The sequence below is a fragment of the Theropithecus gelada genome, chromosome 3 (genome assembly GCF_003255815.1).
Source record: "Theropithecus gelada isolate Dixy chromosome 3, Tgel_1.0, whole genome shotgun sequence".
NCBI classification, from domain to species: Eukaryota; Metazoa; Chordata; class Mammalia; order Primates; family Cercopithecidae; genus Theropithecus; species Theropithecus gelada.
This window is the reverse complement of record NC_037670.1, coordinates 137,127,783-137,188,946: the sequence shown is the minus strand read 5'-3', so window position 1 is coordinate 137,188,946 and position 61,164 is coordinate 137,127,783. Positions and strand designations below refer to the sequence as shown.

Genomic DNA, 61,164 nt, shown 5'->3' with positions numbered 1-61,164 from the left:
TAATATGAACTAGGAGGATCACCAGCTTTAAGAGTAGGATGGGATTAGCAATATCACAGCATTAAATAGGCAGAAAACCCTTCAAACATTTTAATTCAGTTTCTAAAGCACTGACTTCATGAGCTGTATAAAAGCACACCTAATGTTGCTTCTATTATATTCTAAATTACTCAGGTGTAACCTCATCCAAGGAGAATACGTGTTGGAGGCACCAACTAAAGTTATTGATGGCATTACTGTATATGCAAGAACAGATTGGAGGCCTAGTATCCCCTTTTGACATGACAACAGCCTAAAAAATTACAACAGGAGCAACAGAAAAAGCAACATTTTTATAAAATACCATTTGGTTCTAAATAACGTTCTTTAATTATCTTGATAACTAACATAAAGCAACCATTATGTATCCAGTATTGTGCTAAGCACTCTACAAACATTGCCTCACTATAAAGTAAGCACTATTATTACAATTTTACTAGTGAGGAAAGCGAATCTTTGAGATGTTAATCAACTGTCTAAATTTACAGAGTTAGGAAAGTAGTTCATCCAGGATTTAACTCAGGCCTCACTTCAAAGCTCATGTTCACTCAGCATATTATCTGAGTTACCTAATCAATTAAGCTGTCTAAATTACTATATATTTTTGAAATTAGTTTCATAAACATTAGACACTGTATATAGTGCTGTGAGGATGCAAAGTTGAATAAGGTATCTATATAAATGTTTGCATTACTGTAAGGGATTATTTTAGGTACTGAGTCAGATACCGAGATTAATCAGACACATTATGCCTTCAAGAAGCTTCCAGTCTAGTAGGGAAGACAAAATATATACTTGAGAATTATAACACATGGTTAGAAAAAGATGTCACGAAAGAAATTGAAGAATCAAATATTTTCTCCTTTAAAAAGGCACAAGAGCCAGGTTTGACAGTTTAATTTTTTCAAACTTGAATGATTTTTTTGAAGTCTGTTTTAAAGCATTGAAAAAGAAAACTTTTCAGCTACAGTTTTGTTTCTAAACTTGGAAAGCACACAGATGAAACCATAGGCTATGTTAATTTTCTTTTGCCACTCCCGGCTTAACACAACACAAATCTATTATCTTACAGTTCTGTAGGTCAGAAGTCCAAAATGGGTCTCAATGAGCTAAAATCAAGGCATCAGCAAAGCTGCATTCTTTTCTAGATGTTCTAGGGGAGAATCTGTTTCCTTGTCTTTTCTAGTAGAGGCTGGCTCCATTTTAAGGCTCATAGTACACTTCCTCAGTCTTCAAATCCAGTCAAGTCAGCACAAGTCCTTCTCACATCACATCTCTGTGAACTCTCCTCTGTTGCTGTGTCTCTTTCTCTAGTTGCAGCTGGAAAAGGTTTTCCCTTTTTAAGGACTTGTGCAATTCGATTGGGCCAGTGTAGATAATCTAGAATAATCTTTTTAGCACGAATTTGTTAACTTAACTCATATGTGCAACGCCCCTTTTGCTATGTAAAGTAGCTTATTCACAGGTTTCACGAATTAGGACATCTTTGTGAGGCCATTAGTCTGCCTATTCACAGGCTAATTCCACTTATAACTGTTAATGCCAAACAACTAAATAAAATACTAAGAAGAAATCACATAAAAGTAATATGACACAATTCACTACTACACAAGAGGATTCTTTTCCTTCCAAGAGTGAATTCAGGCAAGTAATAAATAATGTAAGTCATTATATCCACCAAATTAACATATAAGTTAAAGAGAAAACTCAAATGATCATCTGGATTCTGGAAAAAGCATTTATTTAACACTTTCATATAATAAACTTTAACTCAGATTAATAGAAGAAATCTTCCTCAACATCTCAAAAAGCATCTACCACAAACCTATAGAAAACCTCATATTTGATTAACAAACACTAGTAGCCTTTCTTTAAAGACAGAAAGAAGAATCATGGTGCCCAATCTCACCATGACTGTTCAATATTGAGCCAATAGACTTACCTAATTCAGTAAGATAAGATAAATAAATGAGGTACAATCACTGGAAAGGAAGAGACAAGACTCATTATCTATAGATGGTATCATTGACTGAAAAGTGTAAATGAAATGGCTGAAAAACTACTAGAACTGCAAGAAACTTCAATACAGTAGTTTTCCTAAAAATCAGCAAAACCCAATTAGCAAATACAACGGAAAAATCCTATTCGAGGTTGCAAAAACAAAACAACTATAAAAATACTTATCAATAAGCAAAATATTTAAAAAGTTTTGAGACCTATTTAAAGAAAATACTACAACTTTACTAAAGAACAGAAGACTGCAGAGACTGCCAGCTTCCTGATGAGAAGACTAAACATGAAAAATATGTCTGTGCTTTGGGGAGATATCAAATTTGGAAAATGTCAAATCTTCCCCCAAATTAACCTAGAACTCATTGCAGTCTCAATCAAAATTCAAATACAATTTTGTATGGATTTTATAAGCTAATTAAAATTTCATATGAAAGAAAAAATGGACAGGGACAACAAATAAATTTTTTGAAAAAGAATAAAAATGATGATATAAAAGCAGACTAAAGGCCAGGTGCAGTGGTTCATACCTGTAATCCCAGCACATTGGGAGGCCAAGATGGGAGGGCCCCTCGAGACTCGGAGTTTGAGACCATCCTGGACGACATAGAAAGATGCCATATCTACCAAAAATAAATAATTAGCTGGGCATGATGGCATGCACCTGTGGTTCCAGCTATTTGGGTGACTGAGGCAGGAGGATTACTGGAGCCTGTGAGGTCAGAGATGCAGTGAGCCATAATCACGCTGCTGCACTCCAGTGTGGGCAACAGAGTGAGACTGTGTCTCTAAAGTTAAAAAAGAAAAAAAGCAGACTACAAAGCTACCATAATATAAATGATAGAAGATAAATGCAAATACATTAAAAGAAGAGAATAAAAAGATCAGAAACTGTTCAATGTACATATAGGAAGTTAGTATGACAAACATGACATTTCAAATCAGTAGAAAAATAATGGACAGTTCAATAGTATTGGTGGTAGACAATTCAACAAATAATAACCATGAACAAAAATGGGAACTGACAGTTCATATAAAAGGAAATACAAACGGCAAAAAAGAAAATCAGGAGCTCAACCTCACCAGTCATGAAAAAATGAGCAAATTAAAACAACAAGGAAATACTATTTTCATCCACCAGCCTGACAAACTGAAAAATAAGATGTACTACTGACTACAGTTGTGGGGATGTGAATATTATCCTTCACAATTGGTAGAAATTTGGTATGAACCCAAAAAGCCTTTTTGGAGAACAATTTAGCAGCATAACCATTTTGAATGCACTTAACCCAGCAACTTCTACTCCATAAACATATCACCATGTGTGTAAATTTTACACATTCACTGAAGCACTGCTCTTAATAATTAAAAACTGGCAAGCCTAAATGTCCATCAACAGAAAAATAGTCATATAAATCTTGGTAAATTTATTCTACACAGTTTAAAAATTTTTTAAAAAGCACACACACACAGTGGGTCTCTGCATTTGTTTTGTGAATATCTCCGAGATATGTTGCTAAAAATGAAAAGAAAGTCAATAACATTACTGAAGGAACATAACTACAACCAAACAAAAAACGAAATTATACATTTGTAAAACTCTGTAAAACTCTTATTTAATGCATAGATAAAAGTGATGATTCTCAAAATCACTTAGTATGATTAAGAATGACCACAGTGCAGCTTCCTAGTTCCTACTTCCAAGAGATTCCAATTCGGAAGGTCTGGGTTGATGCACAGGCACCTCCATTTTTAACTAGCTCCCCAGGTGGTTTGAAGCAAGGGCTTTACCGGGAACATTCTGAGAACAACTGATTTAGAAGGATATAGTATACTAAATGGTAACACTGTGTTCCTGTAGGTATGGGAATGGCTTTGGCAAAGCGCTGAACTCCCACTCTTTCCTCTGCATAGTTGTACTTGTTTGAATTGCATGAATTAATGTAATCTGTACATTTTTAAATTAAAATAACAACAGGAAAATAAGTGAAAAAAATGTGAAGTGTCTTTAGTCACTTGACAGATAAAATCTATGAGAATTCAAAGGAAGACACCATTTGCACCTGTGGGACTCAGGGAACACTTCCTAGAGCAAGTGGCATTTGAAATGAGCTTTGAAGGAAAAGCTAAGGTTATAGGACAAGTAAAGCAGAAAACATATTCTACGCAGAGAAATGGATGAGAACACAGAGAGGGGAAATGAGGGCCCCTAATTAGTGAGCATTTCCAGTTGATAGAGTTTAGGGCAGTAAAGAGAAATATTAGGAATAAGAAATATAATAGTACATGAGATATTTTTGGACGTTCTTTGCTATCAAGCTGAAGAATCTGAACTCTATATAAAACAGTGAACAATCACTGAAAGATTTTGAGCTTAAGAATTGTGTGACAGATGCTGCCATAAAAAAGAATGAGATCATGTCTTTTGTGGGAATATGGATGGAGCTGCAGGCTATTATCCTTAGCAAACAACACAGGAACAGAAAACCTGTGTTACAGAATATGACATGTTCTCACAATTGGAAGCTAAATGATGAGAACTCACCAGCACAAAGATGGAAACGACAGCCATGGGTCTACTTGAAGGTGGAGGGCGGGAGGAGGGAGAGGAGCAAGACAACTATTGGGTATTGGGCTTAATTCTTGGGTGATGAAATAGTCTGTACAACAAACCCCCACGCATGAATTTACCTATGTAACAAATCTTCACATGTACCCCCGAACCTAAAATAAAAGTTTTTTAAATTGTGTAATCATTACACTACAATAGAACAAAATTTTAGGAAGGTTAATCTGATACCAGGATGCATTAAAGAGGCAGAAGGTGGAGGGGACACTATAGTGCATTCCAAAAGAAATGAGCAGGAATTTTTATAGAGGCAGTAGAAAGAGAAGAAGGTGGAGCCCGGGTGATGAGTAGAGAATACATAATGAATGAAAGAGAAAGATGAGAGGGGAAGGGTTTGTTTTCAGAGACACAGAATTTAGACAAGTTTAAAATGTGACCTCAGTTTCCCGAGAGCTTGAGGTATAACAGGCTTGGGAATCAGCTGCAGAAAAGTGAGAGTTAATATCAAGATCTAACTAAGAGAGCAAACAAAGGAAGACAGGACCAAAATAGACTCCAGGGCTGGGGGGTGGGGGACCTATTTAAGAGAAAGTGGGATCCATTTTTTAAAAACTGAAACAAATAAAATGAAGAAAAAGTAATCAGAGATGTAGAATGAGAACTAGAATATAGATCTTCCAAACTAATAGAGAAAGGATGGTCAATCACACCACCACTCTCCCCAACTACCCTCACCAGTCTTGAGTTTTCACTTTGTTTCATTTCTCAATTGGTTAGAACAGTGGTTCTCAAAACTGGCATTTATCACAACTTTCTGGGAATGAGGACATCAAAGAATTCAGGTCTGGAGATTTTGTTTGAAATCTCAAAATCTGTCTATTTAAACATTTCCCTTACAGCTTATGGACCACTACTTCAGATATAATTTGCTTTATAGTAATAAAGGAAAGGTGGTAAACACTAAAATCAAACACACTTAAAAATTATTACACAATTGAAGGAAAACTTAAAATCTTAGGATATGTGTGAGAGTTGGATAAGTAGGAGGAAAGGGGGAAGCAATATAGGGCTAAATCTGTTTACATGTAAAAGTCAGAAGTTATTCTTTTGTCTTTGTTTTTGTAATTAGATGTGACAAAGATAAAAGAATGGATATTACATTATGAGTATTTGTAGACTTCTCCCCTCTCCCTGCTTCCTAACAAGGTTCCTGGCCTCCCTGCTGAACGCTGGGTACTAAGGTGCCAGTCTGAAAAATGAAAGAAGAGGAAAACTGAAAGAAGCCTGACTCAATTAGCCTATATAAAAATTAAAATAGCTAACAACTGGGAACTTACTGTCAGGCTAAGATAATTGAGAACCTTACTGTAAGGTATTTACTGTTGTAAATACCTAACATATATTAACTCATTTAATTCTCACAACAATGCTCTGAATTAAATATTATTACTATTTCTATTTTACACATGCGAAACAGAGCTAGTAAGTGGCGCAGATGGATTCAAACTCAGGCAGTCAATAGCTCCAGAACTTTTGCTGGTCTTAATCACTACCTTATACACTTCAGATAATAAACAATGAACAGACCAGGCGCAGAACCTCACACCTGTAATCCCAGCACTTTGAGAGGCCAAGGCAGGTGGATCATGAGGTCAGGAGTTCGAGACCATCTTGGCCAACATGGAGAAACTCCATCTCTACTAAAAATACAAAATTAGACATGGTGGTACATGCCTGTAGTCCCAGCTACTCGGGAGGCTGTGGCAGAATTGCTTAAACCCGGGAGGCAGAGGTTGCAGTGAGCTGAGATTGTGCCACTTGAGCCTAGGCAACAGAGCGAGACTCTGCCTCAAAATAAATAAATAAATAAATAAATAAATAAATAAATAAATAAATAATGAACAGATAAGGAGTGAGGCAGAGAGAAAATAAACCAGTGGAATGCATTGAAAAAGATACTTTTGAGAGTACATGGAGAACAGATAAGAGATATTAAAACTAAGTGTATTAATTAAAAATATGAATAGGAGGCACTTTTACAACTAATAAATTAGAAAATTTTTTATTTAAATGGTCAACATTTTGTAGACCAATTACACTTTGTTCCCATCCCAGAATACATCTTGGGAATAGATAGCTAGCTGATCAGGCCTGACCCAGCAAACAACTGCCAGGGAATTCTGATGGAGAGTTGTGTGGTGAACCCTGTGATCAGGGAATGGGAAATGGACACCAGTCCACTTTCTAGCTCTGCGGTGAGTAGAGGTGCTGAGCAATACCACCTACAAGGGTGGGGGCATGATGAAATCACAGAGACTATTAGGGAGTTGACCTGGGCAGGCATTATAAGGTCAGTGCACAGCCCATACAACAGCCCTGAATGGCCCATGCAGAAGCCTGATGGAACACAAAGAATAGCAGTAGATTACTAGGAATTAAGTAAGGTGGTCCCCCCCACCCCGGTGTATGTGGCTGTTCTCAATATTACCTCTCCTGGGACAAGGGTAGGAGAAGCCATGGGCATATGCCATTTGGTTATTGCCAGCCAATGCCTTCAGCATCCCCCATTGCCCCCAGAGAGTCATGACCAATTTGCATTCACATGGGAAGAAAAATAACGGACTGTCTTGCCCAGGGATACCACCCTGGAGGGGATACATGTTTCCTATGAACTTTTAGGTCTTTTTCTGGCAGATAATCTGCACAGCCCCCACCTTACCCTCTCACTTGGCGAACAAAGGATTGGCGGTCAATGCATACAAAGATCAGAGGCCAGGTTTGCCAGTCTGGTTGTCATCTGGTTGGGTAAGATGAAAGTCTTTCAGTCTGCTCTTATGGACAAGGTGTAGGCCTACCCATGTCCTACCACACCAAAGCACTTGCAAATTTCCTTAGGCCTCCTAGAGTGTTGGTATCCTTTTATTCCTCATTTGGCCCAACTCCTTAGGCCCCTATACTGCTAGTCAAGATGGGTGCCCACCGGGACTGGTCCACAAAGGAGGATGAGGCCTTTGAACAAGCTAAAGTTGCAGTGAAACAAATACAAGCCTAGGACTTGTAGTGCAAGGGCAGCCTTGTGAACTGAACATAGCCAGTTACCCTGAGGGGTTTGGGTGAGGCCTGTGGTGAAGGCAAGGACACGTGTGCCTTTTGGATTCTGGTCGCAACTGTGGAAGGGGGCTTCAGGTAGCTAGAGTGCCACAACTCTGGGCTATGTATACTTTACAGTAAGTGGAGGACATTACAAAGTGGGTCCTGGTGCTATTACGCACCCAGTACCCACACCAGGTTGACTAAAGGGTACCTTCCAGAAGTTAAAGCCTGGGAATGCCCAAACACAGATTGTAACCAAAAGGCACGCATACCTCAACAAAGGGGCATATTCATTAATAGCCCCTTGAGCACAGAGCTCCATTTGGTGCTCAGTACTGTCACCTATGTGACAACTGAATTGAAAGAGGCCGCTGAACCTCCACAGATTCCCTCCTTTGTACAGGAGGGACAGGGCCCAATTCTTGACCAGATCTGGTACACAGAAAGGTTGCTATGAGGCAATCCTTGCATGTGGACAGTTGCAGCCATCCAGCTGTCCACTGATAGGATCTGGCTTGATACAGGCCTGGGACATATTAACTAATGGGCTAGGCTGAGATCCACCTAGATGATCCTCCTCTATGAGCCGGACCCAATAGTCTTGTGTACCAACAGCTGGGCTGTCTTTAAGGGACTTGCTATGTGGCTACCACAAGGAGAAGCTCAGGATTGGATGGTAGCAGGCTGCCTGCTTTGGGGTGCTGGCATGTGGAAGGACATTCTCTGTTACATCCAGGGAATGCATGTAACAGTCTTCCATGTGGATGCCCACACAGCATCTACACCATCTGGAAATCAACATAAGAACAAGCTAGCCTGCATTTGTCTCTTCAAGTTAGTCTCCACATACGCAGCCCAGTGGCTACCCAAAAAGACAGGACACTGGGGACAGCGTTCCCTTTGGGCCATGGTGAAGAATTGGGGCCTGCCACTATGACATAAAGACACAGTACACCTCTGTCAGCAATGTCCTACCCATGCACAGGAATGCCCCAGGCCCTTGCCACCTAATACTGGACAGATCCCCTGGGGCCAGAGTCCAGTACAATGGTGGCAGGTAGACTATGTAGGGCATTTGTTTCTATCTAATGGCTGCTACTATGCCTTGACTCGTGTGGACACCTGCACAGGGCTACCACAGTCATACCCAGCAAGCATGCTACCCAGAAAACTACCATAAAAGGACTAGAGTTGCTGTATGTGGCCTATGGTGTCCCCACCAATATCAACAGTGACCAGGGCTTGCGCTTTACCAGACATGAAGTGCAGGAATGGGCGGAGGCCCTGGATATCCACTGGCATTTCCACCTGCTGTACAACCCTGCAGCCGTGGGGCTGATTTAAAGGATGAATGAGCTGTTGAAGCAACAACTCCAGCAGGTGACACACTCTGGCTCTGTGGACACACCACTTACCAGCAGTTGTTGCCACTCTGAATGAACATGACGTCCTCATCACCAGTGCATATGTCCTTCTGATGCAAGAATGTGACACCACTGTCACGATCCAGGTGGACAAGGTAAGGGACAGTACTCCTTTGTCCCAACCTGAGACTCAAGATAACTTGTGATTGCCCTTGCCACAGGACCTATCCACTGGGGAGCATATCATTACGTGGCCTTGGAAATGGCAAGCCAGTCCCCGATGCTTTGGTTTTTCCACTCTGTGGGAGAAGGGCCTAGATGAAGATACACAGGTCACACCTATTTTGCACCCTGCTCCCCATCGTATTTCTAAAATAATGAATACTGGTCCTCCCTTGTGAAAAGGGATGATCATCCTCTCATTATGGAACATCATGACATTCCCATTGTCTTATTCTGGCCTCCCGCAATGTATCCCAGAGGCAGCCAATCCATTTGGTGATGTAAGCCAGGCCCCAGGCCACTGCCAAGGGTGGTGCTTTCTCAGAACAATACAACTTCCTGTGTCTTGTTGAATGGCTGTGATTGCCCTTCCTTGTACCCACTAAACATCTCATCTTCCACCCACAGATGGTGTACAGCAGACCCTCTTCACCAACTAGGTACAGATGGTGGCCTCTCTCCAAAACAAAATAGACTGTTGGGCCTGTGAAGAGCTGCCCCTCCCCTCCACCATGGGCCTGCTGTGGTGAATCCAAAATCAACTCCCAAGTTGGATTATTTTTTGTTTTAGTTTGTATTGCTGCTGCAGCAGTCTGGCGGCAATGCTTCTCCACATTACGTGGCCCCTGGGAAATCATGGAAGAATAGCGTGATAAGGATGTGAGGGCTGTTCCAGGGTAGCTGGGGTGGACTGTATGGTAGAAGTACCTGACAGCAGTTCCTTAACTTAGCCATAACCTGAGAATGGCCCTGTATGGCAGAAGCACTTGAATGTGTGCTCAGAGTTCCCAGCTAAGGAATCCAGGAGTGGCCAACCCAGGCATTCATTCCTTATCTATGAGGAACATCTGAGCCCCTGGCCTGTCTAGTGAAACACAGGCCATACAAGGGATCAAGGCCCTTTGCTTTGGGTTAAGTGAAGGTTGCCAGGTGAAGATGGTTAGGGGGAGGGTGCTATATAAACTGCATGCTTTTTGCAAGGAGTTGCAGTTCTCCTGCCCAGCCTACTGCCTCTGGGCTGTGTGGTTCTCCAGCCCAGCACCCTCTCACTGGGCTGTGTGGTTCTGCAACCCAGCACCCTCTCACTGGGCTGTGTGGTTCTCCTGTCCAGCCTGCCACCACTGGACCTCCCTCTTTGTAGGTTTCCTGCGAATAAAGCTCCATGTCCTGTTTGCTGGCTCTGGGTCTCTTCTTCAGTCTCTTGAACATGTTGCCATCCCTGTTTAGGTTAATAGGGGTTCAGCATGACATAAGTATAACATGAAAAAAACTTAGTGACATGACCAAATTTTAAAATATCTTCCTTAAAATATTCAATTATAAAATATAATGCAGAATGTCAAGACAGAATCAGCATATGCAGAAATAACCCTTCCTACACTGAGTTGAGAAAAATAATAGAGAATATATTTAAAATAATTTAATATAAATATAGCTGCATTGAAATCAGAGTAATTCTCAGCAGAATAATGTGAGCACTATTTTAAATAAGGAAAGTAAGGAAAAACTCAGTCTGTGCAAGACATTAAAGCAAGAAGCATCAGGGATGACAGCAGAAAAGCTACTATGGAAAAGCAAGATACTCCTAACATCTGGAGATAGTCAACACCACGAAAGAGAGACAACAGATCCAACAAATAGAAGAATTTACAAGCTGATGAAACAGTAAAATGAGTATTCAGAACAGGGCTTAAAACATGTATATTTAATATCCTGAAAAGATAAAGATGGTAAATACCATCAAACAAGAAAACAGGAGATAATAAAAGGCTAGTGGACATTTCAAGAAATGAAACGAGCGACCTGGGAAAATTTTAAAATGATAGTGTGAAAGGTGATATGCAAAATGGTGTCACTGGTTCAAGCTCTCAAACGGAGTCGGGAAGCCATTCTAAGAAGGACTGCCTGCACATCCCATAGACTTGAAGGAAGAAAAATACCAAACAAACCCAGAAACTTGTTTTGAACCTTTGAGCTGGGCCAAACCTCCATGTCCACAACATCCTGGAAAACAGCTGAATTTAATTCCTGAGCAGTGAAAACTAAAAATAAAATCCTAAGCCCCCACCAACCAACAAAACAGACACCTCTTGGCCAAGGGGACTTCAGAGAAACCTTAAAAACTGAGTTCCAGGCCATGAAGGGATGGGAGGTCAGACATGCCTCATTGTACTCCCTCCTTTCTGCAGCTTAATGCTGGTCAGTTGTCTGTTAAAATAGAACTCATAGGACTGACAGAATGGACTCTTTGTACGAAGAAGATACCAAATTATAAGCAGACCTAAGGTCATGCCAGGCAAGGGTTAAGTTACCTATGCCTACACTTAAAGAATAAGCTATGTTCTAATTGCCACAGGTTCTTCTTTTCCTCTATCAGCAAAACAAGTGCCGGTCTTGAGATAAGCAATGTTAAAACAATTACAGCTCATCTGCCACCAGTGCTAACTCATCCCCTCTTCCACAAGCCATAACTACAGCTTTGATTGGACAAGAGACCTATTTCAGTAACTTTCTCCTTATAAGAGACCACAGATTATGGATTGGTGACGGTTGATTTACAGAGGTTGTGAACTTGAGTGTCTTTGTGTCTCTACTTCACCTTTTGACATATAGGGCCTAATTGTAATACGTTTCAATGTTAAATCTCTGTCCCAAAGTGAACATGGAATGCATTTAAAATGCATGCTTGCTTATTACACACGTGTGCATCCCCACTTTGTGAATATTCATAGGTCCTCTTATAAGCTACTGAAAATGTATATTTAGCCAACCTGTTCAGAATAAATTTCTGTCTCATCCTTCCCTTCCTAGAAGTGCCTGCTAATGGTCTCTTCTAGAGGCTACACTTCCCAGCCTGCAGAATGGCCAGCCTGGTAGGCTGTAACCCTTTACAAGAAAGTCTCCTCTCCAAAGTTAAGACCTCAAGATTCTTATGTTGACAATAATAACCAAAGAACTATGGACTCATGTAATAAGCCACCCCCTCCACCAATGATAATTCCTTCAAAACAACTTACGTATTCACCCTTAGCTTCTTTTTGATTTTTTCTTAAAAGCCCCTATGCTCCACCTCTCTTCAGAACACAGTTTCGCTTCTAGTTGAATCTGTGACTCTTAAATTGCAATTCCTAGGACTCCAAAAAATGCCCTGATTTATTGCACTGTAGTCTGGTCTTTAGCCTCCTGTTGGTTGACAACAGCTTGAGAAGTAAATTGGTGGCTGCAACATTGAGGAATTCTTCCAAAGAAATAAAGAGATTATATATATTAATTTTTTTTTTTTTGAGACAGAGTCTCACTATTGTCACCCAGGCTGGAGTGCAAAGGCACAATCTCGGCTCACTGCAGCCTCCACCTACTAGGTTTAAGCGATTCTCCTGCCTCAGCCTTCTGAAGAGCTGAGATTACCAGCACCCGCCACCACGCCCAGCTAATTTTGGTATTTTTAGTAGAGATGGGGTTTCACCATATTGGCCAGGCTGGTCTCGAACTCCTGACCTCAGGTGATCTGCCCGCCTCGGCCTCCCAAAGTGCTGAGATTACAGGTGTGAGTCACCGCACCTGGCCAAGAGATGCAAAATATAAAAGAAAAAGGAAGTTTAAATACAGTTTCAACAAATAGGAGTTCTAAGTAAGAGAATAGAGAAGATGGAAGAAAGAAAATACTGGAAAAATCTATGGTTAATATTTTTTTCAGAATTTAAGAATGACTACAATCCTTCAATAAAAAAGAACTGCTAAATAAAAATATAGGGTCTTCTTACACTTAAATATAGAATTTCAGAACATTTAGGATAAAGACAATTTTCTAAAAGCTAAGAGAGAAAGGTCAGATTACCTCCAAAGGAATGTAAATCAAATTGGTATCAGATTTCTCGGCAGCATCATTAGGTTGCAAGAAGATACTAATGCATTGTTTTCAAAATGTTGAAAGAACAAAAAGTTTAAACAGACAAAACCTTTTGCTGCCAAAAATGTAGTTCACTTATAAAGGGAGCACAAAATGTTTCCCTTCTGGCAAGAAAATCAGCCATATGAATTAAGAGCCTTATGATGTTCAAATTCTTTAACCTATCTAGGAATCTACATTCCGAAGTGATAATCAGAAATGCAATGCATCGCAAATGCAATAAGCCCTAGTGTAGCATTTTCAACAGCAAAAACTGTAACATTCCAAATATTCAAAATTCGGGGAAGAATTAATCATGGTTCAGCCATATGAATAAATACTTGCCATCATTAATACAATGAAAAGACTAATTAAATAAGGAGCATCACTTAGAACAACAAACCAAAACTGTTCAAACAATAATGATGCTTGTCATCTCACTTAAGAATTTTGGAGGTAGAAAAAAAGCAGTTAGTTAACTCTGGCAAATACTGCTTGCTATCATCCAGTATTTATTCTCCTTTCTCTGAAAGAGAACCCTGATTTTAGGTGGGCACATGGCCGCCTCCAAAATTACCACCTTTTGCAGACTCTATAAATACTAAATACTAGTCAATGTGATATGAGCTGATGTGTCAGACAACTTCCAAGAAGTGTCAAAGTAAGGGTGGGGGGAAGTGCATTTCCTACTTGCTGACTGGAATTCAGAAGTCATAGCTGGAAATCAGGCAGCCATCTTGGCCTATGAAGAGGAAGCCACATCCTGAGAATGGCAGGGTAGCAAAAAAGAAGGAATCAGGATCTCTAACACCAAGGAAGGACCATGTCTGCTCTGGAACACCTACTTCTCGACCATTTTTACATGAGAAAGAAATAAACTGCAATTAAGGCACTGTTGAGTCTTCTGATACACACATCTGAGCCGAATCCTAAAATCTCGGCTCTACCCTTAGAGTTTCTGATTCAGTACGTCTGGGGATAGGGCCTTATAGTTCCATTTCTAACAGGTGATGTTAATGCAGCTAGTCTGGGGACCATACTTGAAGAACCACTGCACTAATGGAGGTAATAACTTAGTGATTTTCAAGCTGTGCTTTACATTAGAATCACTGGAAGAGAGGGAGGCTTTAAAAACGCGCGCGCGCACACACACACACACACATACACACACACCCCCAAGGCTAATTTCGGAAACTCTAACTGGTCTAGCCAGATGATTCTAAGGTGTAGACTGAATGCTGTAACTCTTTCCCTACTTACTGAAACAATAGTAATAAGAATGAAATACCTGTGATTCCCCACAGAGGGGGGTTGATATTTAGAAAGCTGCTCTTGATGGCCCAGAACTTAAAGCCAAAAGACTGGATTTAATACCCTGATCTTAGACAGTTATGAGGACCTAGAACAATGTAGTATCTCTAGACCTTGGTTACATTATTTGCAAACTGGTGATGAAAATATTTACATGATTGGGTTTTTGTGTAGATTATATGATATAGGTGAAAGTACTTTGTAAACTCAAAGTATTACCCAGAGGTAATAAGGGAGGTCCAGCTGACTTTCTATGGAGAATCTGAGTTAGTTTAGCCCTAGGACTCAACTGAATAAATGGAAAAAGTAGGAGAAAAACAAAAGAGAACATAAGAAATAACATAGGATTCATCTGTGACTCCCTGCCGGAGGACTAGAATGTGTGATAGGATTGGAGTACCTCCTGTGATGGGTGCTGCTCCCTCTTCCTTTTCTTATTATCATGATTATATTTTCATCAGGTGTTCCTAGTCTGAAATAACTCCTCAGGTGATATTCCTGGCCTGAAGCACACAGACCTTGTCTGTATAGAAGCAGGTGTTAAAGAATGGATATTCCAGTGATTAGGATCATTATACCGCCATCATTAACCAGAACCTGAAATCACCAGTCTCTGCAATGTTTCCCAGGTGGCTGTTTTATATTTAGGTGTTTGGCTGTGGATGTACCAGATGTCAGAATCTGACCCTGACACTTCTACTTTCAGGATAAAGGGGGATTTAGATTGGGTCCTTGAGGGCCTCAGGTGCCAGACTGAATTTGGACTTTATTCTGTAGCCTGTGTAAGTCACTTTTTTTTTTTTTTGAGACAGAGTACCGCTCTGTCGCCCAGACTGGAGTGCAGTGGCGTGATCTAGGCTCACTGCAAGCTCCGCCTCCCAGGTTCACGCCATTCTCCTGCCTCAGCCTCCCGAGTAGCTGGGACTACAGGCGCCTGCCACCACGCCTAGCTAATTTTTTGTATTTTTAGTAGAGACGGGGTTTCACCGTGGTATCCAGGAGGTCTCAATCTCCTGACCTTGTGATCTGCCCACCTCGGCCTCCCAAAGTGCTGGGATTACAGGCATGAGCCACTGCGCCTGGCCAAGTCACTGGTTTTAATCCTAGAAGTGACAAAGCGTGGTACTCTGAAAGTATCAGCCAGGGGCCTGTGTAATGGATTAGACTGAGCTGAGGCTGAAATCAAGATGACCAGCATAGAGGTTACTGAATACCATAACAGAGTAGAAGCAATAGAAGTTGATGGGAAATAATAAATGCAAGAGATAGGGTGGATGAAAATGAACAGCACTTGGTCATTCATAACTTTCAAATTTTTTTTGGTGAATACTGGTAGACTTCAATAACTAATGATTGACAAGGCTATCTTTCTTTTCCCTTGGTACTAAGTAGTGTCCTACAGTTAAAACAAGTCTCAGACTGAATGCTACTACACAAATCTTATCAGCAAGCAGACACAAAAAACAGTACAAATAGTACTTTGTGGCAAAATATTAAGTCTAGACTAACAGCCATTCTGAAGGGTGTCGGTCTGCTACACTCAGATTTCTACTCCACAGTTACGCAAAGAGGTGCTTGTACAATATTCTAGCCAGTCACGTATCTTGAATATCTTGTTTCCACAATGAAGAATTCTTTCTAATCCTTTATGCTGAGGTACACCTAGTGCAGATTTACATGGTGATACTGGAAGCATCTGTGCATTCAACTCTGCAGTGAACAGTTTTTATTAGTCTTTCAAATGCCAATTACCCACCCTGGGCTGTGCAGATTAACTTTCAAACATATACACATCTCACTGAGTATTCTAAAGTATAAGGACAAGATAACAAGCATCAAAAATGGTTTTAAAGTCATAAGGCAGAAGACCAGGTCAGAGGAAGATGATGAAAAACCACTGATTTAGTGAGCTGGTCTTAGTGCTAAGCAACAGAATGCAGCTGTAGTTAATTTAAGCAGAAAGTAAGTTTACTGGAGGACGCTAAGTAGCTCAAAGGATAGCTGGAGATTGAGGCTTGCACCTACATGGCCAGAAACTACCTCTGGCTGTTACCGGTGGAGGGTGTCCCGGTTCTTGGCATCTTGAACAAGGAATTGGACAAAACGCACAAACAAAGCAAGGAAGGAATGAAGCAACAAAAGCAGATTGAAAATGAAAGTACACTCCACAGGGCGTGAACAGCCAGAACATGGGACTCAAGAGCCGGGCGGCCGGGTTATAGAATTTTCTGGGGTATAAATACCCCTAGAGGTTTGCCATTGGCCACTTGGTGTACACCCCACGCAAATATAGTGGCCCACAATCAGTCTGATAGCAGATAGCAACCAATCAGAGCCTGAAGCGAAGTTACAAAGGTTACACACTATGCAAACATCTGATTCGTTGTGGAAAGCAACCAATCAGAGGTACTTTCAATTTTCCGTCTGCCACGCAGAAAAGGGAGACGGTGGGGGAGGGGGACGGGTCCTTTTGTTCCTCAGGTGTGGAAAGTTGGGGCTTTTCTTTTGATTTAGTTCTAGGAAGTCAGCATGAATCGGCCTTAAGTTCCTTGCCTTTAGACCCTATTCTCCTGCCTCATGGCTATATAGTACAGAGTCTGTCACAGGCTACCCAGAAATATACACAGAGACTGTTAACAGGCTACAGAACAGATTGGGAAAGGGCTCTGGGGTTGTGACCCTCACCAAGCATAGGCATCTTCCATCTCTGACATGTTAACGGTGGATGCCAACACTCTCACTGCTGCCCCAGAAGCTTACCTTGCTGTTGGGGATGGGTTCTCGGTTTCTACACTTGCTATACTCCTACAGGTGACCTGGGAGTGTAGCTTTCTGTACCTTTGTTGACTCATGGCTTCCAGCGGATACACGATTGGTTAAACAAGGGTTCAGCATTTCAGCTGCAGCCATTAGACTCTTAACTAAGGTGGGGAATTCTCCAAATACGGAAGGGGATTCAAATGGGAAGCATAATAAATATATATAAATGTCCTTTAAAGGCAAGTTGATTTGGACGTGATGACAATATATTTGAGTAGAAACATCTAGCAGTAGTTGGAAATGTGACACTGGTGTTCCCCAGAGAGCTAGTTACAGATTTGGGAAGTTGAGTTGTGATTGCTTTTAGGAGTCTCGAGAGACTCTAACTCAAAATTTTCATATACATATGCAGAATCTCAATCTGAGGGTTGTTCATTCTTGTAGATATGCTGGCCACACCAACCCCCAACATCTATTATGAAAATTAGGAAATTCACACCCTATTATGGAAAATAGGAAAAATATAGATAATACATGCAAAATAAGTGGGAGGAGAGAACTAGGGATCGTGGAGAGCCTATTGTACGTTATTATTTTACAAGTATTTAAGTGCTAACTTTGTGTCACGCACTATGCTAAGGTGATTTAATGTTTAGCAAAACCCGACATGTCCCGGCATTTGAGGAACTGAAGGGTTCTGAGGGCGGGCCTAAGGAGCTTGGGGCTTAGCTGGTTACAAAGCCATATATTATGCCATATATATTAAAGAGCAGCAACGCCTCCCGCAGTATTTACAGCCCACGCGTAGCAGTCCCGTCCGCCCTGTCCCCGTTCGGTCCAGCGCGAGGCGGTGGCCTAGATGCTTGATGGGCACTGTCAGCCTGATCTTTGGTGGTCTTCCCGCTGTCTGTTCTCAGTCACTGATTCCAGGTCCCAGGAGTCGACTTTGGATCGAGGAAGTCAGGCGCCTTAGGTGGGGCAGTTGACACTCGCGCAGCGTCTTGCTCACCTCGGTGCGCGGCGGCGCGCGGGTTTGGGCGGGGAGGGGGCCGGGCCTCGGGAAGGACGCGCGCCGCGCAGTTTGACCCCGGCGACGTTCCGTACCGTCGCGGATTTTGGCGGCGGAAACATGGCGGTCGCGGCCGGGCCGGTAACGGAGAAAGTTTCCACAAACACCGGCCTGTATTAGCGCGTATGGCCTCGGGCCCTCGTTCCCCAAGGCGTGCCGCCTCCCTGTTTTCCGTCGCAGGCTGAAGCCTTGTCTGCCCTCCTCCTTTTTGGTTTGGTTTTGGAACTGATTCCGAGGTTTGGGAGAGCGCGTTGGTGGCGACGGCCGAGTCAGGTAGGGAGAAATGGATGGACGGCAGGGCGGCGAGATCTAGGTACAGACACCGCCAGGCCTCCGCGTGGTGGACCCCAAGCTCCGCCCAGTCAGCCTCCCAGGGCCGGGGTAGGATACCTGCCCCTGGAGGAGTTGACAGTGGTGGTTGGAGATTGGAGGGTGTGGGAGCGCCTCTCCGTGTCTTGCAAGGGTTCCCCCTCAACTGGGCGCCACGTTGTGGTCGCGCTCTCCCGAGGTAGAGAGTGGTGGAGAACAGCCAAGCTCCTTGTAGGACCTCCCACATCTCGCTAAAAGGAGGCCGAAAGGGAGAGAAATTGCTATTGCTGCTCTAGTGCCCAGGAGTTTAATATTCGAGATACCATTTTCCTCGTGTGAGATGGCTCAAATAGTTATCAGTAACTCAGAACCGAAGCACTGAAATTCCCTGGCCCTGTTTTTTCAGTGTAGTTGTTTCAGCCTTGACACTTCTAGATGGGACAGAAAGTTTCTGAGTGAAGGATAATGCAAGTGATACGGTATGCCTCAAGTCATTCCCTAGAGGTAGGACATGGAGAGAGGATTGAGTTGGAAGAATTTGGGTGAATTAAGTAAAGACTGGTGGAAAGCTGAAAGAGAAACCAAACATTTATGGAATCTCCCTTAGTACTACCAGTTATTAGTTGTGAGATATTAGCTAAGTTCTGTATTCTCTTTATGCATTAATAAGTGTCCAGTGGCGACCATTGTTGTTAAATGTAGTTATTTCTGTATTAGTCTTTATTTTTCAACAAGCATATATTGAATACCTTCTTGATGCCGAATTTTTGCTAGTCACTGGGTGTACAGTATTGAAGACAAACCCTCAGAGACCTTTTGATCTAGTGGGAAAAGCAGACATGAAATAAGTGATGGTATGTAACAGAGAAAGTACGGGGGTCATGTAGTGGGGAGGGGGCAAGGATAATCTCTTAAGATAATGTTTTATCTGAGACCTGAAGAGTTGGAGTAAGCCAGGTGTCAGCACTGGGGTGGGGCCAGGAGGAGGAAAAGGAGTGTACCTGGCTTGGGAATAGCATTTGTGCAGTTTGTAATTGAAAGGTCAGTAAGTTTGGAAAACAAAGTGTGAGAGGAAGAGTGGTAACAGATAAGGCAGGAGAGTTATTCAGGCCCAACACGGAGAGCCTTATAAGGCATTGAAGGAGTTTTGACTTTATTGTTAAGGGTGATGGGACGCCATTGGAGCGCCACGTTTTGGTTTTAAAAAGTACACTTCTTAGAGAGGGCAAGAGTGGATACAGGGAAATGTTCAACATGATGGTGGCCAAAATCGGGATGGTGACCCTGGGGACGAGAAGTAGAAACACTTAAAAAATGTTTAGGAAGAATAGTAGACAGGACTTGGTGAGGGTTAAATGTAGATGATGGTGGAGAGGAGGGTTAGAGTAGTATGTAAGGTTTTATTAAATAATCAGACTCTGGCAGTGATTAGTTAACTTTTCCCGTATGCATATTGAATCTTCTATGCTCCATTTTAATCTACCTCTGGAATAATTGTTCATTGAATCATTAATGATGGCAAACCAATTGAAAAGGATTGTAATGTTTTTCTATTATTCTCTAACTCAGGCTGTCTTTTGAAGAAGATCAGAATGGGGAAAGACTTTTGTAAATTAGCCATTTAAAAACAATCTGCCATGTTGATTTTGGTCCATCAGAAGGTAACTGCATATATTGCATTATATGGATGCACTGTACTTGACTAATTTTTTTTTTTTACATGTTTACATTTACTTTGTTTCCAGGTATTTACCTCTGTTAACAGTGCAGAACAGAGCTGGTGCTTCAATTTCTATAGTAGATTAATATATGTGTGCACTTAAGTAGAGAGATAATAATTGAAGACATAGAAATAAATGACATTGCTTAGAGAAAGTATGTAGTGAGAGAAAAGCCTAGGTTTGGGGTTGAACATTACGAAGGATGGATTGAGAATGAAGAGCCTTCAAGGAGACCGAGGAGGGGAAACCAATGAATTAAGAAAAAAAATCTGGAGACAGTCTTTGGATGCCCACGAAAAGGAATGGTTTGGAAAGAGAGAGAAGTCAACAATGTAAGTTTGTTTAAAGAATATGCAGGATACGGCCGGGTGCAGTGGCTCACGCCTGTAATCCCAGCACTTCGGGAGGCCAAGGCCGGCGGATCACCTGAGGTCGGGAGTTCGAGAGCAGCCTGACCAACATGGAGAAACCCTGTCTCTACTAAAAATGCAAAATTAGCCGGGTGTGGTGGCGCATGCCTGTAATCCCAGCTACTTGGGAGGCTGAGGCAGGAGAATCTCTTTAACCTGGGAGGCCGAGGTTGCGGTGAGACGAGATCGCTCCATCGTATTCCAGCCTGGGCAACAGGAGTGAAACTCCGTCTCAAAAAAAAAAAAAAGGCCAGGTGCAGTAGCTTGTGCCTGTAATCCCAGAAGTTTGGATGGCGAGGCCGGTGGATCACCTGATGTCAGGAGTTTGAGACCAGCCTGGCCAATATGATGAAACCCCATCTCTACTAAAAATACAAAAATTAACTGGGCATGGTGATGGGCTCCTGTAATCCCAGCTACTCTGGAGGCTGAGGCAGGAGAATCGCTTGAACCCGATAGTAAGAGGTTGCAGGAGAATCGCCTGAACCCGATAGTCAGAGGTTGCAGCAAGCTGAGATCCTGCCACTGCACTTGGGCCTGGACAACACATCGAGACTCCGTTCCCCCACCCCCCCCACCCCCCCAGAAAAAGAGTACGCAAGATACTGAGTGAAAAGTACCCATTGGATTTAGGAATTTACAGGTCATTTCAGCACTTAGCAGAGCAGTTGTGTAGTGGGAAACACCATTTAGTGGTTTGAAAAGTGAGTAGGTAAGAAGTAAAGCAACTACCTCCCAGCTGTCAAAAGGACACAAGATTGAGTTTCATATAGGATATGGGGATTAGCAAGGATTGTTTTTGTTTTGTTTCTTAACTTTTTTGGTATTGTTTTTAAAAGAAACAGGTTTATAAATGTTTAAATACTAATAGATAAAAGTGAGAGTTTGCAGAGAGGAGAGAGTCTGATGTTCTGGAAGAGGCAGAAGGAAAGATGCACAATATGGCTGAAAGATTTAACCTTAGAGAAGCAACAGCCTTCTTTCCTTATATTTGGACATATAAGTAGAGATGGGTTTGTGGACTTGGGAACTCAAGTGAACTCCCTTTTGATGACTCTCTAGGAGGCAGAATCATCTGGTGAGCATGCAATAGGAAGAAGTAGGGTATCAGAGATTTGAAGAGAGGAAGTAGGGTTTTGAGTAGTCACAAGAATGGAGAAGAATGTTGACCAGGGAAGGATGCTCCATGGATTTAGAGTGGTACTATTTAGCCCAGTGTGTGGTTTTTTTCCCCCTCCTGTCCAGCAGTGTTCAGTAGTCTGAGCCCAGATTGTACCATCAGCTCTTTGAGGATAAATATTCTAATGTATTTGTTGAATTATTTTATAACACACAATAGTGATGTTTTAAAAAAAACCTCAGTGCATTCCAGATTTTGTCAGTTTCTCACACTCAAGTTAAAAAGATAAACCAAAATATACCAAAGGAAGACATTTTCTTTAACATTATGTGGTACCTTAAGACATAAGTGAATACAAATTTAATTAAGGCAAATCAGTTGGAATACTTAAATAGACTTAGTTGTAAAAAATTTTTTAAAAAATGCTTGTTGAACATATAAAAGCAAAATAAGTAATAATACTTGGAACTTCCCAGAGACCCTAAGGTTGCTTTAGTAACATTCCTCTCCAGCCAAATGAGTACGAAGAGTTGATTCTAGGTTCTCATATTTCTCTTGAGCCTTTTAGTGTAGAGCTATTAAGAAAGTACAGATAAACTAATCACAAACTAGTATTTTTTGTTTGTTTGTTTGTTTGTTTGTTTGTTTTTTGGAGGCAGAGTCTCGCTCTATCCCCCAGGGTGGAATCCAGTGGCGCAATCTCGGCTCACTGCAACCTCCGCCTCCTGGGTTCAAGCGATTCTCCTGCCTCAGCCTCTCGAGTTAGCTGGGATTACAGATGCCTGCCACCACACCCAGCTAATTTTTGTATTTTTAATAGAGACAGGGTTTTTTCATGTTGGCCAGGCCGGTCTCTAACTCCTGACCTCAAGTGATCCGCCTGCCTCAGCCTCCCAAAGTTCTGGGATTACAGGAGAGAGCCACTATGCCTGGCCCTAGTTTCTTTTTAAGTGTCTGATTGGGTTCTCTTTAGATAGAGTTACCATGAATCATTGATCAGTTCTTTTGAAACAGTATACTAGGAAATTTTGAAGAATTATAATAGATGGTTAAATCATTTTTTGACTACTATCATTTTGTAGGTGTGACTTGTGGAAGCTTTAATTTCCTGGGTCCTCTAACAAATAATTGTAGTAACATTTGTTTAAGTACAATTGAAAAGTTCTTCATTTACTTTATGATGACTATTAGGGTGAGCATTTCAGTTTTTCATTTTTGACTCGGAATTGATCAGGAATTGGTTTCTATAGAGATAGTGTTTAGATTTGGAAAGCAAGTTTAGTAATCAGAGTAATTTAATAGAGGTAAAAGTACAGGGAGAATTATGGCTCAACTTTAGGGACTGAGTAACTTTAATACTAGTGAGTTTATTAGTTAAACAATGTAAAGACCTTGTGTAACATTCTAGAGCTGCCTTGTAAAAAGATGTAGGGGATATTTGGCAGGTAGTAATGGTTGCTGTTACTACTAGTATATACAAGTGCTTTTCACATTAGAGGTAACAGTGAAGTCCTTCATTTGCTTTAAGAACTAAGTAGCTTTATGTTGTACCAAAACCTGCTACAATCTAAGCTAAAGCTAACATATCACATTTCCTTGTTGTTGAAAAACCAGATATTTAAACCAGAATGGATTAGGTGAATTCTTCACCATCTCTGGAAGAACAATTCTATTCATGCAGTCATAGCATATGATGAGTAGAAGGCACAGCCATGTCTGTTTGGATAAACTGCCAAGTTTTAAGCCAGAAGCAGTAATCATTAAGATATTGCAAATCAGGTTATAAATTGGATTTCAGTTTTTAAACTGGATTTTTTCACTTTTTATATGCATCTTTATATAAAATAATGAGTAAATTATATAAAATTAACTCTGAAATATTTTCTTCTTCTTTTTAGATCACTATAAACAAAATTTCCACGAGAGAAAATGTTGAAATAGGAGTTGCGGATACACTGGATATACTGGATGAAATACAAGCGGTTAATTTTTGTAACGTGAGGGAAAAGCCCACATTGCTGGTTACATGTGTAAATCACTGCGTTACTGCTTTAGTCATTGTCTCTATTTAGCAATGACAAGACTGGAAGAAGTAAATAGAGAAGTGAACATGCATTCTTCAGTGCGGTATCTTGGCTATTTAGCCAGAATCAATTTATTGGTTGCTATATGCTTAGGTCTATACGTAAGATGGGAAAAAACAGCAAATTCCTTAATTTTGGTAATTTTTATTCTTGGTCTTTTTGTTCTTGGAATCGCCAGCATACTCTATTATTATTTTTCAATGGAAGCAGCAAGTTTAAGTCTCTCCAATCTTTGGTTTGGATTCTTGCTTGGCCTTCTATGTTTTCTTGATAATTCATCCTTTAAAAATGATGTAAAAGAAGAATCAACCAAATATTTGCTTCTGACATCCATAGTATTAAGGATATTGTGCTCTCTGGTGGAGAGAATTTCTGGTTACGTCCGTCATCGACCCACTTTACTAACCACAATTGAATTTCTAGAGCTTGTTGGATTTGCCATTGCCAGCACAACTATGTTGGTGGAGAAGTCTCTGAGTGTCATTTTGCTTGTTGTGGCTCTGGCTATGCTGATTATTGATCTGAGAATGAAATCTTTCTTAGCTATTCCAAACTTAGTTATTTTTGCAGTTTTGTTATTTTTTTCCTCATTGGAAACTCCCAAAAATCCGATTGCTTTTGCATGTTTTTTTATTTGCCTGATAACTGATCCTTTCCTTGACATTTATTTTAGTGGACTTTCAGTAACTGAAAGATGGAAACCCTTTTTGTACCGTGGAAGAATTTGCAGAAGACTTTCAGTCGTTTTTGCTGGAATGATTGAGCTTACATTTTTTATTCTTTCAGCATTTAAACTTAGAGACACTCATCTCTGGTATTTTGTAATACCTGGCTTTTCCATTTTTGGAATTTTCTGGATGATTTGTCATATTATTTTTCTTTTAACTCTTTGGGGATTCCATACCAAATTAAATGACTGCCATAAAGTATATTTTACCCACAGGACAGATTACAATAGCCTTGATAGAATCATGGCATCCAAAGGGATGCGCCATTTTTGCTTGATTTCAGAGCAGTTGGTGTTTTTTAGTCTTCTTGCAACAGCGATTTTGGGAGCAGTTTCCTGGCAGGTAAGCTTATTGTTTGTCCATCAACCCCAATGATGTAATAAAATGCTAACTTCAATAATTGAAATTAAAGTTGTAAGGTCAAGTTCCTGATTTCAAAAGGATATTCATATTTGCTCTTATTTAATTTTGTTCATGGAATTGAAGTACTGAATGTGTTTCAAGAGGATAATTTGTTTGATTTCTAGCAAAGAAGTACCAAAATGTTATGAACACTCAGCATTGAGATGCCTCCCACTTCCTGACTGTTCATTAGTGAAACACTCATCGATTAAAGAGTCTTAGAAAACTAACATTCGGAAAGTATTTAAAGATAGTATTCTGATGCTTTCATTATACCCATGAGGAAACTGAAAGCCAAAGAAAACACATCCAGAGTCACTAATACTGGCAGGAACAAGATTACTTAATTTCTGTCTATTCCCTGGACTCCTCACTGTAACATGTTTCTTGTATGTAGCCATTTCTCTGAAGATTTTATATAAAAGGTGTTAGATATATAACTACATATCAGTTGCTTAATTATAGATTAGAGGTTATCCTAAGAAAGAAAACGTGGGTTTCACAGGAACTTTGCTGCCCAGAAATGTTTTCTAAAAGGTTCTTGTAGACAAAGACATTTGTACAGTTGGAGTTTGCATCTACAGTATTAACAAACCCAGTCTTCCATTAATTGAGCATGTATTGACTATGCACTGTATGCCAGGCACCGTAGTGGGTGTGGAAGATCTCAGGATGTCTGTCAAAGGTGGCACAATCTCCAATGGGAGGAGGAAGAGGCTGGCATGTAAACAATTATGATTACAGTGTGATAAATACTATAATCTGTGTACATCAGGCTGGGATGTGGGGCATAAAGGAAAGTCAACTCTGCTTGGTGCAGCTCTCTGAAACAGTTTGTTCTGCTCAGTGATTTCTAGAGGAAAGTCAGCTCTGCTTGGTGCAGCTCTCTGCTTTGTAAGTTTGTTGCTGCTGAGTGATTTCTAGAAGTGTGTTTTGAAGAGGGAGATGTGGAGACTTGCCTGGACATGGTGCTTTCTAGTCAGCTGGGCTAGGGCAGGGATCCTGGTGGGAGTCAACCAAATGAGGAAAACATCTTGGGTGTGGCCTGAGGATATTGTCCTTACTTTGTTTGCTGTACTTGCTAGTGTTGGATACTATCAGAATTATGATGATGATGTCCAAAACTCAAGCATGAGTTTTCTTTCCTCTTCCTTGCCTCTCTTCCTGCTAGCTCCTTTCCCAGCCCTAAATACTTTTTCTTTTCCAAGTCAACCTCATTCATGCTGGATGCCATTCCAGGCTGTCAAATTCTGTTAACCAAATATTAATATTTTCTTGGTCTCCAAAGTTTTTCTTATCTAGTGGTCTTCAGATATGGTGTGTACCACTGGAGGTACACAAAAACTTTCCAAGGAGTCTGTCAGCAGCGATAATTTTAAGAGCATCAGTTTCCTGATTTTCACCTTCAATTCTGCTCTTTCCTAAAGTTGATCTGTTTGAGAATCCCTCGATTTAGATGTAGGGTGATAGCATTGTGGTTTTAATTTATGTCTCTAATGATTAATGATGTTGAGCATCTTTTTATGTGTGTATTAGCCATTTACTTTGTTGTTTAAATATTCACATCTTTTGCTCATTTTAAAGTTGGGTTATTTGTCTTGATTGAGTTTTAAGAGTTCCTTATATATTCTGGATACAAGCCTTTTGTAAGATAAATGATTTGGAAATGTTTACTCCCAGTCTGGCTTCCGTTTCTATTTTCTGAATGACACTTTTTAAAGAGTTTTCAGGAGTAAAGGTTTTTAATTTTACAGAATCCAAATTATCCACTTTTTCTTTTACGGACTCTGCTTTTAGTAGCTTATCTAAGAAGTCTTTGCTCAACACTAGGTCACAGTTCTTTCAAAAGCATTATTGTTTTAACTGTTACATTTAGGTGTATGATCCATTTTGAGTTATAGTATGAGATAAGGATCTAATTTTTTTTTTTTTTTAATATATAGCTGTCTCATTGTTCCCAGCACCATTTGTTGAAAAGATTAACATTTCCCCTATTGAATTGCCTTGGTGCCTTTGTTTAAAATCAATTAAACATAAATGTAAGGTTGTATTTTTGAGTTCTTTTGTTATACTGACCTGTATGTCTCCCGTTATGTTAGTACTATGCCATCTGGTGAGATGTTTTCTAATTTCCTTTGAAATTTCTTCTTTGACTCATGGGTTATTTATAAGTTTGTTGTGTGATATCCTAATATTTGGAAGTTTCTCACATTTCTTTCCGTTGATTTCTAATTCCATGTGGCTGGAGAACACTGTATGATTTTAGTCTTTTAGGCCACTTGCTTTGTGGCATGGCATGTTTTATTCCATGTTCACTTGAAAATAATGAGTCTTCTGTTGTTGGGTACAGTGTACTATAAATATCAGCTAGATTAAGTTGGTTGGTAGTGTTATTCATATATCTATAGCCTTGTTAATTTTCTGTCTAGTTCTGTAATAGATTAAAATCTCTATTATAGTTCCTGAATTGTCTACTTCCTTTTTCAATTCTGTCATTTTTTTTTTTTTTTTTTTGCTTCATGTATTTTGAAGCACTGTTCCTAGATGTAAATGCATCTTTGTTATATCTTCTTACCGTATTAACTCTTGTAATTATGGTAAACAGCATAGTTGAGTAGTTAAAACAGAGATTGCAATGACGTGCAAAACAAAATATTAGCTATCTCTCCCCCCCCCCCCCTTTTTTTTTTTGACACAGAGTTTCACTCTTGTCACCAAGGCTGCAGTGCAAAGGCACCATTTCTGCTCACTGCAACCTCTGCCTCCTGGATTCAAGTAATTCTCCTGTCTCAGCCTCTCACGTAGCTGGGATTACAGGCACCCGCCACTAGGCCTGGCTCAATTTTGTATTTTTGTGAGAGATGGGGTTTCGCCATGTTGGCCAGGCTGGTCTCTAACTCCTGACCTCTGGTAATCCACCTGCCTCGGCCTCCCAAAGTGCTGGGATTACAGGTATGAGCCACTGCACCTGGCCCCCTGTCTGGCCCTTTTAAGAAAAAGTTTGCCAATCTTTGTTCCAGACCAGTGTTTCTCACTCCTCAGTATGCATGTGAATCATGTAGGGATCTTGTTAAAATTCTGAAGATTGGAATTCAGTAATTTTGGGGAAGAGCATGAGACTCTGTGTCTCTAAAAATCTTCAATGTGATGCAAACACTTCCGGTCACCAGCGTACTCATTTAGTGGCAATATATTCATTTAGCTATTCAAGACCAGTGTGAATCTACATGAGTTGTGTCTGCATTCCACAATTGGTCGCTATTTGGAAACTGCTGCCCATGGCATGCCTTAAAGGTAACTAAATTTTTTCAACTTAATTTAACCAATCCTCTGTAGAAAGATTTCAAACTCTGCTCTGCCCAGTGTTCTGTGAGATGTTAGTGAGTGTACTCTGAGAAAAAAATGTTCAAAGTACAGAAAGAAAAACATTTCCAAACTAACTTGACCGTGAAGTCCTTGCTCTACCCTCATTACTTACATTACACACCTCCCCACACCCATACCTTTTAACCTCTATGTGAAACATAATTTGGGAAGTATCTGCTGAATTTGTACATGTTCCAGATCTCTTGAATTATGAAAGAACCAGAAAATTATGTAGAAAGGCAAATAATTAAGAGCTTTGTTAGGACATGACTGTTTTGGGGATAATAACACCATCGTTTAATGCAAATAAATTCTGAGGGCTATCTCAGATTATTTAAATTGGATTTTAATTGATTTTTAAAATTGAACTATTTTTACTTATTTCCTAAATGATATTAAGTTTTTAATATAATCTAAAACCATTTGTCATATTTCTGTGAGAGTAATACTAAGGTACTAAACCAATTTTTCTCACTGTCCCATTAAAATATCCTTCAATCTATTTTCACTAGAAAAACTGTGCCACTGATTAGGTGAGGGCAGACCCAATGTGCCAAGAAAAAAATGAGGAATTAAAGAAGGCTTTGAGCAGATCAGTTTGCCAGCTATGACAGAATCTATGAAAGTAGACATAGACTGAAATCAAGAAGGCTAGCCAGGAGCAAGAGATAAGGACTTGGACTAAGGTGATAGGGAAAAGGGCTATGATAAGGATAAAATTGAGAGTATTATCAGAGGAAAAACTAGTAGATTTTGTTGAGAAGTAAATTTAAAGCGGGCCGGGCGCGGTGGCTCAAGCCTGTAATCCCAGCACTTTGGGAGGCCGAGGCGTGTGGATCACGAGGTCAGGAGATCGAGACTATCCTGGCTAACATGGTGAAACCCCGTCTCTACTAAAAAAAAATACAAAAAACTAGCCGGGCGTGGTAGCGGGCGCCTGTAGTCCCAGCTACTTGGGAGGCTGAGGCGGGAGAATGGCGTGAACCCGGGGGGCGGAGCTTGCAGTGAGCCGAGATCGCGCCACTGCACTCCAGCCTGGGAGACACAGTGAGACTCCGTCTCAAAAAAAAAAAAAAAAAAAAAATTTAAAGCGAATTTTATATTAGTTGATAAAATGTAAAGTTGAAAGTTCCGACGTGGTAGATAGTCAAAATGTTAAAAAGATGTTGAGAAACTGAAGAGAGCAGATAAGAATGTAGGATGAGGGAAGACATGATGATGGATCTCACTGAGGTAATGACCTAGTGGACATTTGGAATTTATTAAATACCTTATAGGTTTCTTTATCTTTTAAAATATATTTTTAGGGACTCAAATGTACTTTTGTTTTACTATTAGAGAAGTAAAAACATGCAAGATTAACATGCCTTATGGAGCACAGTTGTAATTTAGATCATAATTCCAAAAAATGGGTTTAGCCATTTTTTTTTAAGGTTTTGCATATGAAAACTTTTGGGTTTTGTTTTACTTAGCTTAACATAAAAAATTTTTTATTAAGGAAAAATTTACATATAGAAACATTCACCTTTTTTAGTGTGTAATTCTGTTATTTTGACAAACACATATATTTGTGTGACCACTACTACCACAGTCAATGTGTAATGCAGTTAAATCACCACCAAAATTCCCTCTTGCTTCCTTGTAGTCAGTCCTTCTCCCAACCCCCAGGTACTTGGCAACCTGATTTGTTTTCCGTTCCTAGAAATTTTCCTTTTCCAGAATGTCATATTCGTAAAATCATTTAACACTGTAGTCTTTTGAGCCTGACTTTTGTTTTTGAGACAGAGTTTTGCTCTGCAGTGTGGGCTAGAGTACAGTGGCACAATCATGGCTCACTGCAGCCTTGACCTCCTGGGCTCAAGCAGTCCTCCCTGTCTTGGCCTTCCAAAGTGCTGGGATTATAGGTGTGAGCCACTGCACCTGGCCCTAAGTTTGACTTCTTATTTACATCATTTGAGATTCATCTGTGTTACTGTGTGCCATCAGTAAGTTAGTTACTTTTATTGTGAGCAATATCCCATTGTATGGATGTTCCACAGTTTATCCTTTACCCAGTTGAGAGACACTGAAATTATTTGCAGTTTTTTGGTAATTATGAATAAAGCTGCTATAAACCTTTGTAGACAAGGTTTTGTGTTAACATAAGCTTTTATTTTAGTGTGATGTGGAATTGCTGGGTCATGTGGAAAGAATTTAACTTTATACTGCCATACATATGTATTTCTAATCTACAGAATAAGCTCATGACATAAATTATCTATGTATATATTCCAGAAATCAAGACTGAAAAGGTTAATTAACTTATTCGTGCACACATAGCAAGTGGCTGAGCTGGGATTGAACCAAAGTCTAACTCCGAAGCTTGGGTCCTTTCCACTATGCCCTACTACTTCTGCATAAAGAAGTCATTTGACTTTAAAATTATACAGCAGTCTTCATAATGTTCTTACATTTCCTGAACCAAGCAAAGTTTTGAAAGTTGCCTGTGGTTTCTTAAAGCTAGATTTCTCACAGTCTCTCCATTTATATATTGCTGCATTTATGTATTCTGTTTCTTAGTTGGGCTTTACTTTCTTTAGGCTTCTATGTATGTTTTCCAAATCTGGTTTGCATAAGGTGACTCATAAAAAAATACTTCTAAACAAACAAGCCGTATATGTTTATGTAAATGTTACATTTTAAAAACGACATTGCAGAAAGAAATTTTGTTCCTGTTACCTGAAAAATTTTAGGATATGAAACGTTGAATACTTTGACCGTGACTTGAAAGCCCAGCTGAATAGAGCTCTAATAACTAGTAACTTTTATTCAAAGGGCATCACTTACAGGTTGTTTATTGGTCTTCTTTTGTGCTGAGGTTGTATCTGCTCTGAAATATGAGCCATGTCTTAATATTTGATAGTGAGCTGAGGATAATTTGAGAAGCAAAGGAGAAAAAGTACTTATAGGCTTTAATCAATTGATCTTATTTGTTACTTGGATTTAAGGTGTAAGGAGTACTCCAAAATCACAAATGACTTCTAGATTGAAGCTATAGAGAAAAGGTTTGCAGGCCAATAAAATTGAAGCTCTCTGAAAGTGGCAAGTGGATAAAACATCCTAAATTTATTTTGGCTTCCCCTGGACATACTTGCCATCTGTTCAGTTAAAATTATGAATTTTTGTATTGCCAAAACATTAACTTGTGTGTGATCTTAATAGAATATTTAATACCGTTTTTCTAAGCTTGCTTTTTCAAAATAACCTAATAGAAGTACTTAATGATTTTTTCCTGATAAATTTGCTTTTTAAAAATGTATGACAGGGCCAGGCATGATGACTCATGTTTGTAATTCCAACAGTTTGGGAGGCCAAGGCGGCAGGATTGCTTGAACCCAGGAGTTTGAGACCAGCTTGGGCAACATAGGGAGACCTCATCTCTACAAAAATGAAAAAATTAGCCAGGCATGGTGGTGCATTTGCCTGTGGTCCCAGGCTACTTCGGCGGCTAAGGTGGCAGGATCACATGAGCCTGAGAGGTCGAGGCTGCAGTGAATTGTGATCATGTCACTGCACTCCAGCCTGGATGACAGAGTGAGACCTGTCAATCAGCATAAAATTCTCAGTTTCTAAGATTTTTTAATATAAAAAGCAAGTAGTAACAGATCATCTGTTATTTATGAATTGTGATCAGTAAACCCTCGAATATCTACTTATTTAGTCCTACTGTATCAAATATCATCATCAGTGTTACATAACCAACATTAGGGTATTGAATAACATCAATATCAATTAACATTTTAATCGGAATTTTGAATTATTAGGCTTTTCATTTAAGTCATCTACAAATTGATTGGCAATTGAACTTTATCATTTGTTTAGTTTGCTGCTAAATGAAACCGTTCAATACTTTTTCTAATAGTAAAAACATACTGAAGATGAGACGCACTCGTTTAGGAAAAATATGTAAATATATAAAATGTAATAGCCTGGAAATCAACCATCAGAAAATTGGAACTGATTCCATTTGTAAGAACAGAAACATAAAATAAGTTTTAAACTTATCAAACTTTTATTTTAAAATTACTGTAAACCTCAATGTAGGTTATAAAGGAAGACTTGAATGAATGGAAAAACACACCATACTTCCTGGGATGAAAAGACTCGATGCTGGGCCTTGCAGACATTTGTATACATAGAGGAAACTGTTTTCAAAGCTGAGCTGCACTTTTGGCCCCCTCAAGAGTGGCAAAAATAAAAGCCAAGCCCAGGGCCTCCAGAAGTGAGATCTCTGGTAAATTACCTCCCATTTTACGCTTACACAGTGAAAGAAGAGGGTGGAGCCATGTGTGTTATAGCCCTCTCATGAACTTGCTTTCTGCCCCCTTGTGTCCTGTTGGTGGTTCAACCTGGGATTAAGTGGTCAAACCCGGATTAAGATATGTAGACTCGTGATGTCCGCAGCTCTCTGGAAGAAACAGTTGTCCCTAGGACAAAGTGTCATTTTCTAGGCCTAAAATTAATAATAATATAATTTTTATATCCAGCGTTCTGCTTATAAATTTAACCAGGTACACACACATACACACAGCACCAAGAGCAAGAAGCAGCAAAATCAACAGACAATAGAAAAAAATCTTTAGGTATTGGAATTATCAAACAGAAAACTGTCATGCTAAGTTGCAAAAATAAAAGGAGAGATCAGGACATAATGGTAGTATACTGGAAACTTTAAAAAATGACAAGGCAGATTTTAAAAATAACTAAATAGAAATTTTAGGATCAGGAAATAAATTATTTCAGTGTTACAAACATAACATTAGACAAAGCTGAAGTGAGCATTAGTGAACTGGAAGATACAGTTCAGAAGAAGCTATACAAGAAGCAGCATGAAAGAGGAGAAGTATGGAAAATAGTGAACAGAAGGAAAGGATAAGACTCAGAGGATATCTTAAGAAGATCTCATATTTGTTTGATTAGAGTCCCAAAAATAGAGGGAAGAAATGAAAGTCAAAGGACATATGTGAAAGGATAAAAAATAGACCAACAGAACAGAAAAAGAGAGACCAAAAACAGATCCGTGAATACTTATGATAAAAGTGGCACTGTAATGTGGAGTGGTTGGTATTTTCAGTAATTGCTGCTTGGACAATTGAGTGTTTCTGTAGAAGAAAAAATCGGGCCATTATCATAAAATCAATTATATTTGGATTATAGATTTAAATGTGAAAGGCAAAACAATAAAGCCTTTAGAGGATAATGTTAAAATATCTTCTTAATGGTTGGATAGAGGGATTTTTTTTAACAAGGCATAAAGTGACTATATTATAATTAAGAACTCTTGTTAAGCAAAAAACAGCATTAAGGTAGTTACAGAGTCACCAGCAAAAGACTTTCATTTAGACTATGTTCAGAACCAAACAAAGCTAAATCAATGAAGAAAAGGTCAGCCCCATAGAAAGGTGGGCAAAATATTTAACACTTCATCACAGATGATACCCACGTGGTGAAAGGTACTTAACCTCATTAATAATCAGAACTTGATATTTATTCTAGTTTTGGTATAATGGCAAATTGTAAGCAATTTAAATACCAATAATAGGATCCACCAATTAAAGTTTTATATGTATTATAGGAATGCCATTTGGTCTTTACAAGTGACTTAGAGTTATGTAAGCTTAGATTAAAATGTTCACAGATTAGGTATCCCATTTCGGTAAAAAAAATACACATGAATATGTATTTGTGAAAAATACATTGCATGAAGTCTGGGAATATTTCAGAGTAGTTGTGCATATAGATGATGGTATTTGGAATTATTTTAATCACATATCTTTTTTACTTATTTGTATTTTATAGTGTTTCTAAATGGAGCATGTACTGTGTTATTTATGTCATTGACAAAATAGGATGTACCAAAATAGGGCAGTATATTCATTTTTCTATTGCAGGAATAAATTTTTTAATTAAATTTTGATCAAATGAACCACCCCTTAGTGTTAAAAGCATGTGTTCATGCACCTAGGCATATAGTATGTACAGTAGCAATACAGAAAGAATGTGATAGTTTAATATTCTAAAGGTATGTTCAAGTGACTATCCATTTTCTTTTCACTTAAATGAGTCTTAATTTTTTCTTTTTCATTGTGGCTAATACCTGATTGCCTTCTCCTTATTTCTTCTGCCTCTCTACTTTCCATTCTGCTTTTACAATGCTTATATGACCTTAAATTTTCTTCTGTTAAAATTTTGATTGCACATCTAGAGAGTTCAGTGCTTTATAAGGTAAACTATATCATATAAACGGAATTCGTTTTTATAGCTTTAGGGTCTTAAATTTCCTTAAGAATTTATACAGAAAGAATGTAGAAATAATGTAATAGTTTAATATTCTAAAGATATGTTCAAGTGACTGTCATCCATTTTCTTTTCACTAAAAATGAGTATTAATTTTTTCTGCTTTTTCATTGCAATTGATACCTGATTGCCTCCTCCTTATTTCTTCTGCCTCTCTACTTCCCATTCTGCTTTTACAATGCTTACGTGTCCTTAATATTTTCTTCTGTTAAAATTTTGAATTTGTACATCTAGATAGTTCAGTGCTTTATAAGGTAAACTATACCATATAAACGGAATTAGTTTTTAAGCTTTAGGGTCTTAAATTTCCTTAAGAATTTATTTTCATAATTTCACGGGGAAAAAATGAGCCCTTTCTAAAGTACCCTTTTTGATAAATAAATCTGTTATTTGAAAAATGACAGGCACGTGGATTTTAACAAGATATTTGTTATCTGGCATTTTCTCTGTCATATCGAAGAGTGGTTTTGGTTTGTTTTTTTTTCTAGTTTGGATAGGATGTTATTTGACAAATATTTTTTAAAAATGATGTGCTGTGTTTTGCCACAACTTCCAAAAAAAACTGAGATAAATTTAGGATTTATTGCACTAGTTAGCTCATCCATGTATACTTGCCTGCTTTAACTGAACATTGTTTTTAGATCATTAATTGTTCCTTTTATCCTTTTTGAAAGTAGAAGCTAAAAATTGTGAATCAGTGTGCATGTATGTAAATTTATACACATATGTACGTGTACTGTGTAAACGTGTTTTGGATTTCTTTTAGCCAACAAATGGAATTTTCTTGAGCATGTTTCTAATTGTTTTGCCATTGGAATCCATGGCTCATGGGCTCTTCCATGAATTGGGTAACTGTTTAGGAGGAACATCTGTTGGATATGCTATTGTGATTCCCACCAACTTCTGCAGGTACAGTAATCTAGTATAGTTAGTGGTAACTATTCAGTTCATAACATTTTCTTAATATTTATATGAATAAAATATAGCTCCTTTTCAAAACCATATTTTCAAAATATAACTTTTGCGTTTCTTCCAGATTTTTAACAAACTTTATTCCAAGTGATATCTTCAGAGTTCAATTGAAATATTTTGATAAATATGATAAGCTTATATTTTAGCTAGAAACCAGAAAATATTCATGTATAACTTTTCTGAGGAAAGATCTTACCCTAAAGGGAATATTTTGTTTAAGAAAGTGTCCTCTGGCCAGGCGCGGTGGCTCACATCTGTAATCCCAGCACTTTAGGAGGCTGAGGTGGGCGGATCACCTGAGGTCAGGAGTTTGAGACTAGCCTGGCCAACATGGTGAAACCCCATCTCTACTAAAAATACAAAAATTAGCCAGGCGTGGTAGCAGGCACCTGTAATCCCAGCTACTCGGGAGGCTGAGGCAGGAGAATCACTTGAACCTGGGTGGCGGAGGTTGCAGTGAGCTAAGATCGCACCATTGCACTCCAGCCTGGGGGACAAGAGCAAGACTTCGTCTCAAAAAAAAAAAGTCCGAAACAACATAGTGAAATATAAAATGTGCACTGGGCCTGAGAGGCTGGAGGTTTAGTTCTGTGTTACCTTCGGTACATTATAACTCTGAACCTTATTATCTGTCTTTACCTAAAGACATCATTCCTGTTCATCTGACAGGAATGGTATGAAGAACAAAAAAAAAAAGAAAAAAGTGAATGTAAAAACACTCTGCACACTGAAAAGTGCCATGCAAATACTAGGAATTCAGAGGATTGGCAGTGAAGTTTAATAAATGTTTATTGCAGTTTTATTCCAAAATAAATTTTACCCACAAAGGTGGTGACAGCTGTATAAATCTGTAAATGTGCTACATTTTGATTTTTATTTTATAGCTAAATACCTTTAAAATAGTTACTTGCCATAAATGAATTCTGATGACAGTTTTCATCACACTTTCCCTGGGGGAGGGGAGAGTTGAAGTAAAGTTTTTTTTCTAATTTCAAGTATTTAACATAAAAATCTCCAAATAGACTATTTATAGGAAATATTTTCCTTCATGTTAAAGACTTAATCAAAAGTTGAAGGTTCAAGAACTGAGGGAAACAGATTTGGAAATGTCCGATAAAGTGAGAAATGACAACCTTGTAGAAAGAAAGAATGTGTGGAAATAGTAATATGCACAGTTAGATATTTATTACATTGTAATTTTTTAAATGTAGTGCTTACTCTTTTGTGACTGTAATTTTAAAAGTAGAATACTATTGATGATACATGAAGCAAAATCTAAGGTTTTCAAAAATCCTGACAGAAATCCCTTTTCTGGATAGGAATGATGGTTTTTTCTTTCTCAATATTAATGGTATTTTGCTAGTTATAAGACTTGCTTTATCTACTAGAGTACCGTTTTATATTTATTCCAGGAGCAAATCTAAGTCTGCAACTAGTGTTCAGTATAAAGCAGTGGACCTAAATTTTAATAACTTTTTAAATGCCTATTAATAATTTCTTCTATTTATGTACCTTAAGTTAATGAAATTTGAACACAATTTTTATAGACTATTTTTCAATACAGAAATATATAATTAAAATATTGCTTTTATATTTTGTGTGTTATAATATTTTTAAACAATAGTTTTTTTTAATAGTCCCCACCCAGATGTTCTTGAAACAGTGTAATCCTGCTTTTAAAAAGCCTTGTCCAATATCTGTCATGTAAGAAAATATGAATAAGGAACAAAAAGTAGTACTATCTACATTTGGAAGTATTATCCCAGCTTTTAATTTGATTATTGTTTTAATGATAGTGAGTATTTAGAAACCAGGTTTTGATTTTCTAAGCTTAATTCTTAGTACTATAGGAATTTTAGAAAGGATGATTTTTTAAAAAAAGCCTGCCTCTTAGCAGCAACTATATTATAACTTATTCTTAGATAATCAGTTATAAATGACAGATGAGAATGTGATACAGAATGAATACTTCTTAAACACCAAAATAATTGTTTTTTCTCTGCTTCAGTCCTGATGGTCAGCCAACACTGCTTCCCCCAGAACATGTACAGGAGTTAAATTTGAGGTCTACTGGCATGCTCAATGCTATCCAAAGATTTTTTGCATATCATATGATTGAGACCTATGGATGTGACTATTCCACAAGTGGACTGTCATTTGATACGCTGCATTCCAAACTGAAAGCTTTCCTCGAACTTCGGACTGTGGATGGACCCAGACATGATACGTATATTTTGTATTACAGTGGGCACACCCATGGTACGGGAGAGTGGGCTCTAGCAGGTAAACTCACCTTTGGCAGTTTCACTATTGTAAAGATACACATGTATATGTAGAAATCTGTACTTCACACACAGTCATCAAATTTCCAGGGTTCTTAGTTTACTGAACTGTACATATGACTCTAATTTGTTTTTCTTTGCTCTAGCATCCCTGTTTAGCCATCTCTAATGATAAGATTCAGAAATATGTCTTGTAGTGATTAGAAGGAAAAAATGCTTTGAGACTTATAGTTTCCCTGAAAATATTTTCAGAATTGCTAAATATATTTTTCAGAAGCTGATAAACTTCGTTGACTAGTATTTTTAAGTTTTGAAATGTTATGGATGCAGATTTCAGTAGTCCTTCACATCTGTAGTTTTATTTATGTTTATAAAGCTCACCAAAATTTTAAACAGCAGATCATGTAGTATGGTGGGAGTAGCATTTAGGTCAGGAGACCTTGGTCCTGGTCCTAATTTGCCACAACTGTGTTATTTTAGGCAAGTTAGTTAACTTCTGTTGGCTTCAGTTTTCTCGCCTGTAAAATAAGGCGGTAATTTTAAATGATCATTGAATTTTATTCTAAGGTACAAAATTCTGTAGGGATTGTTTTGCATTTGAAAAATCATAAAATAACTTTGGTTTACATGCATTATGGGAAATAGAAAACTTCTTAGTTATTGCCAAGAGAGAAATGAGATCTCTTTATATAATATATAAATTTGTCAGGCTTTCCAACTATTAATAGAGAGTAAGTCAAGGGCTTTGTTTTATGAATTGTTACTTGCTTAGGACCTATAACAGAGCCCAATACATAGTAGAGGATCCTTAAGTAGCTAATAGATGAAATCATTGAATAAATCATTAAAAAAGAAAGGTAATTTTCTTATTTTAGATTAGAAATAGTTATTTTAATTACATGATTTTTTTCCATAAAAGAGTGTAGATGTTTTAAACCAAGAATATATAAATAATAAAATAGTCATGAATAAATTGGAAACATTCAGGATGAAGAAAAAGATAAATAGAAGTAGTATGGAAGGACAGAGGCAGAGTTGCCAATATAAGAACTCCAGAAAGAAACAAACAAAGGGTTAAGGTAGAGATGATTTTAAACCAGTGCGATCTCACTAATTTCATGCCAGATTTGTAACTGGAGTTTTTATCATAAAGAGAAATATTTTTTTGAAATTTTTCTTTTTTGCAAATAAATATTGAATAACTCAGTGGCCTTCTAGTAGAAAGACGAGCTAATATTTATTGGGCACATTTTAAGCATCAGCTTACTGTACTTAGTACCTTACACACATTGTTAATCTTTATGTGAAATCCTTTGAGATGGATACCACCACTTGTTATCTTCATTTTTGAAAGGATGAAATGGAAATTGTAAGTTGTTATGCAACTTATGATTTAAGACCAGATCTGCCCGGTTCCTAAAGTGTATTTTCCCCCCCACTGTACCATGTTGCCTCCAAGAGTGAAAGCCGTGATAATAAAAAAATGGCATGTTCTGGTTAAATGGATATTTTTGTTAGCATGGGTTACCCATTTCAAAAAATTAGAATGTACAAGACTAAAAGATGTACTGAACATTAAAACTACTTGAATATAGTTTATAAAATCATTTACTTGACCTATAACTTTTTAATTACAAGGTAGAAAACATCTTTTTAACCTTTATGGCTACTTTAGTTTCAGGTAAAGTATGACATTCTGTGTATTCCAACTCAGAGCACAAGAGAAAGCTTTAGTCAATTAAAATAGTCTTTACAGAAATAGAATTTTAGATCTAAAAGTAGAGATTACTGAAAACTTACTATAATCCTTATGATAATAAACTCTACCCAGATCAAATGGAAAAAACAGGGCTAATTTTTGGTGGCCATGCATATATCCCTAGTTATTTTAAAGTGTTATAAGAGAGTAATTTTAGAAGTAAGTTTTTTTGTGTGTGTTGATATGAAAGATTTATTACTTAATGGAAACACTTTTCAAAAAGTTTGCAGTTTTCTTAAGTAATTTAAAATTCATTAAGTATTTCTTAAAGATAGCTATGGAAATCAATTCTAGATGTTCATTTACTAATTCTTATATCAGCGTTTTATTTTTCTAAGAAAATAAAAAAACACTAAGATACACACATATATATGTATCAGGTTTTCAAAATTTTCATTCATCATTAAGTTAGGAATAATTTTTGAAAACTTTAAGAACTCTAAAATAGAGTCGTATTTTAGGTAAATGTTTAGCAGTTACATTCTAGAATGATGTCTTTATAATTTTTTTTGAAGTATGTTACCAGTAAATTGACCATTACAGAATTCATCTGTTAGCTAAGATTTGTTCTTGTGTAACTTTGAGAGCTTATTATAAGAAGTTTAAAAAAATAGAGAGAGAAAGCATACTGATCTCCCTTCCCTGAGAAAGGTAGATTTTATCTTATAATTCAGCAACTGCATACTGTCAAGCATGGCCTGAGGCATCTGGCATACAGAAAAGCCTGCTTTTCGGTTAGTTCATGCCCTGACCTGCTTTAGACATAACCCTCAAGGGCTGATTCTGCCTCACAAATAATATTGAATATCTCTGCTCTGAGGAAAATGCTTTAATCTATTCCAAATTACATGACAAAGAGCTTTAAGCTCTGCTAATTTATTAACAGTTGGGTTTTTGTTGTTGTTGTTGTTGTTGTTTTTTCAGCCGACTTTGAAATAGGAAACATCACAACTGGATTTTAGTTGGGTTAGCAAGTTAGTAGCAGACCCAGTATTAATATCACTGTGGGAAAGAGAATCTGTATTTGCCGTTTATCCCATATGTACTTAGAATATGTAGTCTTCTTATATTTATGGAGTTTCATGATATGGAACCTAATATTTTTGCCTCTGCTTGAGGATAGAAAACAATCATGGTAATTACAAGAGAGACAGAAATAAATGGGAAAAATGTACATAATTTATAAAGTAGTTTATTACAAATAAAGCCTTTAAAAAGCAGTCTCAATTACTTGAAATGCATCAGATGGCTGTTATCTTAGATAGATGTAAGTACTTTGAATCTGGGCCAAAAGCCAAATGTAGCATAGAACCTATTCATAGGAGAAAGCAGAGCAAAAGAAGAGAAATCGTTTAGAAAGCTTTAATGCTGCTTTAAGTCTCTTGTTGATATCTAAAGAGCATTTATATAAGAGAATTAGGGTAGAATATGCTAAAGAGTATTTATTGAAATAGTTGTGGATGGCATGTTGGGCAATGATGTTTTGTGGCAGATGGAATTTATATAATAGTTCTTGTAATCTGTGTCATCCTCTGATCTCTAGAGAAATTTAATAGAGCTGGCAATAATGGAGAGTTAACGTTTGGCCATTTTTGAAAAAGTATCTTTTGGAGGTATCAGTGGAATAACACATTAGTAATATGTGGAGACCATGTACTGAAATACTGTCTCTGAGATAATATGTGTGAGTGTTAGAGCGATTAATAAAACAAGTTTATTTTCATGTTCTTAAGCTATTGTGGGCTGATTAATAAAACATTAATCAATTACACATAAAGAATATGATAGAATCCCAATTCTAAAGCATTCTCTCTGGTGGTGTCCATTTTTAATGGTGAAACCAAGAGGACAGCTGATTTGGGGGAAATATGTATTCTGGAGTTAGGTTGTTGGATCTTGTGCTGACAGATTATAAAAGTAACTTATGCTCAATGTAAAAATTACAGAAAAGTATTTTAAAAACCACCTGGAAGTGAAACACCTAGCAATAGCTGCTGTTGTAATTTTTGTAGATGCCTTGTCATGCTTTTTCTAATACATTTGCTCATCAATAAATTTTCTTTATAAATATTTTGTTATAAGATTTCCTCCTAAGGTTTTAGGACATAGTTTATTTCCATTTCCCAAATGGGAAAGAAGTCTTTTTTGCAATTTTTTGTCCCTATGTCTGTTCTTTTCTTAGGATAGATTCGTAGAATTGGAATGATCATTATCAGTGTACCATTGAGGCAGGGCCAAATGAGGTGAGGGTGGCAGTTGCCTCAGGCACAAAACATAAGGAATGCCAAAAAACTCAATAATCAAAATGAACATTTTAATGTAGTACACTTAAAAATCAAAATTAATGCAAAAAAGATCCACGATGAACTAGATGTAAAACCTGTAGTCAGAAGTTTATTTACTTTAGAACTTTCTGGGTATATATTTTTTTAATCCCTTGTTCTTCAGCTATAAAACTGATTTAAATGTAAATCTGTTCTTAAATTCATTCTTGTACAGGTAGGAATAGGGTTTATTTTCATTCAGTAGGTACTTACATATGAGGAAGAGAAGGAAACAATGATACAGAATGGGGGCCAAACTTTTTCTGTAAAGGGCCAGATATTTTTGGCTATGTGGGTTTAGATCCCTGTTGCAGCTATTCAGCTCTGCTACTTTAGAGCAATAGCAGCCATAGACAGTGTAAATGAATGAATGTAGTTGTTTTCCAATAAACTGTTATTTATGAAAATAATTATATGAAACTTAAATTGCATACAATTTTTACTGTCACAAAATATTCTGATTTTCTTTCAACCATGTAAAAATATAAAATCAGCTCTTAGCTTTCAGGCCATACAGAAAGAGGTGGCAGGCTGGATCTGGCCCATGGGTTGTAGTTGCTGCCCCTGGTATAGAATGTTAGCTTTTCTGTATAGTTGTTTTCACTAAATACAAAGTATTTTCTTAATTTATACTAGCAGATTCCTTTTTATGTGATTAATAAGGATTTTTTTTTTTTTTACCTGAAGTTGAAAATCTGTTGTAAAAAATATCTTTTCAAAAGATACTTTGAAAGTGTAATTTAAATACTTTATTTTTTGCTTATTTAATTCTAAGAACTTAAGGAAAATACATGTAAGATGAGTATGTTCCCACTAGGAGAAAATTATTAAGAGAGTTTTCTTAATGAGAAGCTGCAGAAATTATTGCTGCATTGAATTTTCTCTTGTTCACAGGTGGAGATACACTACGCCTTGACACACTTTTAGAATGGTGGAGAGAAAAGAACGGTTCCTTCTGTTCCCGGCTTATTATCGTATTAGACAGCGAAAATTCAACCCCTTGGGTGAAAGAAGTGAGGAAAATTAATGACCAGTATATTGCAGTGCAAGGAGCAGAGTTGGTAAAAACAGTAGATATTGAAGAAGCTGACCCGCCACAGCTAGGTGACTTTACAAAAGACTGGGTAGAATATAACTGCAACTCCAGTAATAACATCTGCTGGACTGAAAAGGGACGCACAGTGAAAGCAGTATATGGTGTGTCAAAACGGTGGAGTGACTACACTCTGCATTTGCCAACGGGAAGCGATGTGGCCAAGCACTGGATGTTACACTTTCCTCGTATTACATATCCCCTAGTGCATTTGGCAAATTGGTTATGCGGTCTGAACCTTTTTTGGATCTGCAAAACTTGTTTTAGGTGCTTGAAAAGATTAAAAATGAGTTGGTTTCTTCCTACTGTGCTGGACACAGGACAAGGCTTCAAACTTGTCAAATCTTAATTTGGACCCCAAAGCGGAATATTAATAAGCACTCATACTACCAATTATCACTAACTTGCCATTTTTTGTATGCTGTATTTTTATTTGTGGAAAATACCTTGCTACTTCTGTAGCTGCTCTCACTTTGTCTTTTCTTAAGTAATTATGGTATATGTAAGGGTTGGGAAAAAACATTTTATAATGAAAGTATGTAGGGAGTCAAATGCTGACTGTAAATGCATAAGAGATGTTAAAAATAACACTGCACTTTCAGGAATGTTTGCTTATGGTCCTGATTAGTAAGAAAACAGTTGTCTATGCTCTGCAATGGCCAATGATGAATTACTAATGCCTTATTTTCTAGGCATATAATAGTTTAGAGAATGTAGACCAGATAAATTTGTTTACTATTTTAAGAAAACTACCAGTTTACTTACAGAAGATTCTTTTTTCCAAACAGTAGGTTTCATCCAAGACCATTTGAAGAACTGCAAACTCTTTCTCTTAGAAAACAAAGAGGGCTGCCTAAAATAAACACAAAATTTGCTTCTACTCCATCACATTCAGATGTCTTGGTTGTGACCTATTACCAGTGTAGCAGAGAACCCAAGTTACATTTTAGATCAAAACATTGTTTATGTAGGTACTGTTAAAAGGCTAGCGCCTACAAATTGCCCTTTCATGCTTTGGTCAGGGGGCCCTGAAAACACTGGTAATATTAAGAGTCTTTCTCAGGGTAACTTAATGTTTTCTTAATGAACAATGTTTCCAGCTACAAATTCTTCCAATAAACTGTCTTCCTTTTTGAAAAGTACTCTCATAGAAGAAATTTAGCAATTTCTCATTTACTGACTCAATCTGTTTTAAGTATTCAGAAAAGATTTTGATCCCTATTGAGTTAATGCTCTGCCATGAAAATTATTTTTCTGATCCTTGTTAGTGATAACCTTTTTTTTCTACTGAAGGTCAAAGGCTAGGAAACAAGTCATTTCTCTTCTTGTATACATGTAATGTATTATGTAAAAAAGTATTCATATTGGCAATTTTAGTTAGGCATAATAGTGTGGTTGTAATTTTTAAAACTTAGTGTTTGTCTGATTAAAGCAGGCACTGATCAGGGTATCTCCTAAGAGGTAATTCACTTCTAATTCCTTTCCAATAATTATTACATTCTAAATTTTCATCTATGAGAAATAACAAGAAGGGAATAGAATTAAATTGGAGAATAATCTAATCTTCATTGTTTAAATGGTTTGACTTCTCACCATTGAAGCCATTTTTTCTAGCCTCAGAAAGAGGAAATAATGCCTCCACCATTTTCTACCTGGTGACTTGAAAATTGAACTTTTCAGTTAGGAAGAAGAGTCGGGGAACTTGTATACCACTATCTATGCAGCATTGTTATAGTCTGATTATTTCTCTGTTTTGAGTATGATTTTCCTAATACTCTAAATAAAATTTTGTTAAAAATTAATTTTTCATTTAATGTGCAAATATTGAATAGTATATTAAAAGTGGTAGTCATTAAAAATGCCCATGTTTTAGAGTTCACGTTTGAAAGTTTCCAATATAGGTTAAGGATTTATATTAGCACTGTCCAAACAGTATAGTTTTTTTTATTGTTCTGTTCAGCAGTAGTGTAGTAGAAAAGCCAAATGTTAAAATTGTGAGCTTTTAGCTTAAAAAAAGTTAATGGTAAGTAAAATCTCCTTTTAGATTTCTCAGCTCTTTGTGAGCAAGTTAGCTTTAACTAAAGCATTATCTCTTCACTGTAACAAAGTCAAATACAAAAGTATATTCTGCATTCTTTATAAGGTAGTATTAAGGTGGTACTAAAAATTACATTCTAAAAACAGCTGACAGTTTGACAGCCACAAACCTAACTTTTTGATATGTATTTTCTGTGAAAGTAAAACCAAAAATGGTCTTTGGGCCAAGAATGTGACTTGAGCCAATTCGTTAACCAAAAATTTATAGAATATCCACTTTGATGAATTCTCCTACCCAAACAAACAAAAAACTATAAATGACTTTTTGGGATGGTACCACAAAGCTGACATTTTAAAAACAATAACAAAGGGTGTAGAAAACAAATATTACAAGAAGGATAAAGTGATTGGTTCCTTTCACCTAAAGATTAAAAAATAGATCTGACAATTAATGAGACTAATTTGTCCATGGCTGTCAAGTTTAAGAAAGAGTTGCTTGGAGTGAAAGGAATTCTTTTAGGGTGAAACTTTACCATTCTATTAAAAAGAAAGAGGTAACTTGGAGATATTTTTCAACATAATTTTAATATTTGTTTCCTCGTGTGATACCTTGCTAAAACCACAAAACCACTAGCATCTAAAAACATCTTTTAAAATTGTGTACACACTGTTGCAAAATAAATAAGGAGCCAAGTTCTTTCTCTCCCCATGACTTTTCAGTTATACTGTCATTTTATTCAAAAATGTTTAGTTTGCTCCTACCTAAACTCTTCCCTAGACTACTTGGGGTTATATTTCCATAGAATTCCATCTTGCTCTTAATAAATTCAGAATTCTTTGGAAAAGATGCATTTCAGAAGATTATTCTTATGACCAGTTATGCTTTAAAAAATTATATTCTTAATTAAAATGCACTTATATTTAATGCATTAGTGGGTAGATTTTCGTTGTGAGTAAAATGTTCATTAGAATCTATTTGTAACTGGATATTTTGTAATTTTGGACTTAAACATATTTACTCTTGGGTACTGCTTTTTTATATGTATTCAAATTTATAGCTTAGTCTCTTTTAAAGTAATACTCTACATTACTTTCCCACAAGTGATGATAGTTAATATAATGTATGCCAGAAGAAAATGATTTAATTTTAAGAATGTGATTAGATATATTTGACAGTAAATGCTCAAAGGAGTTAGATCTGTCAGTACTTTTGAATGTCTCCTGTATTGGAAACTATTAGACTGTCACCTCTTTTTAGGCAAAGGCTTACACGTGTTGGTATTTCTGGTACACAGTTACCGAGAAGAGTGCCTTGTCCATAATGAGAAGCATTTAATAAATATTTTGGGCTGAGTGAATAAATTTAGAATCCTAAGGAGAAATTGGAATAACTTGATTGTAAATTACTACATTTTCTTTAGTTTTACATAAATGGATATTATTTCAAGATCTTCATTAAGCAAGTAATTTAGTAAAAACTTACAGAATCCGTAAAAGGAAAGCAAATCTCAAATTTGTAGTTAATAAGTGTTAAGATTAGGGAAGGAAAAACTGTTTCAGAACTGGTTTGAATGAAAACATAGCTGATGTTGCCAAAAAAATGGCTTTTTGTGGGTTTAGTCCATTTCCATCATGACTCTAATATCATTAAGATTGAATCATTCATTTCCTCACTATTATATCTAGACAGATTGAAATTTATCACAAATGGAAATTATTAAAAGAAAAAGTCTGACTGATGAACAAAGAAGGAATTTGGCTATGCATATCAGTGACAACTAAATTGTAAGGTCAGTAAAACAGGCCTATAAACGTAAGCAAGGTAAGGACAAGCTAGGGAAACTACAAGTATCTCCTTTTTTATATTGTCTTAACCTATTCACTAATTACAACACATAGAAACAATATAAAACAATGAAGTTTAAGCAGTAATTGTTTTGAGAAACCATTCTGTCGATAATTTACATTTATGTTTATTAGGAAATATTGTTTTTATTACTTAGACCGAAGTTGATTTAAAATTGAAAACTGTGGGCTACCGTAAGGTTTTTTGTTTTGAAATATTCAATACCTAAAAGCCATTCTGATTTTTAAAATTGAAGTTGACTAGTCATCTTGTATAATGACCTCATATTTTATAAGTTTGAACTTAAAATAGTTAGAAGTAGACAATTTTAGTAAGCTTTTGTTTTTATTTGGTCTAGCCTAAAAGACATTGATTTATCTCAAAGATTTTTAGCAGCGTGCAAGGGATAAATGAGTATGGCATAGACAAGCAGTGTTCACTCAATGCCAAGTAAACTTTTCTAAGTTTAAAAATATTTTTATATTAAAACATACCAATGTATTGATAAACAAAATTTGCATTAATTTTTAATATAAACTATAGACTTCAAAGCAATTTTAATCTTGCAATGGGTCATTTGATTCATCCTCCTCATCCCCAAACACTTTGGACCTAATACTGCATGTTAATGACACTCTAAAAAGTTTTTTTTTTTTAAAAAAAAAAACCTTTTTCTTTTGACTTGGAATACAAATAGCACAATTAATTTTCACTAAACAAATACTTTTGTTTATACATAGAATTTCAGATAGATGCCATTTTAATGGGATTTTATAATATTTCTAGATTCTTCAGAGTCCTTATACACAATTTGTTCTACACACTTGGGTATTGGTAAGGAAAATACAGGATATGGATTTTAATTTGTAATCCACATCCATGTGTATTGATACACGTTCTCTCCTATTTCTCTCCTACCTAATTAGAAGAGGTATTTTTTACAACACCTAACCTTTGGATTTCTCTCTTCCCTTCCTCATGAAACAACTTGAAATGACAATAGCTATTACTTATTGTTCGCTAGGTTCTAGCACTGTGGTAAGCACTTCTGTATATTGATTTCGTTGAATCCTCCCACCCACCTTTTGTGGTAGATATACTTTTATGAATGAGGAAACTGAGGCATAACTTTACCAGAATGACAAAGCTATGTCTAAGAAATTGGGTATCAAACTCAGCTTTAACCCTGAACTCCTTAAAAAAAAAACAAAAAAAAAAAACTGCTTTGTAATCCTATCAATTTGGTATCTTCAGGGTCTCTACTGGCACTTTTCCATCAGAATACAGTATGCACATTCTCAAGGCCTTTTAGTAGTAAAGAAATCCTCCCACAATTTTATATCAGATCTTTATTTTTTGCTTACAGTGAGGTTATTTGAAAGTGAGTATTCTGTACTCAGTCTCCAATTTCTCAGCTTCCATTTTATCTTGTATCCATAGCAGTCTGGTTCCACTCGGCACTCCCCTGACAGTGTTCTTACTAAATCACCAGTGACCTCCATATTGCCAAACAGAGAGACATCTGATCTCTAGAGCATTTATTAACTACTTAATTTTGTTTGTTTGTTTGTTTGTTTTGGCTTCTGTAAATACTATTCTTGATTTTTTCTGCTGTTTTTCTGGACATTCCTTAGTGTGTTTTGCCAGCTCTTCTTTCTCTACCCTATATTTTGGGTTTTCTCATATTCCTTCTCTGCTCATTCCATCACCTGCTTTCAGTAATCTCATTCACACCTGGGATTTCAGCTATAACACGTTCCACTGATTACTCTCAAACATCTGTCTCCAACATAGACATCTCTGGCACTCCAGGTACATGTATTCAGTCATGTACTAAACATCTCATTTCACAGGTTCCTCAAACTCAAATTCAAATCAGGTAGAGCCTCATCCAAATTGCTTAGTTCCCTCTATTCATGTACATGTGGATGGTACCATTCATGCTTTATTACTCAAACAAAAATTTGGGCTTTATCCTTGACTCTCCCTCTTCCTCGTTACCCACATCCCATTAGTCTCCAAGTCCTACTAATTCCACCTCCTACCTAGTATTTTATATAACCATCCCCTCATCTCCATTTCTACTGCCTTTACCCTATAAAGGCCTTCACCATTTTTCCCACTAGTTATTGTTATAGCTTGTTAACTGTTTTTATTCTCCTGTCTCAAGTCTCATTTTGCTCCAATATAACTTCCATAGTTTTGCCAAAACAACCTGTCTATACTCCCTATAACTTTCACCATAAAGGATACATTCCTTGTGTTAGCATATCAGGCCTGCCTTGTGATTAGCCTGTTTCCAAAATCTCTTAACTGTTCATCATCTCAGTCACCTTCCTGTCATTTAGAACTGTTTGTAAATCTCTGAAAATGTTATGTGTTTTTTTTTTTTAAAACCTGTTCCACGTGGGTTCAAAATACATGCTGGTCTCAAAACATGTTAGTCACAAGTGAAGCAAGGCTCAGCAGGGAGAATAGATCGTGCTGGTGGCATAAATCTGGCATGAAAAATGTTTTCCCTTGTTATTTATGAGTCAGGTTTGCATCCAGGAGAGATACTCGAGAGTAGAGAATCATGGACAGTGACTAATGAATATAACAGCTTAACTGACTTTTTATGTCATTGGTCCCCACCACAACATGTTGGAGATGGGAGGATCATGGCAGGTAGAGGGGAGAGCCTTACAGCTGGTAAGGAGGTAGGTCTAGATTGCAAGGCGTGGTCCACATAACTATGTAGCATCACTAAGTCTCTCTTCAATCCAAAGGCAGGAGCTTGCTTGCCACTCTAGTTTTGCCAAAACATAGGAAAATGCTTATTACCCAGGCAGTGCAAAATAGGATCGGAGCTGTGAAGTCCAGGAGTGAAGTAAGCAGCCCCCTTGCAAACCATGCACCATTTTGTTTTGTGATTTTTCTTTTTTTGACCCATTGTAGGTAGTGCTGTTTCAGCACAGCTGGCAATGGAGCTGCATGGCCAACATCTGTGAAACACTAAGAGCAGTCCCCACATGGCCTTCTGTCCTCAGTGAGGCTTATCAATTCAGAAAGAGTAGGGATTCTGGAGCTATGCTAGTTAATATGCAGGACTCGTCTCATTCCATGTTATCCAGTAACTGGTAGAATAGATACTCTGCTTCATTATGAATGACAGTTTCACAGTCAGGGGGCACCACTCCCACCCCCTGAACCTTTGAAGAACTCCATCCTCAGGCCTTGGTCATTCCACACAAAGTCCTGAGAAATGACCCAAACTCCACAGTGAAGGGAACCATGACCTACTCCTACCATCCCCTTCATGGGGTCGTCAGCCAGCTCTTTCCCAGCAGAGCCACCAGACCCAAAGCTCTGCCCTAGAGGCTCAGGGAAAAAAAAATTTTTTTTTGAGACACCTCTTTGTATCTTCTGCCAGAGTTCAGACTGGAAATGCTGTGTGTTCTGTTGCCTCCTTGAATTTGGTGCCTAAGATATCTAGAATTTCTGAATGAGAGTGCTTTGCAGGGTACTATGCTTCCTGTTTTATTTGGAGAGGCAGGCTCAGTAGCTTCAGAAGAGTAAAACGTTCTATTTACACCAGACGAGAGCTCAGATCTCAGCTCTGAAAGATACGGGCTGAAACAGCTACCTTGAAGTCACTTTTCAGTCAGAGGATGAGGTTCTGGCAGTCTGCTGCACTCAAGGGCCCATACTTATATTTAGAAGTGACTACTAAAGCTGTAGGTGCAGCCAAGGATGGGATGTGGAGTGAGGGTCTTGGCTGACCTATTGACCACAAATAGATGGTAAAGCTCAGCAGTAAAACCCTGAAAGACATCAAGATGTCTGGTTTGGTCGTAGTGTCAGAATTGGAGAAAAGCTAAAAACTCCAAGGAACTAAACTACTGTCACTGTCCAAAAAAAAAAAAAAAAAGTAATAACCCTCTTTTTTTTTTTTTTTTGACAAGTTCATTTCATCCAGTGTGGTAGAAAAGGCACAATTCCAGTGTATCATTTACAATCGAATGTTGTTAACCTGGCGTTGTTCTTTGGAAGAACAATCCTCTTGTTAGGGTTAGGTAATTACTCTTTTCCCTTACTCCTGGACAGTGACAGGGGTCTGACATTGGGATATGGTGTCCCAGGAGCTTAGCTGGTCAAGTGTGTGGAACCCAAAGGAGCAAAGAGCCAAGACAGCCCCTTGGAGAGAGACATAGATTAAAACCAAGCAAATTGTTAAATTGAATATCACTCAGGATTTAGGTAGAATGAAATAATTCAGCCTTGGGACGACGGGACAAAAACCAGATGAAAGCAATAGGGATTTTGAGATGACAAAGGGTACAGAGAAGTCACAAGAGCAAGGGAGAAAAGCTGTGCACTTTTTTTGTTTCCTGAAGTAGAGTAGTGCAACTGGTCTGATAAATAATCAGGACTTACGAAAAATTTGGTAGGTATGGTTGTTCTGGCAGGTTGACTGAAAATTCAAACTGTTTCTTCTTTTTTTTCCCCCAGGATATGTTTTGAAGATACAGTCTCACTATAGTAATGAGAATGGACCATTTCCATGTAAAGGGCAAAGATTCCAGCCTTGTCAAAATTACAGCTACTCTTAACTCCTCTAGCTGGAGAAGGAAATAGGGATAGCTGCTTCTTTCCTTCTCTTCCTTCTTCAGCTTGCAGTCTTCGACCCGTCAAGGGTTGGAAGAGAGGTGGAGGGGAGGAAAGAGACATAAGGAAGGCAGAAGAGTTTGAACTTGACTAGGACCGTGGTAACCTGGCTCTGGCAGACTGCATCTTCTGATATTTACAGTGGCATCCTGCACTGATACTCCTGATACTGGGGATCTCCCACCTGTATGCAGTTGCTTCTTTGCCTTACTCTTTCCATGGCTTTTAGGAATTCATTTGATACCCTAGCTTCTCTCTACTGAGGTCGGTTTGCTGTTCCAGGTGGCCCTCATGGGCAGGACCTCCCATGGCCATATACTGGCACTCTATTCATGGCCCTCTGTGGTCTGTGGGAAACCCTTTCACAACCTTTGCCCTTGCAAGTCTGGGCACCCATGCAGATCTACAGCTGCCTCTTGAATTCATTTCTCAGCACCTGGCCAACACTCTTCTGGTTTCATGGGCAAGAATCAACACTGGTGCACTGGACCTACCAACTGCAGGGCCATGTACCAGTCTCTCTGAGGGCCCAATTAAATCCCTTTCCACTAGGATTTGAGGCAAGGGGTAGTCACCCCATTACCCCCTCCCAGTGGGGGTACTCACAGCATTATAACAACTCTCTCTAAGGAATCCTCTTTATGAACCTGCCTTTCATCTCCAGCTCCTGAACTTTTTATAACTCCTATGTGGGTGAGGGATTTCAGTCATATGAGTGGTTCTTGACCCTCTTCTTTGGCATTTTTCTTCTTTGTCTGACTTACCAGTCTGTCAGTTACCCTTTTTTGCTGAGAGTCTCTCACTCTGCTTAAACATCCTTTTCACCACCCATAACTATTTGAAATATAATGGGAAAAAGATTTCTTCTACCAACAGAAATAGAGAATGTAAGATTAATCAGAAATATTTGGGTCCTATAAGAAAAGCATAACTGCACTAAAATATAGAGAAGATTACTAAATACAGAGACAGCATTTTTTAAGGGAATGAATAAATACTGTAAATATCTCAGTTCTTAACAGGGTAGTAAAATAAGTTTAATACAATCATAAGTAAAATGTCAACAGTAGTTACCTATAGTCCAAGTTTTTTGAGTTTGTTCCCCTGTTTTCTGAAATTTTGACTATAAATTTGTTTAATCTTATACCCTTAAGAATAAAGTTAAATACATCAAGGGAATGAAGTCATACTGAAGGAATCATAATGAAATATAACAGTCCCCTATTCCAACATTTCTGACCCAAGTCCCACTCCCAAGAGGAAACCAATATTATTTCTTATGGTAATCAACTCCATGTCTGTAAATAATGTGTTATTTTATAATTTATAATGCTGTCTTTTCCTAAATTTATCAACTTTAGATATTATTAATGGCCCACTATGATAGATGAGGGCTTATTTCACTTACACAGTTTACTCATCCTTCCAAATGGTTCTATAAAATTATTATATTTTAATATACTCAAAACTCTTATTTCTTATTTCCTCAGTTGTGGACACTCTCTCTTGACTCCCCTCCTTTTGTGATGAGGGAATTAGCACTTCTGGTCTTTCCTCACCTTTTACTTCCCCTACTACCACCAACTTGTGACTTTAGTCTCTTTGGTAGAATAACCACAGTCACATCTCCTGCTTCATTTAATGGTTGATTCTAAGAACTAACAATTCCATTAGTATGACTTCATTATATTGTTCATAGCATAGCCAAATGTGCTGTGACTACATTTCCTCTTTTGTGTAACCTTTTTCACCTGAAGTTTCTGATTGTCTACCTCATCCCACCTGAAGTCCTAATTTTTCTTATTTTCTTCCTGAATCCCCCATTAAATTATATAATGCATGGAATCTTGTTTTCCCCAAATTCTTTCTCTTGGATCCCACTCTGCCTCTTCTAGTCAGTACCATTTATTCTCTAGAGCTTCTGCAAGGCTGCCATCCTAGGACTTCCCTTGATTATTTTCCTATGTTGGATCTAATATTTCCTGGACCCCACATCTTTCTCTTTCATTTCCTCATTTTGATTGGAACACTTTATGAATCAAATTCTAAAGAAATGATGCATGGAATGTAAATGTTCTTAAACCATGTTTGTCCCACAGAGTTATTATTCTGTTCTTTGTCCTTGCTGGTATGACTGGATAGAGAACTCTAGTACATAGAAACTTACAGGCTTTGCCCCTTATTGCTCCATTTTACTGTAGGTGGTCAATATTCTAATCTTTCTTTTCTCTACAGAAGCTTTTATGATATCCTCTTAAAATAACTTCTCTTTACCTTGGTTCTGAAATTATAACTGTTTGGGGCATGGGCATATATTGTAATCATTCTTAGCATTCCATAGCAAGCCCTTTTCATTTGAAGATGTGTATCTTCCTAGAGCTCTGAGAATTATCTTCCATTATTTTCTCTTTTCTCTATTTTCTGTGTGCTCACTTTATTAATATCCTACTACTGGGATGTAGGACTTAATTTGTTTCTTTTTTTTTTTTTTTTTTTTTTTGCTGCTGTTCTGTATTTTGGAAGATTTTCTTGGGTTTGCTTTCCAATACTTCTGAGTCTTTTTTTTTTCCTCCAGCAATCATACATTTAATTTCCAAAAACTCTTTCTCATTCTTTATAATTCCCTTTTCATGATATGGATTTAGCATCTAAAAATGCTAATTAGAGATTTTTTTAAAAGACTATTGTAGCATTTTTAATAGCAAAGTTTTTTTAAAGAAGCAAAATAAATGTTTACAGGAAAATGGATAAACACATTTATACATCCATTTAAATGAAAAAATTAGAACTATACTAATATAGATAAATCTCAAAAACATACTTTTTTAAAAGTTGTAGATACATTAAGCATGATACCATTTATATAAAATTTTAAAACTTGGAAAGCAATGCTATATGTTGATTTTGGATACATATATAATGAAAGTAATATTTTAAGAGAGTAAGGGTAATGTAATATTTTATAAAAATATACATGGAAATGACACCTAAATTCAAATTAATGGTAAGAAGTTAGAGATTTAGAAGACAGTGAAGAAGACCTTGAACTACCTTTTTTTTTTTTTTTTTAATCATACTTTTAAGTTCTGGGATACACGTGCAGAACATGCAGGTTTGTTACATAGGTATACGCGTGCCTTGGTGGTTTGCTGCACCCATCAACCCATCATCTACATTAGGTATGTTTTCACTCATAAGTGGGAGTTGAACAATGAGAACACATGGACACAGGGAGGGGAACATCACACACGGGCCTGTCGGTGGGTGGGGAGCTAGGGGACGGATAGCATTAGGAGAGATTTTTTAAAGTTCTCTTTGGATTTCTGAATTTCCTTTGCTTCCTTTGGCATTTGTTGACATTCATGTTAGTTTCCCTCAGTTTCTCTTTTAAATTCCAGGCTTTTCTCAAATAGCTGAAGATCTTTGGCTACCTATTCATGTTTAAGGAGGGAGCAATAAAAAGGCTGGTGTATGTGCTGCCTAAGTGAATACTAAAAAGGCTGATTTAAATCTCTTTGTCCATAGTGGAAGCTGTCAACCAGAGAGCTTCATATTAAGTGAAAGGGTGGGAAGCCAGCTTTTATATTATGGGGATTTTCCACATGCCAGAAAAAGGCAGGCTTTACTCTCAAGTATAAATACCTACATGCCCTTTAGAGAACTGTTTGAGTTTTTTGCCTGGAGAGTGAAACACTTGGCTATAAGCACATGAACATAGGGGAGAAGGGCATTTGGTTGATAGAAAGATCTTCAATTATTAATTGCACAAATATCAGCCCCACTTCTTAACTCCTTCCTCAATTTACCAGCAATCTCTGAGGCCTCTCCCGAGTTGTGCTCCATGAGACTAGATGGGACATTTCAGAACCAAATGGAAGTTTTAGGACTGATAAATATATCTTAAATTTTAAAGTAAATTACTGGATATCACTCATTGTGTGTTAGGGGAGGAAGGGTATCTGGCATAGGATATCAGAGCATGTAGAAGGAGTCCACAAAAAGGAATGGTCTGACATGGGCTGAGGAGGGCATCTATACCAGCAATAGACGTGGGATGATGATGAGAGATTGTCTACATTTATAAAGGCAGACTTGTCAAGTAAGATCATGGGGAGCAGGTTCTTCTGATGAAGAAAGAAATTGCAAATATGGAAATGGAGAAAACTAGAATGATCCCTAGGGTGCTGGATTGAAAGATAAAGTATCAGGTATATATAGAAATGAATGCAGATATAAATATATGTAACCGTGTGTGTGTATTTTTTCACACATATTTGATAGATCTGCCTACTAAAAGGGCCTGAGACTACCAGTCCCCAATAGCAATGAACATACCTATATCTCAGATCTTGGCTTCTGAGTATTATTCCCTACCGAAAGGAATAAGGGCTTCTTGGAGAAATAACTGATTACATCCGAATACTTTCGCTGAGGCAGCAGATATACAAGGTAAGCTTGGAAAATGTTAGTTCTAGAAAGGAAAAAGTGTTCAAAGAATGATAAGAAACAAATTGAAAAAAAACAGTAGTTTGAAACAACTCCCATTGGCCAGAGATGGGGAAAATTAGTATCAAAACAAATAATTCCAGTATTGGACTATAGCCCATTGAGTAATATTAGAAATAATGTACCTATACTGATAAATAAATGTATAAATGAAAACTTCAAAGAACAGAATATTTACATTAAAACAAGAAGAGGCATAAGAGAAGAAAACAGAATACTAAAGAAATAACTGGTTTGATCCCATAGGAGGCAAGAAGAACAAATGAACAAAGAATGGATAGGATGAACAGAAAACAAATAGCAAATGCTAGGTTTACATTAATGCACATTGATAACTATATTAAATGAAATTACACTAATGGCTTTAATTAAAAATCAGATTATCAAACTAGAGTTTCTCAGTCTCAGCACTGTTGACATTTTGGAACAGATAATTCTTTGATGCAGAGGCTGTTCTGTGCATTGCAAAATATTTAACAGTATCCTTGACCTCTACCCACTAGATACCAGTAGTACTACTCTCCTCCCCTTCACTTGTGATAACTAAAATTATTTCTAGGTATTGCCAACAGGGAAACTCCCCTTTATGATACCATCAGATCTTGTGAGACTTACACAATATCACAAGAACAGCATGGAAAAGAGCTGCCCCCGTGATTCAATTACTTCCCACTGGGTCCCTCCCACAACACATGGGAATTCAAGATGAGATGTGGATGGGGACACAGCCAAACCATATCATGCCCCATGGTGGGGGGAAAGAAATCACCTCTGATTGAGAAACACTTGACTAGATAAAAACCCAAATCCAATAATATGTTGTTTAAAAGAAATACATGTTAAATACAAAGATATGAATAGTTTTAAAGAAAAGGATTAAAAAAGATATTCCATGCAAATATTAAAAATGAAATCGCTACCAGGCATGGTAGCTCAGCTACTTGGGAGGCTGAGGTGGGAGGATCACTTGTGCTAAGGAGTTTGAGGTTGCAGAGAGCTATGGCTATGCTACTGCACTCCAGCTTGGGTAACAGGAGAACCTATCTCTCAAAAAAAAATTTTTTTATTAATTTTTAGCTGATGGGGCTATGTTAATGTCAGACAAGGTAGATTTGAAGACAAAGAACATTACCAGAGATAGGTAGATCCTTTCATCATCATGAACTATCTCTGTCAAAGGGAACTAAATGTGTGAGTACCTGATAAGAGAACTTCAAAATACACCAAGAATATATAGACATAAAGGAAAAACATAGACAACTCCATTATCATATTTGACAATTTAAACACTGCTCTTTCAGTATTGCTAGAGCAACTAGATGCAAATCAGTAAGATAACAGACTACTTGAACAATGCTATCAACCAACCTGACCTAAATGATACCTTCACAATATTACACTCAACAATTGCAGACTATACATTTATTTCAAAGTCACCCAGAATATTCACCAAGAAAGAGCATATGCTGGGCCAACAAACAAGTCTTATTAAATTACAAGTGACTACAACCAAACAAAATATTATTTTCTGACCACAACAGAAATAAATTAAAAATCAGTAATGAAAAGATATCTAGAAAAATCCACAAGTATTTTATAGTAACATACTTCCAATAAAAGTAGAATCTTTTTTTAGATCGAAGACGTTTTTGTGACCCATAGGATTTTCTTTGGGCCAAAGAATCACAAGGGAAACTTAAAAATATTTTCAAATGATGTCAAAGTTCTTTGAAATAATTCGGTTTTAAAGTATCCCTGATTTGCTGGTACTTTAAGCAAGTAAGTAAAGCAAGCACTGATGCAGGATTATTTTCATGCCAGTATGTAGAATATAGAAATTCATTTTTTTACTATAGGTACAAGTTCAATAATAACTGAAAAAAGTTTGTCAATTAATGTATATGTAAAGGCATATTTTACTGTTGTCTTTTTACTTTTTTAAATCTTTCACAATATCTAACATCAAAAGACACTGGTTTGATTGATGTTTTCAAATAGTCTCACCAAAAATAATGCTAGTGGAATGAAAATAATTGTGTGTGAAAAATTTTCCATCAGATGACAGATGCCTTTGGAAAAAAAAAGTTTTTCAGAACTTTCAAATGCTTTAAAGATGCAAGATAAATTTGCAAATCAACTCAATATTTTTTGATTTTGAACAACTGTCAAGACTGAGATACAGTATTTTTAATAGGTGTGACAGTTTTCTTTCAGATGATAAAAATTATAAATTTCATAAGATATTTTATCTTGTTTTATTCTTTAAACAATTTTCTTGACTTTTTGAATATCTACTTAATATTAAAATGGTTTTTTTTCTCCCCCCGACTTTTATTTTATGTTCAGAGGGTACCTGTGCAGATTTGTTACTTGAGTAAGTTGTGTGTAGCTAGGGTTTGGTATCTAATGATTTCGTCATCCAGGTAGTGAGCATAGTACCCAATAGGTAGTGTTTCAATCCTCACCTTCCTCCCGCCCTCTACCCTCAAGTAGATCCCAGTATCTGTTGTTCCTTTCTTTATGTCCATGTGTACTCAGTGTTTAGCTCACACTTATAAGTAGGAATATGCAATATTTGGTTTTCTGTTCCTGCATTAATTCACTTAGGGTAATAGTCTCCAGCTGCATCCATGTTGCTGTAAAGGACATGATTTTATTATTTTTATGGCCATGTAATATTGTATAGTGTACATGTACCACATTTTCTTTATCCAGTCCACCATTGATGGGCATCTAGTTAAGCTCCATGTCTTTGCTATTGTGAATGAGAAGTGCTGCAATGAACATACACATGCATGTGTCTTTATGGTAGAACAATTTATATTCCTTTGGTTATATACCCAGTAATGGGATTGCTGGGTCGAATGGTAGTTCTGTTTTAAGTTCTTAGAGAAATCTCCAAACTACTTTCTGCAGTGGCCAAACTAATTTATATTCCTACCAACAGTGTGTAAGTGTTCTCTTCTATCCACAACCTTGCCAACATCTGTTACTTTTTGACTCTTTGGTAATAGCCATTGTGACTGGTGTGAGATGGTATTTCATTGTGGTTTGATTGGCATTTCTCTAATGATGAATAATGTTGAGCATTTTTTTTCATATGCTTTTCAGCTGTGTGTATGTCTTCTTTTGAGAAGTGTCTGTTTATGTCTAAAGGCATATTTAAGATAACAATCAAATCATAAGATTTTGCTAAGTATCAATATATAGTCATGTATTGCTTAATAATGGGGATACATTCTGAGAAATGCATCATTAGGAGGTTTCCTTGTTGTGTGAATATCAGAGTGTGCTTACATAAATCTAGATGGTATAGCCTGCTAAACACCTAAGCTATATGTTGTAGTCACCATCATTGATGTGCGTCATCCTTGACCAAAATGTTGTTATGCTGCACACGACTGCATTAAAAACCTGAAGCCATTTTTCAAATCCAGGGACCCTGGTGTCCCCCTTATGGAGCATTATAGAGTCACAGAGGATAAAACCTCCAAAAGAGAATGAACTCAGAACTTTCCTCACATGAAACAATTCTCTCTACTTTTTGTCAGAGGATGATGTTTCAATTGAGTGTCTAATCTGACTCTAGAAAGTGATTTTCATCCTTGAATACAATAACTGAAGTTTCTTGCCTGACTGTGATCATTTACTGTGGAGATACAGCTCAGCTTATTCTGACACTTCAAAAGTAGACATTTCTACCATAGGCTGGTTTTGACAACTTTGCCCTGGATAGGATAAAAGTCTTCCCATTATAGAACTTCATCAAAATCCGTGACTGCCTGTGAGTATTTCCTGAACACCTGTAGTTCTCACTCAATTATTTTTATCCGGCTTATGCAAATTGCTGCCTAGAATCCCAAACAGAACTCCTATGTAGTACACATATTCACTTAACCCTGGGATCATACTTGCTACAATAGATTCTAAAACCCATTCTCAAGCCCAACTAGCTTTGGATGGCCAAAGAAAGAGTTCATCAAAACCATTTAAATGATTTCCTTGCATCCTTGGGCAGTCACTTACCCCTTCATTTTTAACCTCACACTTATAAGAATGGAAGGCTAAAGAAGGTTATAAATGTCATGTTAACATTCAGTTATTCAGAACAGAGAATAAAGAAATTCAATGTTATTTCATAAAGAATTCAATGTTATTTGATAAGTCCAGAAATTGTTGTTTTGAGCGTAGTCAGTGTTGGGATTGCAGAAAATTATGGTTATAACTAGTATTTTGCATATAAGGCATTGCCAACTAGGAATGAGCTTATAACTTTAGCTGGCATGTGAAAAGGAATAATTTTAGTGATGGATCCTAATCAGGATAAAAAACTGTTAAGTCTGTACCTAGACATTTCACAGTGAAATTGCAGGGAAAAAAAAGAAAAAAATCTAAAACAAATAGATTTTTTATTATTTATTTGTTTGTTTGTTTGTTTTTTGAGACACAGTCTCTTTCTGTTGCCCAGGCTGGAGTGCAGTGGCATGATCTCAGCTCACTGCAGCTTCCACCTCCCAGGCTGAAGTGATACTCTCACCTCAGCCTCCCAAGTAGCTGGGACTACAGGCATGAGCCACTACGCCCAACTAATTTTTGTATTTTTTGTAGAGATGGGGTTTCTCCATGTTGCCCAGGCTGGCAAATAGATTTTTAAAGTAACAGATTGTCTTCAAAGAGGCAAAATGTACCCTGTCAGCTCTGGCTTAGCAGCAACAAGAAAAATCAAGGGACAACAATTATATAACCAATATACTAAAAGAAAATAATAACTAACAGAATTCTATGCCCAGCAAAAATATCCTTCAGGAATGAAAATGAATAAAGACATTGTCAGTCAAAAATTGAGAGAATTTGCTACCAGCAGTCTTCCAGGAAGGAAATAGGGACGTTGGGCAT

At 37.4% G+C, this 61,164-nt stretch overlaps 1 protein-coding gene across 3 annotated transcripts; it reads left to right on the top strand.

Moving 5' to 3' along the window:
* Positions 1–18,352: 18,352 nt before the first annotated feature.
* Positions 18,353–45,034, top strand: TMEM168 (transmembrane protein 168). Of its 3 annotated transcripts, none has more exons than XM_025380719.1 (5): positions 18,358–18,599; positions 23,785–25,040; positions 35,569–35,711; positions 37,783–38,057; positions 43,034–45,034. In XM_025380719.1, exons 2-5 carry the CDS (start codon positions 23,913–23,915, stop codon positions 43,579–43,581), a joined length of 2,094 nt encoding a protein of 697 aa, XP_025236504.1. In that variant the 5' UTR covers positions 18,358–18,599; positions 23,785–23,912; the 3' UTR covers positions 43,582–45,034. The 3 variants fall into 3 exon arrangements, with proteins under 3 accessions (XP_025236507.1, XP_025236504.1, XP_025236506.1); XM_025380721.1 differs by having other exon boundaries at positions 18,369–18,599; positions 24,955–25,040; XM_025380722.1 differs by lacking the exon at positions 23,785–25,040 and having other exon boundaries at positions 18,353–18,599.
* Positions 45,035–61,164: the final 16,130 nt, after the last annotated feature.

What these genes read in the sequence shown, in the direction of transcription:
- TMEM168 (XM_025380719.1), top strand. Translation starts at nt 23,913, where the DNA reads ATGTGTAAATCACTGCGTTACTGCTTTAGTCATTGTCTCTATTTAGCA. An exon ending in TGGGAGCAGTTTCCTGGCAG is followed by an intron (nt 25,041 to 35,568) that starts GTAAGCTTATTG and finishes GATTTCTTTTAG; the next exon opens with CCAACAAATGGAATTTTCTT. An exon ending in ATTCCCACCAACTTCTGCAG is followed by an intron (nt 35,712 to 37,782) that starts GTACAGTAATCT and finishes TCTCTGCTTCAG; the next exon opens with TCCTGATGGTCAGCCAACAC.